At 37.0% G+C, this 71,698-nt stretch overlaps 5 protein-coding genes across 5 annotated transcripts in view; 4 read left to right on the forward strand and 1 right to left on the reverse strand.

Annotated features, from left to right (window-relative positions):
• LOC137955615 (phenylacetaldehyde reductase-like) overlaps positions 1–3,600 on the reverse strand; it is a 4,773-nt gene extending 1,173 nt beyond the window's left edge. The window contains exons 1-4 of the mRNA XM_068802636.1: positions 3,387–3,600; positions 1,911–2,080; positions 1,086–1,277; positions 1–22 (exon numbers count right to left, since the gene is read on the reverse strand). The exon at positions 1–22 is cut by the window's left edge and continues 141 nt beyond it. Of these exons, the coding sequence (XP_068658737.1) occupies positions 1–22; positions 1,086–1,277; positions 1,911–2,080; positions 3,387–3,504 (502 nt within the window). The 5' untranslated portion in view covers positions 3,505–3,600. The remainder of the gene's footprint in view (positions 23–1,085; positions 1,278–1,910; positions 2,081–3,386) is intronic.
• A 20,055-nt stretch (positions 3,601–23,655) lies between these two features.
• Positions 23,656–24,378, forward strand: LOC137954841 (uncharacterized). The gene is made up of 2 exons (XM_068801744.1): positions 23,656–23,779; positions 24,185–24,378. Exons 1-2 carry the CDS (start codon positions 23,656–23,658, stop codon positions 24,376–24,378), a joined length of 318 nt encoding a protein of 105 aa, XP_068657845.1.
• A 1,849-nt stretch (positions 24,379–26,227) lies between these two features.
• LOC137956542 (probable glycosyltransferase STELLO2) lies at positions 26,228–36,308 on the forward strand. The gene is made up of 3 exons (XM_068804081.1): positions 26,228–28,338; positions 35,463–35,589; positions 35,680–36,308. The coding sequence occupies exons 1-3, from the start codon at positions 26,654–26,656 to the stop codon at positions 36,151–36,153; spliced, it is 2,286 nt and encodes a 761-aa protein (XP_068660182.1). The 5' UTR covers positions 26,228–26,653; the 3' UTR covers positions 36,154–36,308.
• A 1,149-nt stretch (positions 36,309–37,457) lies between these two features.
• On the forward strand, positions 37,458–43,671 carry LOC137955302 (magnesium-chelatase subunit ChlH, chloroplastic). Its single transcript, XM_068802190.1, has 4 exons — positions 37,458–39,083; positions 39,691–39,773; positions 40,578–42,380; positions 42,602–43,671. Exons 1-4 carry the CDS (start codon positions 37,685–37,687, stop codon positions 43,454–43,456), a joined length of 4,140 nt encoding a protein of 1,379 aa, XP_068658291.1. The 5' UTR covers positions 37,458–37,684; the 3' UTR covers positions 43,457–43,671.
• Positions 43,672–60,879: 17,208 nt separating this feature from the next.
• LOC137957025 (protein RETICULATA-RELATED 1, chloroplastic-like) lies at positions 60,880–66,733 on the forward strand. The gene is made up of 8 exons (XM_068804725.1): positions 60,880–61,513; positions 62,024–62,188; positions 62,289–62,381; positions 62,463–62,578; positions 64,564–64,662; positions 64,745–65,050; positions 65,358–65,522; positions 66,120–66,733. The coding sequence occupies exons 1-8, from the start codon at positions 61,115–61,117 to the stop codon at positions 66,391–66,393; spliced, it is 1,617 nt and encodes a 538-aa protein (XP_068660826.1). The 5' UTR covers positions 60,880–61,114; the 3' UTR covers positions 66,394–66,733.
• The last annotated feature ends 4,965 nt before the right edge of the window (positions 66,734–71,698 follow it).

Raw genomic sequence — 71,698 nt, forward strand, 5'->3', positions numbered from 1 at the left:
TCTTTGAGAGTACATACCAAATCTATAGTACAAGCACAAACATTAAATGTGGAAAAAAAATGCAAACGAAACTCTCCAACAATTATGGCCTTTCAGAAATAAATGCAGTGATCGGATACAGTACCAAGGATGTAAATTTATTTACTTATCATGAGCTTTTGTACGTCTTGTTCCAAAATTACATCAGTGAGAACCCCAATATAAAATTTGCATTATCTTTTTTTTTGTTCAAACGGTAAGAGCTCAGAATAAGATATAACAGTAAGAAATCTTTTATTGAGGTCATACTTACAAGTTTTCTGAATACATAACAAAATGCAACAAACATGTCTTTAACGTTCGACAATAATATCAGCAGAGAAAATCTTGCTAACTTATAATAATATCATTACACAATCTTGTCCAAGACATCCTTGTACTTAATGTTAAATACATGGCACTTCTAGTCTGAAGAGACTCTAGAGACCTCTTCCTGAACAATCACAGGTAAACGCATGGTGATAATTGCATAGTCTCAAATCTACAAAACAGCAAACATCTTTCGGAACCTTGCTCAAGATTCATATTTTTCATGTATTTCTTTGTGGACCTCACAAAATCTGAAAACAGCCACTGGCAATCTGGAACATAGTTAAAGTGACTAAAGTTTCTTCTATTGATGGGGGGATAAGGGCAACTTTTTGTAGCAAAACATATTGCATCACACCCACCTCTCTTTGTACCTCAGAGGACTAAATCTTCTAAAGATGCCATTGATAAATGGGCACAACAAAATACATACTCAGATGTAACTGGAAGTTTGCTTATCAACAGGGACAATTATACAGGACTAACTCAACAATGACAAAATTCCAAGATATCATTCATAAATGAGTATAATCTATCTGAAATTCAATTGATAGAAAAGCCAAGAATCAATAACCATAATCTCGTATTCTATGAAAAATGAGTTTTAACTCATTCACAAATCATAGCCAGTGGTAAAAAGTTAATGAGCAGACTGTATAGGAAGCAATAACTGAAAGGTTGAACTAATAAATATAAAACGAAGACATGCTGAAGCAGGGTATACCATCCTACAGTACCTTCATTGACTTACAAACCTCAGGGTTACTAAACCAACTCTCATCAACCACCACCTCAGGGGTCCTTGGTCTTCCAGTGTACCCAACAGCAGCAAATGAGGAAGTTACAACCACCTTTTTGACTGATGAGGTTCTTGCACAGGAACCTAAAACATTTAGAGTTCCCTTCACAGCAGGATCAAGTAATTCGGCCTGGAAGAAATAAAAAATTAACAACAAAAATTTGTTGCAAAGAAAAGTTGCAGATAGCATTACAGATCTAGTGGTTTGCAGTTATAATTAAGGGGAAAGAGGAAGTGGACTACATTATCTTCATAAGCCCAGGCTTACTCTAGCTTTTGCACAGCAGAATGAGGATAAGAAGATAAGGTTTCAGATGAATCTGCATATAGCTTCTACAGGTCTGGTTCAAATGGTACATGGTAGCAACAATTTAGTCTTTTTACCAGCATTTCAATTTCCATTTGAAAATTTTGAATACTATCAATATTACATGGTAAGTACAATTAAGTCTGTGAAACACACGCAAAAAAAAAAGAAAAATGAGAGTTCTTGGACAGGCTAATTTGTCTAGGACTTGCAAACGTGACAAATGCCAAAACATAAAATCCTGAAGAATCATAAGATTTAACAGAGTTTCAGCATTACCAATGCCAAAGAGAGAGGTTAAGACTCTAATAAGAGTAAATCACCAAGTGATTTACATTTTAGAAAAGGAATAGAAATATCACCAGCAATATTTATGGTTTTCACTTATGGCTTTCTAGGAATCTAAGAGCAATTTTGTTTAGGTAAGGAAGTAGATACAGTTAATAAATAAATAACCTGTGGATCTTCGACTGCATGATAAAATGGAGATGCAGTATGGAAAACCCCTTCACAGCCTTCAACAGCAGCATCAAAGGATCCCTCTTGCAATAAGTCTGCTTTAACAAGATGAAGTCTGTCTTTGGCCCCTTCCAGTGCAAACAAGTGTTTTGTCTTCTTTGGATCATCTATAGTTGTTAAGATCAATAAAGTTAAACATTACAGTCATAAATAAAGAAAAAAAGGAATAAATAAATAAAAAGGAAAAAAAAACCTCAAGCTGGGTGTTGGAGGAAGATCAACCAAATGAACCTTACCAGCAGCAAGTTCATCATTTGCAAGGACAAGTATGAACTATGTTAATGAAATCATAAAATGAATTACCTTAAAGCACAAAACCCATTATTATTTCTAGTGAACTCTATCATTTAAAATCAAGGACTTTCCCACACATGCAAGACTTCTTTCCACAGAACATGTAAGATGGCATCAACACCACATGCGTACTGGTGTTGGTCTTTGAATGGAAAAACATGAGATCAGATGTGAAACTATCATCTATTCAACCATATCTAGGAGAATCCCTATCACCATGCTCCATTGTCATTAGATCGACCAAACACATGGATTTCTATTCTACTTGTCCATTAAGATCCAATTTTCTCTATCAATACATTTGGATTTTACAAGCTTGTGGACAATCCAAATTAGTTAGCTCAGAAAACAGGATCTTAGTGGGTAACTAGCAAGTGAGAATTATTAAAAACCCTCCCTGATTCAATAATTCTATAACGGATTAAACGTTTGTGTTATTTGCTCTTTTACTCACTCAACAAAACAACCAAACTAAACTAGCAGAAGGCAATTCAGAGACACTCCAATGACTGCCTCTCATATGATGTATGTCCCAAGAAGTCACATTAAAGAGAGCTGCATGAAAGAGAGAGAGAGAGAGAGAGATCTAATAAAGCATCTGCAAATTAACCAAAACACAGCTAACGTTCCTGATAAGCTCATTAATGTCCTCCTCAACCTGGATACTTAGGCGTCTAACGTTGTCGTTGCTTCGCAGCCCCACACTCCTCAAGAAAACAGATCCAGTACAAATGATGGCAGTTCAATTAAGCAGTACTGTTTCCTTCATAAGGAACAATAATATCAACAAGGGGTAAGCTTTTGAACCATGACCGAGAAAATCAGAAGAAGCTCTAACTCCCACTTTAGCAGTTAAGTAGTTGAGAACACAAAGTGAACCACACGTTAATTCGCGCTTTCCTTTTCACTATCTCTTTCCACAAGGGATCTTCTTTTATCTGCTCATTAACCCTAACTAATTGGATCAAGCACATCGAATCCGTCTCCAAATGAATTTTCCAACATAGTTCGATGATCTAGCGGAAGCGTTGGGACAAAGTCATTCGACATTATCAACGTAATGGACAACAGAGTAAGACAGACTGAAAATTACGCATAAGAAGAGTTAGAAGTTCATACTGAGATCCCGAACTGTGGCCTTAACAGTGTAACCTCGTTGGAGAAGGAATTTCGTTAGCCAGGAGGCGATGTAACCAGAGGCGCCAGTGACGCAAACCACCTTTCTTACTGCGCTCATCTCACGAGTTCAGTTCTTCTCTTCTTCTGTACGAACTACTTTTTCCTACGATACCCCAGCACACCAGCAGATTTATATGTTTCGAGCGCAGGACTGGGTCAGACGTTCAGCGTCATCACTGACGCTTGGTGGTCGATGGTGAAGGAAAACCAGAGGCCTACTGAAAATTGCAATACTAAGGACCGTATGTGCCGCTTAAAATAAAAGGACAGATAATCATTTTCTTATATGTCCATTTATAAATGGACGAGTAGAATACTAGAATTGATAGTTTGATTAAATTGTAATATTAGATTCAGTGAGACACATTGGACTTGCAAATAATGACAATCACTTTTTTTTTAATTAAAATTATAAAAAATCTTAAAAAAAAATAGCTATTAGTTTTATTCTAAATTCAAAATATTGAATAAGCTAATAAATATTAAAGTGGGGGTTAAAATTTATAACATAACTTTTATTATTTTATTATAATTTTATTATGTATAAAATAAAGTTTTTAAAGAAAATTTTTATCTAAAAAATATAGTTAAGCATGACCCACTTTTATTTTTATTTTTATTTCTTTTAGAGAATTCTATTTCCTGACCCATTCTAAGCACACAAATGGTTGCCCTTGGTTGCACAAAATGAAAGTGAATCTTAAGAGAAATATGAGAAAAAAATGCAGTATTGTACCTGAAAAGTCTAGATAGAAGCCACATTAACCTCTTTTTTCCACTCATGCAAGGAGGGGCTCAGCCAAAGGGCTAAGGCTCCTTCCCACTCGAGTAGAAAATAAGGGGAGAAGAGGGGGTAAACCACTTGCTAGTGGAGTACCCATGGCATTGGTTAAGGGTAGCTTGCACAAGGGGAGTGCCAAAACTTCTCTCCTTACAATCCTCTCCTAATGACATTTCAACGAGATGTTTTTTTAGTCTTAAAATGACCTCATTTAACATCCAAATCCCATTCAATAAAATGGAGGGCAATAATACTCCCTAAAAATTAAGACTTAGTTGGAAATAGATTTTTAGTATTTCTTTGCAAGTAGGGGTGGCATCGATATTTGACAGTTCCGACTTTCCTGTGCTGAACTGATGTCATATATTATACTTCCACACTGTATTTTTCTTGCCTTTATATGAGAGAAATAAATTAGGGACGAACTTTGTTATATCTAGGGGGACTTAAGGATAGAGACGTACTGAAGTACATATTGCAATTACAATGGAAGGAATTGAATGACCAAATATTTTTAAATTTTCAAATTGAGGAAACAATTTAATCGAAGAAAAGACTCTGGATTAGAGTCTAACTCAACTTTTCATGTCAAAGTTTTTTAGAAATTTTATGTTATTTACAATATTATTCTTTATTTATTTTTGTTAATATAAATATAAAAATTTTAAAAATCTCAAATGGTTGTTATCATGATCGCTTCATATCAAAGAATAAGAATTAAAAAATTAATTTTTTAGCTTTAACTTATACTTGTTAATAAACTAAAATTTTAATTGCATCTAAGGTATATATATTAAGATCCATGTTATATATATATATATATATATATTGATTGTGAAGAGACCCATTTATAAGTACAATAGCAAAAGAAAAATTACAATTTGAGGTTTTAATTCAATCTTAGAAATTTCTCCTCTAATTGAAATTTTAGTCGGGAATTTGATTAGTGTTGTAGACCATCTAACGTGAGTTTGATTTTTCCTTGGTTGGCAACATAATAGCTGGACTATACTTGTTACTTGATTTTTTTTTTTATCTTTTTCTCTTCTTGGTAATTTTAATTTTTTTACTACATTAAATAATTAGTAGTGGCAAAGTGTTTTTATCAGTCAATAATTTTTTATTCTTTTGATTTTTTAATAGGTGGAGATTTTGCTCATGTGAAAGGGGATTTAGCATATTGTGTTCTAGCATGAAGAGAAAGAGTTAGAGTTTATAAATTTATACTGGATTTATAGTTTTTGTTTGGGTGATTTTAAATTTGATATCGATATTTCATTTAGATTTTTTTGTTTGATTATTGAACATTTTATGCATGATTTTATGAGTGTTTATAAATAATGCTATACAAAGTATATGGATAATTTTAAGCAGAGTTTATGTATAGTATTTATGTAAAATTTTATGCAGAGGTAATGCACATTTTTTTGTAGAATTTATGCATAATTTTATAATTTATTTTATATGTATTTTATGTAAAGTTTTAAATGAAGGTTGGAGCTTGAGCTCATGCTCAAACTGAGTTAAAAATTTTGGGCTCGAACTCGATTCCAACTTTAGGGTCGAGGTTGGGCTCGGCTCGAGCTCGAGCTTGAAGTATTCAAATCAAGCCAAGCTCAAACCTACACCAAGCTCGATCCAATTTGAAGTATATAGATCAAGTCAAGCTCGAACCTATGCCAAGCTCGATTCAGTTTGACGTATTCAGATCAAGTAAAGATCGAACCTACGCCAAGCTCAAACATATGCAGGTTGGAATTTGGCTCAGCTCGATGCCACCCCTATTGCCAAAACACTAAAACATTCAATTTGATGTAAAAGATCTACTATGATTACTTGTTTGGTGAAGAGCTGATATGGAAGAGTCTTACATTATTCTCACAATAAGAAGTCTTATAGAGCCATAATTAATATGGTGGAGTCCTACAAGAGTCTGATAGGAGGAGCTCTCACAAAAGAGTATCAATTAAAGATGCTTTGGTTATGTTAGTCTTCAATTTATGTTTAGTTTTTCAATTATTCTAGGACTTACCTTTTAGTGTTTAACTTTGGGCGTAACTGGAATAAGGGTAGTTTAATTGTAATTAGATTCTACTTGTTTTCTTTATTATAAATAGAGGCTCATATACTCAAATTACAATAAGTCGGTGCAATTTTCTCTTTTTCATAAATTTAACATGGTATTAGATCGGGTTTTGTGAGTTGACTTAGTCAACCCATAGAGATAATGTGATCCTTTTCTGATCTATCATCTTTAGTAGTTTAAGTTTGTATTCTATCTTTTTTCCTTATTTCCTATCCTAGTACCCATTAGTTTCTACCTTTTACTCAGTATTGCAGTCAGCAATGGTTAGTCCCTTCATCAACTTGAGATCAACAATGCCTTTTTTCAGGTTGAATCTTAGAAAATGTTTATATGATTCAACTACTTGGCTTCGTTGATTCAAAACATCCAACCTATGTCTACATACTTCATAAAGTTATCTATGGTCTCAAACAGAGTCTACAAGCTTGGTATCATGAATTGCGTTAATTTCTTATGGGTTCAGGTTTCAAAATATTCTCACTCTAATACTTCCCTATTTACTCTCAATATTGGCAAGCATGTCCTATTTCTATTGGTGTATGTTGATGACATTATTATTACTAGTAATAATGATGATCATATTTCTTAATTTGTTGATTGCCTCGCTCATTGTTTATCTTTGAAAGATCTTGACTCTCCCTAACTTTCTTGGAGTTGAAGTTACTTGGCATCACAATAGCATATTACTCTCTCAATGTAGATACATTCTAGACCTGTTCAGAAGGACTCATAGGAAAGATGCTAAACATATTATCACCCTATTGCTGACGAACTCTTCCTCACTCACCATGACCTCAAGCTCTCCACTTTCTGATCCATCTTAGTTTCATGAAGTAGTTGACAACCTGCAATATCTCCCTCTCTCACTCAGAGTGAAATTTCTTTTGTTGTCAATAAGATGTCCCAATTTCTACATCAACCGATTGACGAGCACTGGATATTTGTCAAACGAATTTTAAAGTATTTATGTGACACATTGGATAAATGACATCTTTTACATCGTAAGTCTCCTATATCTCTATATGGGTTCTTTGATGCCGATTGGGATGGTAATAAATGTGATTACTCTTCCAGTGGTGCCTACCTTATCTATCTTGAATGTAATCTCATTTCCTGGAGTTCAAAGAAGCAACACGTTGTTGCCTGTTCTTCTACTGAGGCGGAGTATCGATAAGTGGCTAGTATTGCTGTTGAACTTCGGTGGGTGTGCTATCTATTTACTGAACTTAGTTTGACTTTACAGTCTTCTCCTATAATCTATTGTGACAATATTGGTACCAATCAGTTAAGCTCCAATCCCATGTTTCACTCTAGAATGAAACATGTAGCAATTGATTATCACTTCATTTGTGATCAAGTTCAATTTGGTCGACTTCGTGTTGCTCATATTGCTTCACCTGACCAAATTGCTGATCTCCTTACAAAACTATTGCCACAGTCATAGTTTCAGTTGCTAAGACACATAATTGACCTCTCTGACCATGTCCTATCTTGAGGGGGCAAGATAATGGATTAACGAAGTCTCTGATTTATCTTCTCTTCGGTTCATGGATAAGCTCTCCATTGTATTTATTACTTTGTTGTAATTATCTCTTCGGTTAAGCTTATCGTTGTAAACTGTATATAACTACCACTCTTACTCAATGCAAATATGTGTGGTTCAATTCAATATCTCATAAGGAGGAAGTTTCTTTTAAATGCTGCAACAGCTGTCCAAAGAAAATAGTTGTTGTTGCTGCTGTCCAAAGAAGTCGATGTTGCTGCTGCTGCTGCTGCTTGATGATGCAGAAGATTGAGTGATGCTTAATACGGGAAGCACCGCATGCTGCGGGTAAGATCTTGGGTGGCTTCTGTCATCTACTTGGTTACACCTGGAAAGCAGCTGTTGTCACATAGTTTATTTGGTTATTCTAGCTGCTGAAGGAAGGATGAGTTGGTGACCGTCCTAAAAATATAACAGGCCATTCATTAGAGTAGAGGAAGGAAAAGATGCTTGCTGCTGTTGAGGCCCGTTGTTTGATTTGCAGCAGGATAGAACCCAAATAGCAGCACATTGTCCACCTGACCTGCTTGTGTGATTTAGTATTGATTAGCATGTCTTCATGGGGCCACGTTCTGTCTTGAAATTACATTGAAGTCCAGCTTACTAAAATGATAGAGGCAATGGAGTGACGTTGACAACAAGTGTTCAAGAAGACCTGAAGTTATAAGTTGGGAAGGGCCAAGCATCTCCAAAAGTTTTCTCCTTCAAATCAGGTATTGCCTCTCCTGTCTCTTCACTTTAGTACATGGTTCTTAGTCATGTTTGTCCAGTGTGCAATTTGCAAAGGCTGTTCTTGGGTTTATTCTTCTAACCGGTCTGGATTTGCAGATGTCTTTTTTTTTTCTTTTTCTATTTACTTATTATTACTTACAATCATAGATTTTCTATTTCCATTAAAGTTGCTGAAGTCATTCGTGTAGGAGTCTTACTTACAGAAAAATAGTCTACAAGTAATTCCTCTATATGAAATTGTTGTTTCTTTGGGTTACAATTGATTGCATATTTTTTACATCGTCAACTCCGTAAAATTTTAGTCATCCCCAGAAATTCCTTTGAGGTCATACTTGGACAAGTGGGTTGTTAATTTATTTCATTGTTTTCCTTTTTTTTAAAAAAAAGGTTACATTCTATATTCATTCGGAAGTATGAGTGTTACATAGTCACCTCCTTTTGGTTAAAGTAATTTTTCTTTAGTATGTCTTCAGTTTATCATTTTGTGTTTTATCACTTAATAGCAATGCCTAGACCAACTACCTAAAAAGTATAGGAGTGTGCCCAACATCCAGCTTGAGTCAAGTATTTTGTTTTTTACCCAAGAGGTAATTTGTGTTTGAGGTACCCTTAAAACACGAGTAGACTCTTTGTTAACCCCTAAAGTTGGGCCATTTTTCTGCCTTTAAAATTGGGAGTCTCATGGTAAAAAGTTTTAGCCAAGGAAGAGTTTTACTGTTTAACTTAGAGTTATTTAAGTGTTCTAGGATTTGTCTTTAAAAGTTGTACTTGGGAGTAACTGGGATATGGGTAGTTTAATTTAACTCAAATTCTATGTATTCTCTCTATTATAAATAGGGATCCAATGTACCCAATTTACAATAAATCAAATAATTAATTTTCTTCTCCATAAATTTAACACCTATCAAGGATGATGGTTCTCCTAAATCAAGTTTCTCAATGCTCTCACTTCAATATTCATCATCTTTTTTCCTGAGATGATGTAAAGACTCATGGGCAAGTGCCTAGGTGAACATTCAAGGTGAGATGTGTTATACTCAATATTCTTGAAGTAAATTGATTCTACTTTATCCAAATTGCTTTAGTTGATTTGTAGGAGGCAATTGAATCAACTACTTTATTGCTCAATGTGTTGAACAAAAGTCGCATGGATAATGTATTGAATTGATGGAAAAGAGAAATACTTCATTGACTTTTTGTAATCAGAGTACATGAACACCTATTTATAATAGAGGAAAGTAGTAGAGTCCATTTACAATTAAACTTCCTTTGTCCCAATTACACACAAACTCTAACACTTAAAGATAAGTCCTAGCATAATTAAATAACTCAACATAAATAGAAGACTAACATAACTAAAATACCTTTAAACTGAGATTCTTCTATGAGACCTGCTTCCATAATAATTTTGGTTATGTAAGACATGATATGAACCACGTCAACATGTGACAAAACCCGATACCAAATCTGGAAATTGACCCCAAGACCTTTCAAGTTTGAAGGAAACCGCGACCCATTGCCTAGTAAAGCAAGGACCTTGGTATGATGAAGACGCCCCAAACGGGTATGGAAAATTCGTTTGATAAGTCGTTTTGAACGCCACAAGGAAACCTTGATAAGTTCAAAAAATTTCTTCAAGAACTCAAGAAGAATAATTCACAATATGAATAAACATAAAAAAACTATCTTAATCCATGTACATGATCCTCTATTTATAGTAGAGGACGTGGTAAAGTCCATGTATAATTAACTTCATTCTCCTGATTACATTCAACCTCTAACTCTTAAAGATAAACCTATCATGATAAGATAACTTATGTAAAATAGAAGTCTAATATAATTCAAACTCTAACTCCTTCTTATGAGGACGTGACCCTTAGGATAAGATGCCAACTCTTGGCTATCCTTGTGAATCCCACTAGATCTTCTAACCAGCTCATGGATCTCTTTAGGAGTCTTTCTTGATCTTTCAACCACATGCTTGTGGTCAATGCACGTGTATGGCTGATTGGCTCTCTTCTGGATCAACTTTGATGAGTAAAACCAGCATTTGTTCAGCCTCAGTATGAACACACTCTCTTCTTGTTGTAGGACTCTCCGGACCATGTTATTCAGTGTTTCTTTAAATCTTTTAGCTCGAGCCCTCGTCACTGGACCAACTGGAACTTAAATTGGTTCGTGAATATTTGGTGTAGCCTAGATGTCCAACTTGTTTTGGTACCACATCACACAATACCTCGTCCTCATATTTATTGATTCGAAATGGTACAACAACCTGTTCTGTAACCCTTACTTCACCACTATCATTCAACTATTGCAACTTGTATGGATGAGGGTGCTTAAGTGTTTTGAGCCCTAGCTTTTCAACCATGGAAGTACAAACAACATTATAGCAACTACTGCCATCGATAATAACACTACATACCATGTCTTTTATGTGGCAGTGAGTGTGAAAGATATTCTCCCGCTGTACTTCTTCTTCCTCTCCTTTAGCTTGCATGTTTAAGGCTCATTGTGCGACTAGTCCAAGCATCTCACCATGATCTACCCCGAACTCCTCATCTCCTATTGGGGCATCCTCCAATGGTGGCATATCATCTAGATCAACTTTGTCTTTAGAATCAATTTCACCATTTTCCCGGATCTCCATAACTCGCTTGTTTAGACATTGGCCAGCTATGTGTCCTCTCCCCTGACATTTGAAACATTTAATCTCACTAGAACGAGTCGAAATAGGGGCTGATTTACCTTGAAAAGCCGTGGTAGTGGTGGCTGTTTTGGGCTCAGGTTTGGCCTTGAAGGTGGACGGGTTCTCTTCTTTCTTTGGGTAGTTTGACCTCCAAGGTGTTGCACTCGAATTTTGTGGGACTGGTCTTGGCCATGTACCACCCCTCTTGAGTTGCATCTCAACTTTGATGGCCATATGCACCAAATCCTCCAATTCCACATATTGATGTATCTCAATTGTGTTAGCAATCTCTCAGTTTAAACCATTCCAAAATCTGGCCATTGTCGCCTCTCGATCCTCCTTGACATTGGCTCTAATCATAACCGTCTCCATCTCTTTATAATACTCATCAATGCTCCAGTTACCTTGATGGAGACCTTGCAGCTTGAGGTATAGATCTTAGTAGTAGTGACTTGGTACAAATCGTCGTCTTATCACTCTCTTTATCCCATCCCAATTTTCAATAGGACGTTCTCCATTCCGTCTTTTATTGATGCACAACTAGTCCCACCACACAATAGCATAATCAGTAAATTCGATTGCAGCGAGTTTTACCTTCTTTCATTCGGAGTAGTTATGACAATCGAAAACCAACTCCATCTTCTTTTCCCACTCAAGGTATGCTTCGAGATCACTTTTTCCTTGAAACACAGGAATTTTCATCTTGATACTTCCTAAGTTGTTATCTACCTGGTTCCTAGCTTCTCTATCCCGGCCATGTCCCCTATGGCTGCCCATTGACATCCTATCATACTCCTCTAAATCATCACCTTCAAATTCACCCATATCCTCAACCTCCCTTCGATGCAACATGTTCCTCCTTGGGATGTTCAGAACAAATGATGGTTGCTCACATGTATATCTTCTAACTTTGCCCTCATCATCTGTATCATCTCCCCCATTAATGGTTGCATTTGTAGATTCAGAACAACGGGTGACGAAATCTCTTTGTTTGTGTTTTTCTCTTGATTATACGACATGATTTGAAATCTGAAAACAAGGTTAGAACAACATGCAAAAAAAAAAGGACCTCACCTCATTCCCTCACTTGTTTCACTCGAAAAATAATTCACTCAAATCCACTCATGTTTCACTCAATTTAATTTGGTTTTTACCCTCTAATATGCTCACACACTTTGACTTTTTCCACTCGTATTCTTCTTGTAGTTCTTTCAAAACTAATCAAACAATAATAAGAAGGATTCAAGCAGCAAATCAAGATGAGAAACAAACCAAACAAATCAAAATTTGTTATGGATTTTAACATTCAAATGTGGGCTTCTGGAAAAATGGAATGTAGAACATGAGAAACAAGATTAAAAAAAAACATTTTAAGATTGGTTCCCGGACTTTTTTTTTTTTGGATCCTCTTCTTTTTCTTTTGGCTTCTTTTCATTTCTTTTCGTTGATGTCACAATAACGAGTAGCAAGGAACAAGAAATAAGAGAATCGGATTTTTAGAAACACTAGAACCCTAATTCACATTTCTAGGGTTCATAAACATAGTGGAATCAAACACTAATATCGAGAAAAGGATAGAAATTAAGACTCAATCAAGAACGAAGAATCAAAATCAAGATTCAACCAAAAACGACGAAAGGCAACAATTAGGCAATTTTTTTTGTTGTTGGCCGAATTGAAAATCTAAACCTAAAACACACGACTTTGACGAGGAAGAAAAATAAGCAAAAAAAAAGGTTAGGAAAACCTGATGAACCAAAGCTCTAATACCAACTGATATGAACCACGTCAAACATGACGAAACCCGATACCAAATCTGGAAATCAACCCCAAGACCTTTCAAGTTTGATGGAAACCGCGACCTATTGCCTAGTAAAGCAAGAACCTTGGTATGATGAAGACCACAAATGGGTATGGAAAATCCATTTGATAAGTTTTTTTGAACGCCACAAGGAAACCTTGATAAGTTCAAAAAATTTCTTCAAGTAGTCAAGAAGAATAACTCACAATATGAATAAACATAAAAATATATCTTAATCTGTGTACAAGATCTTCAATTTATAGTAGAGGACGTGGTAGAGTCCATGTATAATTAACTTCATTCTCATAATTACATTCAACCTCTAACTCTTAAATATAAACCTATCATGATAAGATAACTCACTTAAACTAGAAGTCTCATATAATTCAAACTCTAACTCCTTCTTATGAGGATGTGACCCATAGGATAAGATGCCAGCTCGTGCCTATCCTTGTGGGTCCAACTAGATCTTCTAACCAGCTCGTGGATCTCTTTAGGAGACCTTCTTAATCTTCCAACCACTTGCTCACGTAACCACATGCTTGTGGTTAATGCACGTGTATGGCTGATTGGATCTCTTCCAAATCAACTTTGATGAGTAAAACCAGCCTTTGTTCACCCTTAGTAGTAAACACACTCTCTTCTTGTTATAGAATTCTTTGAACTAAATTATTCAGTGTTTCTTTAAATTTTTTAGCTAGAGCCCTCCTCACCAGACCAATTGGAACTTGAATTGGTTCGTGAATATTCCGTGCAGCCTGGATGTCCTCACCAAGACTTCTTATTGTGTAAGACTCATTGTGCCACCTCACGTGATCATGGTGGGTCCCTCCAACTCGTGTGATCATGGTGGTCCATATCTAATGGGTTTGGGCCCATCTTCCAACACACTTGGATATGTGGGCCTTCCGTGGTCGTGTGTTTGGGCCCATCTTTCAACACTCTCCCCTCAAGCTGGTTGTGAGCAAACATCATGAACTCCTAGCTTGCTGTAAATAATGTATAAGATCTTTTTATATAAAATGGCAGTCCTCCATATCTTCCAACACTCCCCATCACGCTGGTGGTCTCTTCCAGAAGGCCCAACTGGCATAAGATAAGTGAGAATAAAATCACTCCAAGTCGTATGACATTGCTCCATACTCCAGTCATAACCCATGCTGGATGTAGGGCATTCTCCTATCTTCTGTAGGTAGTGGGTCTATATGCAATGCTCAAAAGTGTAATAAAAACTCGTCCATCACTGTGAATAAACCCTAGGCATCGACTCTCAAGTGGTCGGAGTAATAAATGTCAAGTAAGGGGAAATACGGGTAACATAGATGTAGTAATAAGCTCCACTATCACGATATCCCAACTCGGGGCTCCGACTCTCAAAGGCAGAAATGGGTGATAAGTGGGTAATGCCTGTTATTCACAAGACGACGATAAAAGACCCACGAGTATATACATAAAAAAATCTCAATGGACTTAAAACACCCATATATATATATTTATGTATGGACTTAAAACACCAACCGAAGCAACACAAAAGAGGTTGGCCCAAAGGGGTATTTGAGAGTTAAATAAAGAATGGTAGGAGAGAGGTTATCAAATAACCAATGGGTAATGGGTAAAGAGGAAGACAAGATGCTGAGGCCACCACTTCTTCAATAATAATGTCTCATCCAAAGAGACATAATAGCTACAGTTGAAATGGGTTTGGGCCCATATAACACAAACCAAAATAATTAAAATCCTTGTAAAGGGCCCATTAAATAATCCGATTCGAATATTTGCACCAAATAATATGTTGCGAATACGTTAAAATAATAATTCAGCTAGAGAAATAGAATATACTTGCACCGAGTCAAATAGTAGACCAATATAACTGAGTCGTGACAAAAATATATGTAAAACTTGGGCCCGGACATGTATACCGAGGTAGAAAATAAGTGGGCCGAGTCAGGTTGATCCAGACCAGGTTGTCTCGAATTAACTCAGTAGATTGGTGCTGCTCGATATCTGCTAGAAGGGCAGCCTGGTTCGCTAGGTTGACCCAGCAAGGTCTGGTCCGTGTTGGGTAGAACAAGTGTGGCCCGAATTTAATAAGTTTGCTAGCTTAGGAACTGTAAATAAGGTAACAATGCCTTTGTTATGCACCTAGCCAATACTACCCAAAAGACCGGTCTGTCAGGAGCGGAAGACATAGGTACATAAGCCAGGACCATAACATCACACCCACGCTCGCGAGAGCCGACGTCCACAGTGGCCCACTTGCGACGGCCTACTCTATCGACGACCCATGGTGCGGGAACACACTCAGGTCACCCCTTCTGCTTATAGTGGTGGCCCATTGGTGCGGGCAACACACTTTGGTCGCCCCTTCCACTAGGTCACCCCCTCTGCAATCGCCCCCTCCGGGATTCAAAGTCGCGACATAGCGCTAGCTTTGATACCAAATGTTATGCACCTAGCCAATACTACCCAAAAGACCGGCCTGTCAGGAGCGGAAGACATATGTACATAACCCAGGACCATAACAACCTTCTTCTTCTCCGATGTCGAAGGACTCAGTTGAAATAGTCCAAAAATGACAACTCAGTGTTGGTGATTGCCGAGCACATCAGAGAACCGTGTGAAGTCCGTTGTCTCCGGAAATGGTAGAGGATAATCCAGCAAGAAGAAACAAGATATATATTTCCGAACAGAGTCGTGATCTTTCCGAATAGAGGAAGATCAAATATTTTTGGAAGCTAATATAAACCCAAGATATTGGAAACAGTTATAAATTGTATGGATCTCTGGATAAATATCCGAAGATAATCTTGCTGGAAAATTAATCAATCTAGTCTTTGAATTAAGAGAAATCAGTAGCCTTTGAATCAAAGATTCCGGATAAGCAGCAGAAGAAGAGTTTCTGGAAAAAAATAGATCTTTAGAAATGGCAACAGAGCACCAGTTTTGCCAGAGAAGATCAACGAGAGATCAACGTAATAACTTTTGGGGATTAATGTGGAATTATAGAACACTTATTGGGTAGAGACTTCCATTGGATGACAACGGTGCCAAAACTATATTTCCAAAGCAGAGCGCCTTCCGATGGCAGTAGCAATAAAGGAAACTTTCCTACAGCAACAACAATGTTGGATAATAGGCTGGGTCTGTGATTAACTTGGAATGAGTCCAACGTCCATGCTGAATGAAAGAGCACTGGAGATAATCTTGACAAATATATTGTATCAAACTATACTTCAATCAATCAACAACAATGCCAACCAACATAGCAATCAACGTGGTGCAATGAAGTGATTAGTAGACAACAACGCAAAATATTTTTTCGAAGATAGATGGCAGTTGTGTTCGTCTAGAAATGGAGATAAGATCTCGGGTTGACAACCAGCGAAGTAAAGAGCTTTCCTCGAAGCAGGGGAGCAGCTTTAGAGACAGAGAGGGATCATCACGGTCGGTGATCATGAACTAGAGACTCCTAGAAATAGAATAGTAGTATAGAGGTGAAAAGGTAAAGCAAATAATGGGTATAGGGACAGAAAAAGGATAAATACGAACCTAACATTCTAGAGATAATAGATAAAAAAAAAAGGATCACATTATCTCTATGGGTTGACCGAGTCAACTCACAGAACCTGCTCTGATAGCATGTTGAATTTATGGAAAAAAGATATACTTCATTGATTTTTTTTTTAATCAGAGTACATGAACCCCTATTTATAATAGATGAAAGTAGTAGAGTCCAATTACAATTAAACTACCTTTGTCCCAATGACACCCAAACTCTGACACTTAAAGATAAGCCCTAGCATAATTAAATAACTCAACATCAATATAAGACTAAAATAACTAAAACACCTTTAAACTAATACTCTCATGTGAGACCTGCTTCCATAATAATTTTGGCTTTGTTATCATGCCACCTCACGTGATCATGGTGGTCCCACCAGCTCGTGTGATCATGGTGGATCCATATTTTATGGGCTTGGGGCCATCTTCCAACACACTTGGATAAGTGGGCCTTCCTTGGTCTTTTGGGCTTGGGCCCATCTTCCAACATAATGTATTGTCATTCACCTTGGCAATGTCTTTCTCCTCCCAATAGTTTACATATTTTGGGATAAGTAAATCATTTGCTTTTTTTAATGAGAGATGGGGTCCATTACATATGGACTGCCATGTGTAATGAATGAATTTTTTTATTTTATCAATATTGATATTATGTCTCTGTTGAAGAATAGATATGGAAGAGCCTTATATGACTCTCACAATAAGAAATCTTAAAGAGCCATAATTTTTATAGAAGGAGGTCTCACATAAGAGTTTCAGTTAAATGTTTTAGTTATGTTAGTATTCTATTTATGTTCATTTGTTTAATTATGTTAGGACTAATTTTTAAGTATTATACTTCGGGTGTATATGGACAAAGTTTAATTGTAATTGGACTCTTCTACTTTCCTCTATTATTAATAGATGCTCATATACTCAAATTACATCAAGTGAGTGATTTTTTTCTCTTTTTCATAAATTCAACATGGTATTAGAGCAGATTATGTGATTTGACTTGGTCAACCTACAGAGATAATGTGATCTTGTTTCTGATCTATCATCTCTAGTAGTTTAATTCCATATTTTATCTTTTTTTTTCTCTTTCTAGTCCCTATACCCATTGTTTTTGTCTTGTTTGCACCCCCATACTTAGCTTTTCATATTGCAAATTATATGTTCACAGAAATATCTTCAAGTCTACTTTCCAATGCAAAAATAATTTTGGAAATTGGAGCTTTCTAGAAAGAGAAATTGATATTTGAAACAGCAAAGGTTAGAATACAAGAGAGGTTCAACCAGTAGTAGAAAACTTCAATTTTTGAGCCATTTTATGCAATCAAGAATGATACTTTATGTAGAAATTTATATATCAAAAGAAATATCTTTAAGTCTATTTTATTACCTATTCAACCAATTCTCAATCTGAGTTTTTTAGTGGGAGATATCGATCTTGGAAGAGTCAATGGTCATGCTAGCCAAAGAAGAAAGAATACACAGTTCGACCAGATTACAAAGTTCAAAATCTATTAGATTCATAATACTTGGAAGAAAATAATTGAAGTCTAGTTTCATAAGGAGAAAATTTCATGTCAATATGTTCTATATTTAAGGGGATATTTGCATTGGGGTCAGCAAAGGTTAAACTACAAAATGAAGAGAATCAAGAGGTCATGAAAGATTCAATAATGAATCTATTTATGTCAAATTAGATATCAAAGTAAATATCTTTGAGTCTAGTTTCTTGATAAATAATGTGATCATGAGCTATATTTTTGGAGATATTGATATAAAAAATTCCAAAGGTTACTTTTGCCCAAAATCTCTTTTTTCTTCCTATTTTATCTCCTATTATCTCTCCTGACATTGATGTGAATTGAGTTTCATTTTCTCCTAAAATCCATGTTTTAGCCAAATTGGTCTTCTAATAAGAGATTTTTGGATTGACTTCAACATTGCTAGAAGAAATAGGCAAGCATGGGTGTTATTGTTGTACTTATCTTATGTTTTTTTGTCTCTTCCTCACTCCTACTAGGGTGAAGGGTATACTTGTAATATTGATACTTTTATCCTATGTTGATTTTCAGGATTCCATAGGTAATGAGATTAGGCAAAGGAGAGGAAGAAGAAGGGAGATGAAGGAAGAGAAGATAGAGTATGATACACGTCCAAGAGAGAAAAGAGAGAAGAATACAAGAGGGGAAAAAGAGGCAGAAATTAGGATCTTGGACTTTTCCAAACCCTCCCCCATAAGATATATTTATATGTATCAAAACTACCAATATTACAAGTATACCCTTCAACGTAATAAGAGTGAAGAAGAGACAAGAAATTTAAACTAATTACTTTAGTGTCACCCTAATAACATCATATCTTCTAACACTCTCCCTCAAGCTGGGAGGTAATGGCAGTGATCCTAGCTTGAACCAAATAACATAAATATAGTAATAAGCTCCTCCAGCATGGTATCTCAAGGATAAGTATGACACCGGGTACAAACTCTTAAAGGGTAGAAATGGGTAATAAAACATAAATCAAAACCAACCTCAAAGGATTTCGAAAAAATATTGAGATAATAATCACTAAAGTAGGTAATGCATATCATTCACAAGACAACGATAAAAGACCCACAGGTACCAATAAGAAGTCTCAATGGACTTAAAAACACCCATATGAATAAAATGGACCAACCAAAGCAATGCTTTTAAAAGGGTTTGGCTAAAAGGGTAAGGGAGAGTCAAATAAATGATGGTTGGAAAAAGACTGCCAAAGGGTATGCTCTTGATTTCTGTCAATGTTTTTTACAGTTGAAACATCAACTTGTTGAAACATCACCTTGCATAGACTTTACATAATAATTGTTGACATTTTTTTTCAAACCTATGGATAGTAGAATTGTCAAGCTGCATAGGTAGTTCAGAGTCAAATGTAGGTAGCTAAACCACTTCTCTTTCTAGTTATTTGACAGCTTGTCACCCCCTCATGTTAAAATAAAAAATAAAATAAAATTGTTTTTATGCATTACTATAAATATCTAAAGAAATGCAGTGTATAAAAGGCATATATGTGTCAGTATTTGTATTGTAAGGGAAAAAATCCAACTTTAATTATTTCATTTATTTTGTATTATTAGTGGTTGATTGAATGACATCAATTCAATTATGCTGATCAACAATTTTTATTATGGGGGTTAGTCAACATGAATAAGGAGATGAAGTTCATCTCGATTACTTAGGTTATTCAATGAAGCCGTTAGTGGTGCACCAGTGCTAACTTAATTTGAAATACATAGGTAATCGCCTTAGGCTAAAATCGTGGAATCAAGAATCCGCCCAAATTAGAGGTAAAAAGAAAAAAGAAAATAAAATAAAATTGTTTTTATGCATTACTGTAAATATATGAAGAAATGTAGTGTATAAAAGGCATATATGTATTAGTATATGTATTGTAAGGGAACAAAAATCCAACTTTAATTATTTTATTTATTTTGTATTATTAGTGGTTGATTGAACGACATCAATTCAATTATGCTGATCAACATTTTTTATTAGGGAGGTTAGTCAAAATGAATAAGGAGATGAAGTTTATCTCGATTACTTAGATTATTCAATGAAGTTGTTAGTGGTGCACTAGTGCCAGCTTCATTTGAAATACATAGGTAATCACCTCAGGCTAAAATTGTGGAATCAGGAATCCGCCAAAATTTACGATTCATCCATTGGAAGCCATCGTTCAGGACACGTCTCTTCCTCCCTCGATTTTTTTTCTCCCTCTCATTTTTGCATTCCCTTCGGCTTCTTCTCCCTTCATCGTCTTCATATCTCTTCTCCCTTCATCGTCTTTGCATCTCTTCTCCCTTCATCGCCTTCACATCTCCTCTCCCTATCTCTCTCTCTCTGCCTCCCTCTCCCTTCTTCCTCTCTCTTCTCCCTCTTGGCTTCTCTCTCCTTTTTCCCTCTCGCTCCTCTTTGTTCCCTAAAAATCCTTCCGATTTCCTTTTATTTCACCCATTTTGGTTTTGATTTCCTTTGATTTTCTCCATTTGGGCCTCAATTTCTTCGATTCTACTTCGATTTCCCTTGATTTTCCCATTGGGCTTTGGTTTTCCCCAAAGTTTAGAAGGTAACCCTAAACCCTTATTTTTTCCAATTAATTTACTGTTGTATTTGATTTAATCTTAATTTTTGTGTGCGGTATTTGTAATGAATATTTAGTTTCTCCATAATTTCGGGATATAGGGTTAGGGTTTATGGTATTTAGGGTTCAATTTTGTCTTTATAGGTTATAATTTCGGGTTTAGCGTTAGGTTTAGAGTATTTAGAGTATGGTTAAGAGTATTTAGGGTTTAGAGTTTTTTTTAAGCACGGTCAAGGTAGGGTTAATAGAAATTAGGGTTCAGGGGTTTAGAGTTTGGTGTTATAGGTTTTAGGGTTTAGAGCTTTTAAAGGGGTTTAGTGTTAAAAGTTTAGGCTTTAGGTTCTAGAATTAGGGTTAGTGTTAAGGCTTAAGGGTTAAGGGTTTAGGGTTTAGGGGTTAATGGAGTTAGGGTTTAGGGTTTATGGTTAATATAAGTTAGGTTTAGGGTTTAGGGGCTAATGGAGGGTTTAGGATTTAGGGTTTATGGGCTAATGGAGGGTGGGTTGAGTCCAGTTCAAACTAGGCTGAGTCGCCTACTCTGGCGTCCATTGGCCAACGAAACCAGGTCCCCCATCACTGACGAGATACGGTTCGTAGTGACTGTGAAGTCATATGGGGCTCTACCAGGGGTGTTTGGTGAATTTTGACTTGATGAGTGTGTTTTTGCATTGTTCTAATAATCTGCAATGAAATTAATTTGATTAATTTGTAAATGTTATAGAATGTTGTTGAATAATTTTGAAGTGCTATGGAATGATCTTGCCATGTAGTGAGGAGATTCTGATGTTTTATAAATATCTACTATGTGGTATTTTTTTTAAGTGGTTATTTGTGTTTCCATGTGTTCCTAGTTACTATGACTGCTAAAGGTTATCTGATAAAGTTTTTTCCATGAGGACCATCTCGGATTTAGATTATAATTGGTTGGAAGAAGACATCAAACTGCTCGATCATATGACATTTGGACTGTCGAAGATGACAACAAAATGCTCGATCTCTTGGTTGAGTAGGTTAATATGGGGAACAAGTTGCCCAATGTGGTTTGGAAGCTTGAGGTGTATATGGATTGTGTCAATTGATTTAATGAAGACATAATCAATAAAAAAACTGTTGAGCAGCTCAAGAATTGAACAATATCATGGAAGAAAACTTACCAAACAGTAACGAGCTGCCTCAACACTAGTAGGTTCGACTGGGATGCAACCACACAACGAGTTACTGCATGTCATTCTGTATGGCAAGTCAACATCAGGGTCAATAAATCATGCTGAAATGCAAAACATTTTGTATGTTTTCTGCATTACTAGAACTCTATTCCAAGACGTCTAAAAAATGTTTTTTTATACTAGGAGCATAAAGATATTGAGAAGTATAGACGTGTGTCCGCTTTACGACAAATTGGCTTTGGTAGTGGGAAACTCAATAGCCATGGGGACAACAAGTCAAACTTGCTTAGACATGTACGATGATATCCATCGTGAGTTAGAACGTGCACCCTTGGACGTGCTCAAGGATGTCGATTTAGGTAGGGATACTTCATCACCATCCCTTAGCGAGAGTGAGTCGACACCTAAACAGTTTCAAAGAGGTAACCCGGCACTTTCAACTCATCGTAGAAAGAGAACTAAAATGTCCACTGATGACACTGGCAGATTCATTGATGCAATGAAGAATATCGTCGCGACATTTAGGGATGTCATCAAGTCTAAAGATGGTAGTACCAGAAATGATTGGTTTGAAGCTCTCCTGGAAATTTTGGACCAGCTGATATAGTTGAAGTTTCACGCTCTTGAATGGTTAGAAATGCAAATTAAGAAGGACATGTTTACGAAACTCACAATGGAAGAGCGACTCTAGTGGCTTAAATATTGTTCTGGTGAAATGTAGTAATGAGTTTTAAGTACACTATCAACTTTGGGACAAGTGTTTTATATTTTAATGATGTTTTTTAAATTATGACATTGTAAGTCTTATCATTGATAGATTATGAATGTCATTATAGTTAAGATTTGGGTTTTCATGATTGTTGGGTGCTTATTGTGTGGATGAATATTCTGGATGAGTATGGATGTGGACAATTGAATTGATATAGTTTTGTATGGTTGTGATTGAAGATAGGACTTGTGATTGAACGTAGTAATGTGAGAATATGGATGAAAATGGATGTGTGATTGGATATGGTTGTGTAGAGGTGTGATTAAAAATAGATTATGATTGAAGATATGGGTATGTTTGTGTTTATGACTTTTAGGAAAAAAACAAGAATTATTTTTGTAGTTGTCATTGTGTTTGTGGTGATTGTATTTGCAGGTTTCCATAACTATTATGACAGACAAAGAAAAGATTACAATTATGTTAGCATTTACATGTATTGTTTTCGCAATGGGACGATACTATCTCAGCCATTGCAATAGACATGTACCATATTTTTGTGGGATTGGTGGACGCACTAGACAAATCACCTGTTAAATTTCGAAAAGTTTACAAGATGAATCAAATTGTATTTCACAAATTGGCATAGATAAAATATTTTTATCAGCAACAAAGACCATCTCTGTGGAAGAATAACTTGCATATTTTCTCTTAACTTTTGGTCAATATAGGTATTTCAATAAGGTGTTGGATTATATTATCAGACTTCACTTTGATTACATCAAACGGCCTTCTGAACGCACTCACTCGAAGATTTTAAACAATCCAATGTTTTATCCAAACTGTGAGGTAATATCACTTGCCCTCTAATGAACAATTTTAGATTAATATACAGAGTTACTTTGTATTAATTGAAATGGTATAATTAGGATTGTATTGGGGTTATTGGTGGAACTCATATCAAAGCAAACTTCCCACTTGAAGAACAACAAAGGTTTTGAAGTAAAAAGGGCTATCTCTCACAAAATGTGATGGCAGTATGTACATTTGACATGCAATTCACTTATGTACTTACTGGATGGGAGGGATCAACAATTGATTCCCATGTACTGAAGAACACATTGACTCGCCAAGATAGACTCTCTGTACCTGAAGGTAAGTATATGTCTTTATTCAATATTTTTTATCTATTATTATTTTCAATTATTTTATGTGGAATATATTTTTTTATTATAGGTAAATATTATCTAGTCGATGCTGGTTATGCAAATCTCCCAGGATTTTTGGCTCCATATTGAGGAACTCGTTATCATCTGCAAGAATTTGGAGATGATCTTCCTAGAAATGATAAATAATTATTCAACTGAAGGCAATCATATTTGAGAAATACTATTGAACGAACTTTTGGTGGTTTAAAAGTTCAATTTCAAATGTTGAAAGATACTCCTCCGTTTTCTTATAAGATCCAGATAAAAATTGTAATAGCTTGTTGCATATTACAAAATTACATACGTTGAGAGGATTGCAATGATATGTTTGAAATGGAAGATGATGATTCAGGTGATGAACTTGGTGGAGGAGGTGATGAGGTCCCATTAGCAAGTGCAAATGATGATGAAGATAGCGATGATAGCGATGGTCTTGTGGATGAAGACAACCAATCAATAAATATTCGGAGACAGCATGTATTAGAATCCGCAAGAGCCGCACAATATCGCGATGCCATAGTGACTCGCATGTGGAATGATCATTGATGGTTTTATCTTATTGTTTTTGAACATGTATTTTATCGTTTAAATGTACTAAACTAGTAAGTTGATGATTTTAATATTAAAGGCAAAAACTCGTTATATTCCAAGGCATAAACATTTGCTTTTATGCTTTAAATTGAGGACTATTACGAGTCACTCAGTTAATTTTCAAACATGTTTTTTAAGTTTTAATTATATATATGTTATTAATAATCTATTTTAAGTTATTAATAAAATAGTATATTTATTTGTTAATTATATTTATTACATTTATTAATATATTAAATTAAAATTTTAAGACAGGTAATTAAAAGATTGTTAAAGAAAGCATTTGATAAATTATTTTGGTTTAATTATCCCATTTTTATATTTAATTAAACTATTTTTAAATTTTTAAGAAATATATTATTAATTAATACTACATAAAAAATCCTTCTGTTATTAATAAAATAATTGTTTTTATTTAATCACAATATTTATTTTTTAATTACTGTATTAAATTAGTGATTTAATAGTGTTAATTAAAATATTGTTAACGTAAACATTTGATTAGTTATTTTGGTTTAATTATCCCATTGTTACAATTAATTAAACCAATGGTTTTAAATTTAGTGGTAATCTATTATCAATTAATAATACGTAAAAATATATATTGTGTTATTAATAAAAAATTATATATTTTTGTACTGTATTAAGATATATTTTTAATGTTAAAATATATCTTATGTTATTAATAAATAAATAAATTTATTTATTATAGTTGATTTTATTATTTTTTGCTTTATTTATTTATTTTTATAATTAATTAGTACATAATTAATTATAACACGTAATTATTATATTAATTTATAATAAACAGTAACCATTAATTAATATAATATCGTATTTCATTAATTAGTATATTAATATATTTTAATACTACTTTAAATCACTTATTAGTATAATAATCATGTTTATTTTGGTTAATTATCTATTTAAGTATATGTTCTATTTAAATATCTTATAAAAAATTACTTTTTCTCTTGTTGAATTAAAACATTGCCTTAAATTTTAAATTAAAATTGAACTTCAAGTAATTACTTAGATTAACTAACCCCCCAAAGCCTCAACAGGATATTCTTACTTCTGTTTTAAATAGCAGCATTGCACAGTAAGAAGGATCGTATTACAAGCCACCAGGATCCTCTCAACAACCGCTATCCTGTCGTATATTTATTGCCACCTACCAATCTATCAGAAAGCAATCTCTTATCTGACGCATTTATGCTGCAGGAGGGGGATTTTACTTGATCTCTTCTCTTTCGTCTAAGTCGAGATCTGTGGGGACTGGTTATTGTTCCCCCCTTTTCCTTTCACTACGTGTGACGGCTCGACGACACCTGAGATCCTTTTTTCCTTGGAAGTGCTGAAACAAAAAGAGAATTGGTTGGTATGGTCGGATCTACGATCCAATTTGGAGATTACAGTGAGGCCTTGTGTGTGTTGAAGGAATTCCAATATAATGTGGGTATTCTTTACTCAATCGCCTAGGCAGCTTTAAAAAAAACAAAAAAAACACAAAAGCAAAAACAAAAACCAGAAGTTTCGCTCAATGACTCTTCTCGCTTGCTTCTAGCCTGTCTAACTTGGTAGCAAAGAAAACTTCTCGTAAGTGTTGTGGTCGGTCTGGTCTGGTGGCTATAACCACTCATGGGCATGCAATCGCACGTCACTTTGAGAAGAAAATGCATTTTGACCATTTGGAAACTGTAATCGTTAATCGGAACTTGCGTCTACAGGTCACTCTTCCGGATATGAAATGGGTTTTACTCTGCAACCACTCCATTAACGAAGGGTCCACGGGAGACCACCATCGATTTATTCGAGATTAAAGGGTTATCGGTGGTTGATCACCCGAAAGGAGCTGAGCGGCTCCCATTTGGTAATTGGTGGTAGAACACAGTACAAGTGCAAAGGCAGAAAGGAAACGGCCAAACTAGCGACTGGCCAGTCCAACTACTGGATGCTCTGTGAGCTTAAGTTGAAAACAGGTAGAGGAAAGGAGGCCGTCTGTCTGTCGGCAGCAGCTGAGAAGTGAGAAGGGGCATCTGGCTATCGAAACTACAAAAAAGAAGAGGCTAGAAGAAGAATCAGGAGGAAAGGGGCAGACTTGAATTCACTCGGATTTTATAGTGGGAAGAGAGAATTGAAGAAGGAAGAGGAGAACTGAGATTGGAAGACAGGAGAGGAGGAAGAAGTAAAAAAATCAGAGAGGGGGTAGCGGGTCGATTTTTATCCAATGCTGGTCCAAGACCGTGCAGCGCCGAAACCCTCGAAGCCCCATCCGAGATCTCTCTCCCCTCTTCGCTTCTCGGAGCCCAAATCGCTCGACTTCTCCACATGGCTCTCAGACAATCTTTACAAAGTTCTCACTGTGGGTCTCCTGATCGGCGCCGTCGCCGCTTTCTTCCTCCTTCGCAACTTCTCTGATACGGCAGCGATCCTCTGCCTAGAGTCACGGGTCGAGTCCGTCACCTCCATCCCCTACCCAAAAGTCTCCTTCAATTCCATCCCGGCCAATCCTGACGCTTCGTCCCCTTACGCCTCCTTCCGAGCCGAGCGTTGGATCGTCGTCTCCGTCGTCGACCCTCCCAGTGATACCCTCCGAAATCTCGCCAAGATCAAAAGGTGGCAGCTCCTCGCCATTGCCAGCGCCGACACGCCACCTGATTGGTCTCTCAAAGGTGCGATCTTCCTTTCTCTAGATGACCAAGCAAAATTAAACTACCGTGTCTTGGATCACCTTCCCTACAATTCTTTTGTCCGTAAGACTGTTGGGTATCTCTACGCTATCCAGCACGGTGCAAGGAAGATCTTTGATGCGGATGACCGAACCCATGTCATAGATTCGGATCTTGATAAACATTTCGATCTTGAACTGGTAGGCGAAGAGGCACGCAGACATACGATCTTACAGTACAGTCATGACAACCCTAATAGGACGGTGATCAATCCATACATACACTTTGGGCAGAGGTCCGTGTGGCCTCGCGGCTTGCCTCTGGAGAATGTGGGAGAGGTTGCACATGAGGAGTTCTACACCGAGATCTATAGTGGGAAGCAGTTCATCCAACAAGGCTTATCTAATGGCCTACCTGATGTGGATTCTGTCTTCTACTTCACCCGAAAATCCCAGTTTGAAGCATTTGACATTGAATTCGACGAGCAGGCTCCCAAAGTTGCCCTACCACAGGGTATCATGGTACCTGTTAACTCTTTCAATACTCTTTTCCATTCGTCAGCATTCTGGGGTTTAATGCTTCCGGTGTCTGTTAGTAGCATGGCTTCTGATGTGCTGAGAGGTTATTGGGCACAGAGAATTTTATGGGAAATTGGAGGGTTTGTTGTGGTTTATCCTCCTACAATTTACCGTAATGATAGAATTGAATCATACCCCTTCTCTGAAGAGAAAGATCTTCATATAAATGTGGGTCGGTTAATCAAATTTTTGGTCTCTTGGAGAACTAACAAACCGACATTATTTGAGAAGATCTTGCATTTGAGCTACGTGATGGCTGAGGAGGGATTTTGGACTGAGCAGGATGTGAGGTTCACGACAGCTTGGCTGCAGGACTTGTTGGCTGTGGGGTATCAGCAGCCAAGATTAATGTCTTTAGAATTGGACCGACCACGAGCCCAGATTGGGCATGGAGATCGGAAGGAGTTCATTCCTCGTAAACTTCCATCTGTTCATCTTGGGGTTGAGGAAGCTGGGACAGTAAACTATGAGATTGGAAATCTTATACGGTGGAGGAAGAATTTTGGAAATGTTGTACTTATTATTTTTGTTAATGGACCTGTAAATCGAACAGCTTTGGAATGGAGGTTGCTTTATGGGAGGATATTCAAGACAGTAGTGATACTTTCAGAGGACAAGAATCTGGATTTAGCAGTGGAGTATGGGCAGTTGTGGCAAGCATACAAGTAAGTAAATTACTCAGATATTCTTTTATGTTTCTAAAGATTTATATATTACTTATTGCATTATGAAGACATTAATAAGTATACTTCATTGTCAGCACGAAAAGCTGTACTAATGCTGATTAATGGTTTTCTAATTTGGCAAAAATACAATGACACGAAATCTTTGTTGACATTTGAAAGAGCAGAAAAATGGTTTCTATTTTGCTGGGGTTTTCTCTTCCTCTCTCCTTTTTCTTCAATGTTTCGTCATGGTGTAGAGGTCCAATGTTGCCCATTTCTGGTGAAATGAGATAACTTAAGAATTGTTTGAAATATTTGACTCCATGATTGCTATAGATGAAATCAAATGTTAGTATTGACCGGTAACAATGTTCTTAGGTTTTATTTCACTGATGAAATATCCAGTAGCTTTTTATTTTTAAAAAACTCATATGAGGAAAAGGAATTATAATGGACCTCTTCATCTTATTTTCTGAGATTTTTCTTTCCTTAGCTACTATTTTCCCTGAGAAGCTTTTGAAACCTTACTCATCCACTTTGCCACAGTTATTGACTGGTTGAGGCATTAGGACTTATTTTGGTCCATCTTATTTTCTGTACTCTCAGTCACCCTTTTTCTTTTTGCTGAAGTGACCAAGATCCTTCAAGTTGTCTTTGTTCTTCTGTCTCCTCCCTGGAAACATCAGTTGTTCTCCAGAACTTGAAATCATAATCAAGATAATGGTCTGTCTCTTCCTATGGAGAGTTCTTAAGTTTTTGGTTTTCTTGATCTTAATGGATGTTCACTGTTATCTTTTACATTCGTTTCATGATGAAGTAACCAATCTTATTATCAGTGCAGCTGTCCTGTAAGCTGTGGAAAGTCTTTGAGGTTGCTTAATAGGATTTCTAAGGCTAGTTTTGAGGACACCTAGTATTGTGTTTCCTTGAAGGCATGATATTGTCTATATTAAATAAATGATGTGATTACAGGAAGGTTTTTCTGTCATCTTTTTGTTACTGGCTCCTGTAATGGAGGGCAAGTCTGAAGCATAATTTTCCCTATCACTGTTCAGCTAAGTGGAAAGTTTTTTGTCATCTTTTTGTAACTGGGCCTGTAACTGAGAGTAAATCTAAAGCATAGTATACCCTATCATTCTGTTCTGTAAAGTAGAAGTCGTTTCAGTTTGCTAGGGGCGTCTACTGGTGCGAGTTCCTTCTACTGAAGGTCTGGGTGTTCATCAAATAAACATTATAACTGGATTTCCTTCATGAATGACTCAAATAAATATCAGTGGAGTGGAAGGATTCCCACTAGAATTTGTAAACTACAATTAAAGACCTTCAGAATGCCAGTTGGGCCCATATTCCTTAGTCAGAGAAGAATTTCCAAAAGCTTTATGAGCTCTGGAATCTGATGTCGTATTAAGTGGCTCAATTTTCAGGTGGAAGTCATTGTTATTGTGGTCTTTGACATGAGATTTATGTTGTCAGCAAAGTGGGGATGCTCCTTGAACCTTTTTATTTCGACTCTTTGAACTCTTTTTTTTGGGTGCATGTGGGGGTGTGGTTGTGTGTGTTTGTGCTCCGACTATTGAGCCAAAGGTACACCTTGGACAGTGATCATGTCAAAGGTGAATACTAGATTACCAAATTGTCATGTCTGTCTTGGTTTCAATTGGACGTTGCATCATATATGAGAGGATTTTTACAACCAAGGTTGAGATTTTTCTCTTACAAATTGCTGTAGCATTCAATAAAAATGGGATTTTCTATGACAAATTTCTGTAGCATTCATAGAAATGGCAAATTTTCTATGGCAAATTTCTGTAGCATTCCTTTTCAAAGTCACATGAAGATGGCTTATATTTGATTGATCATACTTTATAGGCCTATGATCTCTTCTATCACCAAACCTCACAATTATCTGGTTTTAATCCTAATTGTTATAAAGAAAATACACATCCTAATTCCACTCATGTTTTTGTTTTTTTGTTATTTCTGTCCATCAATATTCTTTGGGCATGCCTCATGTTGTTTGGTATAATTATTTAGCCTCTGGTGAGTTGATCGGTAATACCCAAGGGTATCATTAGTTCAACATCAAAAGTGTTCAGAATAAGGAAAAAAATATGAATTGTTAAAGTCGGGGCTGGTTTTTCCTAAAATGACTAGTTGAAGTTAGGAGGCCTCTTCCCAAATAATAAGCATAAAATCTTATTAAACCCAAACTATTATGGGGTTATTCTTTCACATAAAGCAACTCTACTTCACATTTAACCTGAGATGTGGAGTAATTGAGTAACTATAGCATGGTGGACTTCTTACCCACTAGCAAAAAGGAAATGTTTAGCACTGATCTGGTCAACCAAGAGGAAATGTCTGCTTAAACTTTGAAAAGCTTTCAAATGTAAGTAGTCTAGAGCATTCTTGAATGAGCTGTTGGCTATAGGTCCCTCTGGGGATAGGGGTGGGCATCAAGTCGGGTTTCGTTGGGAACTCGACCTAACCCGAAAAATCCGAGGATGGGGTTCCTGTTTCACCCTACGGATTGGGGATGGGTTAGGGATATTGATAGAACCCCCTTGTGCAAGGTCCTATCTTTTCTTAAAAAGTGCAAGAGAGAGTTGAAAGATAAAGGTTTAGAGGGCTTGAACAAGAAAAGGGAAGAGACAGAGACAAAGTAGAGGGAGAAAAAGTGATAGAGAGAGCTAGCAGAAAAAAGAGAAGACGAGAGGAGAAAAGAGAGGAAAGGTTTTAATGCATAATTGGAGAGAGAGAAAGGAGAAATAAGAAATCAAAAATAAAATTAAAGGTTTAAGGTAATTGGCTGATTTTCCCTAGCCTAGCCCCTTCTATTTATACCTTTTCAAATACATAATGTTGAATTTTATTAAGAGAGCTCAAACGAGCAGATTACAAGAGGGGAAGCTTTCCCAAACAATGAGAGATTGCTGGGAGGTTCCGAATTTTGCCAATTTATCAGCCAAAGAATTGGCTGATCTAGGAAATACATTCAAATTTAGAAACTCCTAGTTTAACTATGACTTAAATAACATCTTGATTAAGACTCTAGGACTTTTCTAACTTTAGAAATCACATCGAATAGGAGACTAGGACTTCTAATAGAAAACTAACTCCTAGGTTGACTCTTTTCTTTACTTTTTCTAACCAACTTTTTTCCTAAAATACCCTTGAAGGAGCGTTGCCTTCCTTCCTCAATCATGAGGCCTAAGTCTTTCCAAAACTACTCCCTATTGAATTCCAAATTTCCCCTATTGATTCCCTTGCTCCCCCCTTTCATGACTTTGCATGTTTACAAATTAATCCATGTGCCCTCCTACTCTTATTACAAAATTGGATTCTATCATCCACCCTCCTGGAAGTTCAACCTTATCCTCAAGGTTGAAGTAGTGGGAAGTTGTATGTAAGAATGTGTCTGTAAGCTCCTCACTTTATCTTCCTGTGGCCCATGACTCCACTGTTTTGTGCTTCATGACATGAGGAATTTGTATTTGTTGTTGTGCTAAGCTGAGTTGGTACTTCATGAGTTTAAGGGCTAGGTCTTTGTTCAGCCAAGCTTCCTTGAGAGTAACAACTTTGTGGCTTTGGATGGACCGATGGGACGCATAGAGTTGTTCAGCCATGTAGGACCAATTGGTTGGGTCATCCTTGGTTTTGGACATAGGGAAGTTAAGCTTAACAATCTTTGGTTGTCAGGGTTTAGAACATGGAGGATATTGGGTAATGTGGGGAGGTTGTGCTCAGTATGATTGTGGCTGATGTATAGGGGCTCGGGTGTGGTTGGTGAGAAGAGTGAAAGTGTACTTGTTGTTGTGGCATATCACGTGTGGAGTGGTTTGATTTGGGAGGGGATGGGGTGGCTGGAAAGTGAGAGTGGCATGAGGGTTTACACATGGGGGAATATGTTTGACTTGGTGGGAGGCTATGGTTAGAGTTGGTAGGATAAGTGAAGTATGGGCTGGTTTGGGAATTAGGGTCGTCATTTGGAAGGACATTGACATGGGGATGGGTGGTTGGAATTGGGAGTGGAACAGGGTGGTAGGGGTAGGAAGAATGAGGATTTGTTTGGGCATAATGACAATGTGTTTGGGCTGAGAGAGATAGGAAATAGGAGGGGTTTTGTTGAAAGGTTGAGGGAGAAGCTTGGCTTGGAGGGGATGAAGATGAAAAGGCAAGTCTTGACCTGGATGTGGCTTTCTTGGCCAATGGTTGATGAGAGGGGGAAGTATTAAGTTGTGAAGCCTAATCAACGCCCTACGCTAAGTCGGTACGTGGATCGATCGAATTAGTGGATGCTGCCAAAGGGAGTGGCGATGTCATACGCAAAAAGGAAGGGACTCATAAAACGGCAGAGGCAAATTGAGCTGATGACGTCCGGTCGTGGACGACGTTCGGGTGTGTCATTTCCGGGTTTGCCCATTGACCCAGTCTGAGAAGGCAGCAACAGTCTTCTCCTTCGGAAGCTCGTTGCAAGAACTTGAGTAGATGTCGCCAGGGGCGGGACTCGTCATGGCATCTGAATCTCAGGCATTAAATGACTTGGGTCGAGTTATTCGGGCCGCCGGCAACCCCATTCGCGAAAATCGCTGGTCCCCTAGTGGGTGTGGGAGAAAGACGAATCGGTGTGACGTAGCGCTGAATCTCAGTGGATCGTGGCAGTAAGGACACTCTGCTACTTACAATCCACGATATATTTACTCCTATTTCATTAAGGGCAGTTTGGGAATTTTATTTTTGTATTGCAGTTGCCCTAATTTTCTTTTTGTATTTGGGGCGCCGTTATTAGGATTTTATTCAATTAATCTAAGGAGCATCTTGATTTGCGGCCCGAGAGAGGTTAGAGAAAAAAACACCTATAAGTATGTGCGGTTTTTCTTGTAAACTATTTCATCTTTATAGTGGATTACTATAGTGGCGGAAGACAGGACGTAGTCTCACCTTGAGGTGAACCTGTATAAATCTTGTTTGTTCTTGTGCTTGCTTTTCCTTTCTTCCGCGATTATTACTATTGCTCTCGTTAGATTGGAATTCGGGCGTCTAATTCCTAACAGGAAGGAGGCATTGAAACTTTGTCTTTGGTGCAGAAATCCATCCAAAGTGTCAATTTTTCCCACTTGGGGTGCTAAAGTGGACATTTGGATACTTTTTAAAAAAATGTGGACATTTGGTCTCCAAGTTTTTCAAGCTTGGCCATAATTTGAGCAAAGTTTTTGGTGCTAGGGGTTGTAGGTGCACCTTCATCTTTTTGCTCTTTGTCCATGCTTCTAGTGTTTACCATGGTTAAAATGTAATTTAGAAAAGTCTAGGGTCGTGGGTTTGGCTGAGAATATCTTGGGAGAGAAGTTATAGCTGAGTTAATCTTCTCCCCAAGTAACTGCTGAAACAGAGAAGGTCCTATAGAAGGACTGCTCTGATACCACTTTGATAGAATTCCCTTGTGACAGGTTTTCTCTTTTTTTAAAAATGCAAGGAAGAGTTGAAAGATAGAGGTTAAGGGGGATTGAATAAGAGAAGGGAAGAGAAAAGGACAATGTAGAGGGCTAAAGGGAGATAGAGAGAGAGCTAGTAGGAAAAGAGAAAAGAAGAGAGGAGAAAAATAAAAGAGGTGCTAGTGCACAAATTGGAGAGAGAAAGAGGAGAAATAAGAATTACAAAATTAAATAAATGTTTTAGGCAATTGGCTGATTTTTCCTAGCCTAACCTCTTCTATTTATAACTTTTCAAATACATTCAAAACAAGAAACTCGTATTTTAACTATGACTTAAATAACACCTTGACTAGGACTCTAGAACTTTTCTAATTTTAGAAATTACATCAAATTGGAAAGTATATCAAATAAGAAACTAGGACTCGTAATAAAAAACTAACTCCTATGTTGACTCTTTTCTTGTCATAAAATAAAGAAACTAGGACTCCTAATAAAAACTAAGTCCTAGGTTGACACTTTTCTCGACTTTTTCTAAATCTTTTTTCCCTAAAATACCCCTAAAGGGGCATCCCCCTCCTCAATCTTGGGGCCCAAGTTTTTCCAAACTACTCCCTATTAAATTTTGAAGTTGTCCCCTATTGGTCCCCTAGTTCTCCCCTTACATGACTTTACCTGTTTACAAATTAACCCATGCGCCCTCCTATTCTTATTACAAAATTGGATTCTATCGAGTACAGAGACAGGCAGGGATACAAGAATGGGTCGGGGCATGAGGCAGGGTTTGGGCGGGATGGGACAGGGCAGTGACGGGGTTGAGGGGAACGGGAACAAGTCAGGGACACGGTTGGTTTTCCAACCCTATTCAGGTTTTTCTTGGGTTGCATTTTGGGGTAGGATTTGGGGTTGGGCTTAGGTTGGGGTCGGGGTCAACTTTTTAGAAACCCGACCCAACCTGGCGAATGCCCTCCCCTATGTGGAGAGCTACAATAGTTGGTATGTTGCAGTGTTGTTTAGCTCATTATGTTTAAGGCAACTCATTATGTTTAAGGCAACTCAAAATCCTTGGAATAAATCTTATTTAAATAAAAAAAGAAAAAAAAAAAGAGTGGAGAGAGCTGTTTCTAGCTGAGTGGCTTCAGGAAGTTTATCTGACATCTAAGATGAAAGAAAACAGGAAGAAGGAGCTCTTATCAGATGGAAATTTTACTCTGCGATGATTCCCCTAGCTGATGTTCTACCTAGAATAAATCAAACTGTATTCTTCAGATTTACATCTGGGATAATTTTCTACTCACACTAGAATTCTTTTTCTATTACTTGAGCAGTACTGGACCCCCCTTATTTTGAGAAAGATAATAGTGGACCACTTATTTACTCCTGGTTGAATTAATAGGCTTTCTTGTTTCAGGTTGTTCTGTATGGTTCTCTCTTACTCTCTGGCTACTTAATAGTTTGACATACAAGCGTAAATAGTGGACCACCTATTTAATCCCAGAGTCTTGTATGACCAGTTGAAAATCTCAGAAAGCTGACCAACTGTGGTTTCCATTCCTTTTAGTTCAGTAAATAGAACTGATGGTAATTTCTATGTATTATGTGTCTCTAATCTCAACCAATCAGATCTCTTATATAGAAAAAAATGTGCTCTCCAATGCAAAGGGAATGTCTCACTGTTCTCTGTGCTTGCTACAGGTATCTTCCGAAGATATTTGACCGGTTTAAGGGTGCAGATGGGTTCTTATTTCTGCAAGACAACATGATTCTTAACTACTGGAATCTGCTTCAAGCAGATAAATCAAAGCTCTGGATTACCAATAAGGTGGGTGTCGGAAAGCTCTGGATTAACCCAAAATTTCTTTATTTCTTGTTTCAGTGTGGCGACTCACTAGAATTTCTATTAAATCTGAAGGTTTCTGAATCATGGACGACTTTTTCTATGAAGACGAACATGTCGGCATGGTTTACACAACAGGCAGAACTTGTGAAGAAGGTAGTGAGTAGCCTACCAGCTCATTTTCAGGTGAGTTACAAAGGAAGCATGGATGAAACGAGCCTCACCCTTTGCAGCTCTGAAATATTCTACATTCCCGAAAGGTTTATAGGGGACTTTGTAGATCTTGTAAGTCTTGTAGGGGACTTGGAAGTCCATCACAAGATTGCTGTGCCAATGATGTTTATGGCAATGGACTCCGTAAGTAATTTCGATTCAGATGCTTTAAAGACAATAGTTTATAAGAGAGATCCAGAAGTCTCAGATCCCGTCAGGATTTACTCAGCCCAAGTACCAGCAGTATATCCATGGAATGTCTCCAGCGAAGCTGATTTTATGAGGCTGATAAGGTCAATGGCATTAGGAGACCCACTTCTGATGGAAATGGTCTGAAGGCTGGCTACAAAAAACATGTATTACATTCATTAACTATTGCTCACAGGGGGAAAGGAAGTGGCCTTTTGGTGTTATTCTTTTTGTAGATGTATTCTGTATTATTATTGTCATTTTTTAACATCATGAATACAAAGATAACCGCCTTCTACACACGAACCTGCACTGTCAGTAAATAATTTTTTGATTTTTCTTTTAATGGTGGGAATGGTGAAGTTCGTGGTCCATTGCTCGTGCTTTTTTGTTTGCTTCTGAAACCAATGTCTCGGATTATAGAAGAAGAGAACCAAAAACAAATTCAGTTTTCAGATTGGAAGATCGACATAAATGACTAGCTCTGTGATCTTCAGTTGCAGAGAGTCTTTAATGGTGGTCGTGGAACTCTTAATGATTTTCAGTTTAGAGCCCAGTACCCATGTAATTGTAGACAAAACATATCGGTGTAGAGAGAGAGAGAGAGAGATAGGGAGATTGTTGAGACATTGAAAGCAGAGCATTCTTCCCTTTTACAGCTGCTGCTACCACCATTCCCCGCTGCGATGTCTTCAGAAACTTGGGAAAACGACAGAAACAAAAGGTGGAAATCTTTGCAACGTGCAAGGTTTTCCTCCCCATGGAGGTAATCTTGAGACAAAAGGTCCTCTGTAGATTTTGAAGAATTTCATTCTGGTGACCCTCGTACAAGAGGATTTAATTATGTTTTTCATTTCTATATTAGATTATGGTGGATGATTTAACTATATATATATATATATTTTTTTTTTACTTCACATTTTAATATAATTTATATAAATTTATTTCTGCTCTCGATATCCTTTTTCCCTAAACCGAACTTTGGTTGCCTTTGGTTCATTGGTTAATTTAACGAAATATAATTAAATTAGATGCCTTTTACAAAAAAACTTACATTTCATATGGAAGAATTAAAATATTATTTCAATTAGTTCGGTTAATTGGCTTTTTATCTTATATTCCTTCTGCATAATAAATCATAAATACCAGTAAATGAATTCATCTGTGTTGGGATTTTTTTTTTTTTTTTTTTGATAGATTAAACGGTGGACATTTTTTAGGCGTTCTGTCGTATCATCGTCTACCTCAGAAAAATCCCGTCGCTCCAAAAAGTGAACTTTCAGGATCTTTTGTACTTTCATCATCCAAAACACTCCCTCTAGGCTTGATGGGCAATCCCAATGGACCAATCACAAGAGAGTTAACTCCATCCTCTTTACTCAGAATCTGAAAAGCGAGCTCGACTGTAACATGGACGCATAGACGGCTCCGTCCTCGATCAGACATCACCTTCAGGTCCCTCTTCCGGCCACGCGTCTTTAACTCCTCCACCAACTGAAAACAAATGGCTCAAATCGCTGTTTCCCCTCTCTCCACACAAATAACTTCTGATTTTTTTTCTTTTTTATGGCATATACATAGATAAACCAATTACTCGCTACTGATGAGAAAACCAGTAGAAGGATATCCTTCCTCTCTGTAACTCGGAAAGGAAAGGAAGGAGGAAGAAAGAGCAGCAATGGCGTCTATACTATCTTCTCCATTTACTCTAAGCAGTTCTAGAACAGAACCCAGTTTGTATCTTTCCCGTAGAAACTTTTTTCTCCATTCTTTCATTTCTAAGAGGCTGAAGCCGGGAAGAATCGGGCTGAGAGTGCGGTGCGCCGCGATTGGCAACGGCCTTTTCACTCAAACAACTCCCGAAGTTCGGCGAATCCTCCCCCAGAAGGATTCGAATCTCCCACGGGTTAAAATTGTATATGTGGTGCTGGAAGCACAGTACCAGTCTTCCCTCTCTGCTGCCGTGAACGTTCTCAATAAAGAAGCAACCTATGCTTGTTTCGAAGTGGTTGGTTACTTGGTAGAAGAGCTTCGGGACGAGTCTACTTACAAAGCATTTTGCAAAGACTTGGAAGACGCAAATGTCTTTATTGGGTCATTGATCTTTGTAGAGGAGCTTGCATTGAAGGTGAAAGCGGCGGTAGAGAAGGAGAGAGACAGACTTGATGCAGTCCTTGTCTTCCCTTCGATGCCTGAAGTGATGAGACTGAACAAGTTGGGTTCTTTCAGTATGTCACAGCTCGGGCAATCCAAGAGCCCGTTCTTTCAGTTGTTGAAGAAGAAGAAACAATCTGGGGGGTTTGCCGATAGCATGCTAAAGCTCGTGAGAACCTTACCCAAGGTTCTAAAATATTTGCCCAGTGATAAGGCCCAAGATGCTCGGCTCTACATACTCAGCCTTCAATTCTGGCTCGGCGGGTCCCCTGAAAATCTTCAAAATTTTGTGAAGATGATATCGGGTTCGTATGTTCCCGCTCTCAAAGGCACCAAAATAGAATACTCGGATCCCGTCTTGTTCCTTGATAGTGGAGTTTGGCACCCATTGGCTCCTTGTATGTACGACGATGTGAAGGAATACTGGAACTGGTACGACACCCGGCGGGACGTCAATGAGAAGCTCAAGAAAAAGAATGCGCCGGTGATTGGTCTGGTATTACAGAGGAGCCACATTGTGACGGGCGACGAGAGCCACTATGTGGCTGTAATAATGGAGTTGGAGGCCAGAGGAGCGAAGGTGATCCCCATTTTTGCCGGTGGACTAGATTTTTCAGGCCCTGTAGAGCGATACATGGTCGACCCGGTGACCAAGAAGCCGTTCGTGGACTCCGTGGTGTCGCTGACAGGTTTCGCGCTCGTTGGGGGACCGGCGAGGCAGGACCACCCCAGGGCAATCGAGGCACTGATGAAGCTCGATGTGCCTTACATCGTGGCCTTGCCTTTGGTGTTCCAGACAACAGAGGAGTGGTTGAATAGCACTTTGGGCGTACACCCAATTCAGGTGGCATTGCAGGTGGCGCTACCGGAGCTCGATGGAGGAATGGAACCCATCGTTTTCTCTGGTCGCGACGGAAGAACAGGTAACTGATACTACATTTCATTCCCCATGACCTCCGTTTCTCTTTCTTCAAACGAGTCTTTTAGTCGATGATACTTCCCTCAATCTGAACTTCTGCCCAGAATTATCCGCTTTTTCCCCTCGGACTTCCCATCTTTTGGGTTATCAAGCATCGCAATAAATAATTGCTTGATTTGATTAGTCGAAATTCAAAAGTCAGTGGGAGGTTAGAATATCATCAATTACATCTTGGGAGAGATTCCATCTTTTGCTGTAAATTAATCGAATGAATGCTTCTTCTTGTTTTCAACTGTACCCACTTAATATATTTTATTATGGTATTGGGAAACAAAGAAAGCACTTTCTTCTTACAGTAATAGTTAGCCAAAAGAAAAGAAGGATTCAAAGGTATCAATTCTGGGGAACTTGGTACATTCAAAGGATTCAAAGACAGCACAGGCTCACTCTAAAGAGGCTCTCACAGTGTTTCTACCTTGATTTATTTCTTCCTTGCAGTGTTGTTTCTTATTAGTTGTTGCTGTCTTCCTGCTTTTTCTTGATTCTGTTTCCGGCAGATTCTTAATTTAAAATACTAAGTTGGATGTTTGTTTGTGTGTGGCTGAGTGCAGGCAAATCACATGCTCTACACAAGAGAGTGGAGCAGCTCTGCACAAGGGCCATCAGATGGGCCGAACTTAAAAGAAAAACCAAGGTAAAAGTCCTTGGCGTCCCTATCTCGCCTATCTCTTGTTGCCTTCTGTTGCATGTTTCTTCTTAGTTTCTGAACTCTGGTACTGGACATCTTAAAGAGCAAAGTGGTTTTATATATGCGAGATCCTTTCCTTATGTCACTCATCTCTTGTCTGTCCTTTTCTGCTCTGGATTTAGTAAATGAGGAATATAAACGAGACATATGATAAGTATGAAGGTTAAATATAGTGGTCAAGGTCTTCACTGGTCATCCTTCAAGCACGCAAGCAAATGAACAATGGATCATAATAATTTTCTCTGCATATTTGACATTTATGTTTCTCTGGGTGCTCTTCTTATTTAAAAAGAGCAGTTTAATCATCACCGATCCTTGGTAAGGGTTGTTTTGAAACATTTGAGTTATCAAAACTGCTTTTTGTGCAAGTTCTTTTATACTACAGTAAGAATAGGATCTGACGTACGTCCAGCAAGTACAAGTAACAGATATGTTTCACAGCCTCATATCACAATGTAAATTAGTCTTTTATGATGGTGTTAACTGATTCATATGAGCGTGCTTTCTGCTATTTTAGGAGTAGAGCTCTAGTAGAACTTTGATTTGATTCTTCTTACTTTGACTCTGCCAATGCCGTCCTCAATTGAGGTGGCTGACATTTGTCTTGTGATATTCACTGTTGTAATATCTCCTTGCATTAACCTAGTCACTGACTGTCTGTCGCATGATATACTTCGAAGGAATTTTGTTTCTGGAGTTAGTTCTCTACTATAAGATTCTTTCTGACATCAGATTTCTCTATGGACACAGGAGGAGAAGAGGGTGGCGATAACTGTTTTCAGCTTCCCACCTGACAAGGGCAATGTTGGAACTGCAGCTTATCTCAATGTCTTTGCATCCATTTATTCTGTCCTTAAAGACCTCCAGAAAGATGGTTACAATGTTGAAGGCCTTCCAGAAACAGCTGAAGCACTCATCGAAGAGGTAATCCATGACAAGGAGGCCCAGTTTAGCAGCCCAAACCTCAATGTAGCATACAAGATGGGTGTTCGGGAGTACCAAAAACTCACCCCTTATGCCTCAGCACTGGAAGAAAACTGGGGCAAGCCTCCAGGCAACCTTAACTCTGATGGAGAAAACCTCTTGGTCTATGGAAAGCAGTATGGTAATGTATTCATTGGTGTCCAGCCCACATTTGGTTATGAAGGCGATCCAATGCGTCTTCTCTTCTCCAAGTCAGCTAGTCCACACCATGGTTTTGCAGCTTACTACTCTTTTGTTGAAAAGGTCTTCAAAGCTGACGCTGTTCTGCACTTTGGTACTCATGGTTCTTTAGAATTCATGCCTGGAAAGCAAGTTGGGATGAGTGATGCTTGCTTCCCTGATAGCCTTATTGGAAATATACCCAATATCTACTACTATGCAGCAAATAACCCCTCAGAGGCAACAATAGCTAAACGCCGTAGCTATGCAAACACAATTAGCTATTTGACACCACCTGCGGAAAATGCTGGTCTGTACAAAGGGCTTAAACAATTGAGTGAGCTAATTTCTTCTTACCAGTCACTCAAGGATACTGGTCGTGGGCCACAGATTGTGAGCTCCATCATTAGCACAGCAAAGCAATGCAACCTTGACAAGGATGTAGCTCTTCCAGATGAAGGAGAGGAACTTTCTAGCAAAGACCGTGACCTTGTTGTAGGAAAAGTTTATTCCAAGATCATGGAGATTGAATCAAGACTATTGCCGTGTGGACTCCATGTCATTGGTGAGCCACCTTCAGCCATGGAGGCAGTTGCAACATTGGTGAATATTGCTGCTCTTGATCGCCCAGAAGAAGGTATATTCTCTTTGCCGGGGATATTGGCTGAGACAGTAGGAAGGAACATTGAAGATGTGTACAGAGGGAATGACAAGGGTATCCTGGCTGATGTGGAGCTGCTTCGTCAAATAACTGAAGCTTCCCGTGGGGCAGTATCAGCTTTTGTGGCGAAGACCACCAATAAGAAGGGTCAGGTGGTTGACGTGGCGGAGAAGTTGGGCTCCATTCTGGGGTTCGGTTTGGTGGAACCTTGGGTGCAGTACATGTCTGAAACAAAATTCTACAGGGCTGACCGAGATAAGCTCCGTGTCTTGTTTAATTTCTTAGGCGAGTGCTTGAAACTCATTGTGGCCGACAATGAACTGGGGAGCCTTAAACAGGCTTTGAAAGGCAGTTACGTTGAACCAGGCCCTGGAGGTGACCCAATCCGGAATCCAAAGGTGTTACCAACAGGGAAGAACATCCATGCTCTAGACCCACAATCAATTCCTACCACTGCAGCAATGCAGAGTGCCAAAGTGGTCGTTGATAGGTTGCTAGAGCGGCAGAAGGCAGACAATGGCGGGAAGTACCCTGAAACAGTGGCTCTTGTCTTATGGGGTACTGATAATATCAAGACGTATGGTGAGTCACTTGCTCAGGTGCTTTGGATGATTGGGGTGAGGCCTGTGTCGGATACATTTGGTCGTGTTAACCGTGTGGAGCTTGTTAGCCTTGAAGAGCTTGGACGCCCTAGAATCGATGTTGTTGTTAACTGCTCCGGTGTCTTTAGAGACCTTTTCATTAACCAGGTACCATTCACTCAAATATTTTTAAAATTCATTGAAATGGCATAAGCCATAGTGAACTTCATATTTTGAATCTTCCCTGATGCCCTGTTAGTCATTGACTGAGCTGAATCACAAGCTAAATGATCAGCATGACCCATCTTGAAAGTGGGTTTCACCTTCCTGTCAGTGTTTTGCATTATAACATTGATTCTAATTATTAATTTTGATCTAATTGTGAACAGATGAACCTCTTGGACCGAGCAGTGAAGATGGTGGCTGAGTTGGATGAGCCTGAGGAGATGAATTATGTCAGGAAGCATGCGCAGCAACAAGCTGAAACCTTAGGTGTACCAGTGCGTGAAGCCGCATCTCGTATCTTCTCAAATGCCTCTGGATCCTACTCCTCCAACGTCAATCTTGCTGTTGAGAACTCTTCATGGAATGATGAAAAGCAACTCCAAGATATGTACCTAAGCCGCAAGTCTTTTGCATTTGACAGTGATGCCCCAGGGGCTGGCATGATGGAGAAGCGCAAAGTGTTTGAGCTTGCCCTTAGCACGGCTGATGCAACTTTCCAGAACCTTGATTCATCCGAGATCTCCCTCACTGATGTGAGCCACTACTTTGACTCAGATCCCACCAACCTTGTACAGTCGCTTCGCAAAGACGGTAAGAAGCCTAGCTCTTATGTTGCTGATACAACCACAGCCAATGCCCAAGTTAGGACACTATCAGAGACCGTGCGTCTGGATGCTAGAACCAAGTTGCTTAACCCCAAGTGGTATGAAGGAATGATGGCCACTGGGTATGAAGGAGTGCGGGAGATTGAGAAGAGACTGACTAACACAGTGGGTTGGAGTGCAACTTCAGGTCAAGTCGATAACTGGGTCTATGAGGAAGCCAACACAACCTTCGTCAAGGACGAAGAGATGCTCAAGAGGTTGATGAATACTAACCCCAACTCTTTCAGAAAGATGGTGCAGACTTTCCTGGAAGCTAGTGGACGTGGGTATTGGGAAACCTCTGAGGAGAACCTGGATCGGCTGAAGCAATTGTACTCTGAAGTGGAGGATAAGATTGAAGGAATCGAGCGGTAGATGGGCACAGAAAATGTCAAATAAACTTGCAATTTCTCTTTCTCATGAGGCAAAGGACTAAGAATGTGAATTCCATTGCCCAGTTTCGATTGTAATAATGATTTTTTTTTTTTTGCTTATTGGGACCATATAATCCATTTTCCTTGTAGAAATAGAAATGGGTCTGTGAATGTAGTTTCCTGCAATTAGCATAGGCAAGCTGCCATGTTCTCTGATTTTTACTGTTGGAGTAATAGGATCGCAGAGGCTTTTTGGCAATCAGATGGTCCAGTTTTGAGCTCCAAAAGCTCGACAGTCGACAGTCAGACTATTCGTCGTTTAGTCTTCTTGTCTTTTCCACCAATATCAAGTGGCCTGGACGAGACTGAAATGAGGTGCTTCACCTTTGAAGAACAGTTACGGCCACAAAATGGAGCTCCTGAGTAATAATTGGCTTCACATCGATTCCAAACATAGGGTTCAGCTTTCTTCTTCAGACTTTAACAATTTCTTATCCTCTTCGCTAGAGAAGATAGAAGAGACTGTATAAAAGTTTTTTTTTTTTAGCCTCTTTGATTAGAGAAGGTTCAGGAGACTGACAAAAACATACTGATTTTTTTTTATTTTCGTGGCATTTTTATTAAAATTAAATTTTTTTTTTTTTCCAAAAACACTTTAACGAAAAAAAAATAATAACAATTCAGGAAATTTATATAACTTAAAATATTAATATAAAGGAATATTTTTATAGTTATTTTTAAATTCAATTTTATAAATAAATTTCAAAAAGAAATTATAGTGACAATTTCCAAGAAACAAATCCTAAGATAAAAAATAAAAATAAAAAAACCAAATAACTCAACTCATTTATTTTACCCAAACCCAACCTGAGTTATCTATTGTCTAGGTTGTATTTGACCTAATTAATAGGAATTATCTTTAGAATACGAAAGAAATGGATAGTAGAATGTTCACATGTTCAAAAGAAAGATATGCAAGAAGAAATCATAATTTTGATGAAACCTAAAAAAAATAAGGCAATGAATCATAACAGATGGGGGTGAGACATTGATTAGGTTCCCTAAATATTCTAATGAGAAGTGGAAAGTCGTGAAATTTGTGGAGGGTCACAATCATGTCCTATTGACTCCTCGTAAAAGGGACCTTTTGCACTTAAACAGGGAAATTATATAATTGCATAAAAAGTTGTTTCATACATTAAAAAATGCTAATGTTTTTACATCAAAAGTTATTTCTTTCTTCGAGATATTGTCTGAAGGATATGATAAGGTTGGTATACTGAAAGAGATGTTAGAAATTATGAGAGGTACATGAGATAAGAATGAAGAGACTATGATGCTCAAATTTTGTTGGATCATTTCTAGGATCTACAAGAAGAAAATAATTCATTTTTCTATTCATATGAAATGGATAATAAGAAGAATTTAACTCACTTTTTTTAGACAAATGGAGAGGCTAGGAAGGCATATCACCATTTTGGCGAATTACTTTCAATACTACTTATGATTCTAACCAATAGTAATTGATATTTGCACCTTTTACTGGAGTCAATCATCATGGACACTCTACAACATTTGGTTTTAGGTTGTTAATGGATGAGAATGGGGATTCATTTATTTGGTTATTTAAGCAATTTTTCATTGCTATGTCAAACCAACACCCTCATGCCATTGTAACATATCAAGATCCTAGTATAACACTTGCAATCAACATTGTATTTCTAAATACTCTTCGCATGTATTGTTGTGGCATGTACTAAATAAGGTTGATGATAGAGTTGGTCATGTTGCTCGTGATGAAAAATTCTAGTGTGCTTTTTTAGATAGTGAATGGAGCTCTAACACACTAGAATAATTTGAAGCAAAACGGTTTTGTATTAATGAAAAAATTTAATTATACCATAATAATGGGTTGCACAAAATCTTTAGTGACAGGAGTCCTGCATATTGCAAACACATATTCATGGTTGGAATGCATATGACCCAAAGGAGTGAAAGTATGAATTCTTTCTTTGACGCATACTTTAGTAAAGTGAAATCATTAGTTGAATTCACACAACTATGAAACAGCCATAAGGAAACAAATGCAGCAAGTGAAGAAGACTGATCATGACACATCATATACAAAGCCTTGAATACTTACCCCAATTCAATATTGATAAGAAAATAGCAAAGGTATACAAGGTCCATATTTTTTAAGTTTCAAAAAGAACTAAAAAAAAAGTCTAAACTTTGGTTCACAAAGGGAGGAAAATTCAACAATACATTGGGTAAACTTGCTTGGGATAGGTGCATCCTCAAAAGAATAGCCTCACTGAGTTTCATATAATCCACATCAACAATTTGCCTATTATCCTTGTATGAAGTTTGAGTCAAAAGATATCCTTTGTAAGCACACTCTTGTTGTTTTAAGAAATGAGTATGTTGATCAACTTCCCCAAAGATGGATACAAAGTACAACTGTTAATTAGGATCGTTGTGGTTGTGAACTTCGAGGTAATGTAGTGCCCTTAACACCTAAAGAAGCAATGAGTTGGGACTTATTTGGGTTGATCGTTTACATATAACAAATTGTTCTAATGAAGCATATGCATTCACAAAACAGGAAATAGTTGTCCTTCACAGGCAGTTACTTGAGGTCCAATTACCTAAACAAGTGGAAAATGAATTTTGGAAAGAGAAAAGTAAAACTAATCATTCAATCTATCTTCTTGAGATTTTGAAAATACGTAAGAGATTGAAGGGAGGTAAAGATAAGGGAATGAAAGAGGTTTCTCAAATCAAAAGGTTGTGTGGTGGTTGTAATTAAACAACACACATGATAAGCGAAATTGTCCTAAGTTGAAGAAAAGGTTTTTATTTAGTTATATTTATAATATTTTTTTAAGTGAAACATCTATATCAGTAAAGGGGCATCCATTGTAGGAGTGTCAAACTTCAACAACAAATGCAAACAATGGCGAGTTTTGAATTTATTCTTATTTGAATGGTTATATGGGTGTTCTATATTTATATATTTTAGTGTGGTGATACAATCACAAGAGTTGGTATTACTCTAATTATTTTTCAGGTTTATGAGACCACTAAAAAAGATGGTTTATTATTATGAGCTAGATTAGAAGATTGTGAGCTTTTACAAGGAAATGCAGGTTACTCGATCTTTCATATTGAAAGCTCATAATTAGAGTTTGCCAGCATATACTAATACTATAATTATTTTGAAAGTATACATTGACCTTTTAGATTGATATTACTTTGCACAAGTTGGGTCACAAATGTCGAAGAGCATAGGGTTGATTATCAAAAGTTTCGAGGATGAATTTTTTTGTCAAGTTTTAAAGCATATTATTCTTGTCATTTGTATTAGAAAATCCTCTTCATGCTATGAACTGTATCACATAAATATGTTTTTGTAGTTTCAGATGTAGTACTCATGTGGTTTAAATGGATGTAATTTGAACAGAGTAATTTCAAATGTAATTTGAGTATTGTAATATTAATTATTTGTCATTTCAGATGTACTCTTGGACTTGATTCAAACAAATACACAAATTAGAGTTATTCAAATCAATTTAACCTATATTATCCATAATGATTGCACTAGCAAGAAGAATATGATGAAGGGTTTTTGCCAATAACTCTCCCAACCAAAGTATATATGCCATAAAAAACATAGTTGTTCAATCATTTCCATAGTTTCCAGCAAATAACAACAAAATTGACAAGGAGCAAATAATAGTAAAAATGCACTTGTTGTGTCCTTTCTAGATACCAATAGACAAAGAGCTTCAATATCAAGAAGTTCATGACGAAGTTTAAAATGCCAAGGGAAGAGAACCAACCCGAAGAATTTGCAAAAAAAATGAGGGAAAACCACTAAAGATTTCTAGAAAATGAGGAAAAACCACTGAAGATTTGTCAAAAAATGAGGGAAAACCAACCTAAACAGCAAGGGGGCTTGAAACCATATTGCCCTATCAATTGTAGAAGTTCTCTTTGCATTGTCTCATAACCAGATATTGAAGAACATCATCAATTTTCACTTAGTTACAATTCAAAGAAACCCTAATATAGAACCCAGATTGGTGGAAAAAATGGCGATTGTACTGGGAATTGAACTCAAATCCTCTGACTAGGCCAATGCCTTACCCCTTAGGTCATAATTTCATGGAAAATAACAGATCAAGAATTTCATACCTCGGAGAAAAGAAACTTTCTGATGTTTTTGTGCCCATGCAAACTTATAATTCACAAATGGAATGAATAAGATATTGGTTATGATATTCGTTATTAGAAACACACTCTGAAACAACATGGATTTGAAAACAAGCAAAACCTACAAAGGTTTGCAAGAAAACTCACAAGAGACATTGCAGTCATAGAGATGCCATTGGCAGCTCCTATTCCATACGGACCTTGTCCTGTTATGTTATCTAAAAAATGTATGAGTGTCATTGCAACTAATTTTTCACTAACTGAGATTACATATCAAATTCAATAAGGAAAATAAATAAAGAATGAAATAGTTCTTACCAACAACATTGTGTTGCAAGCGAAACAAACCATGTTTTCATTTAAGATATATTTTTACATTATTTTCAAAAAAAAGAAGAAACACTAAGAGAAGGAGAGAATAATTATTGTGGGAGTTTTGCCATAATTCTAACTAATTTATTTGGCTCTGCTCAATAGAGGTTGGACATTGAGGAAAAACTGCCTTTGTCAATCTATGTACACCTTGACATAAAAACATACTGAAAAATTTTAGGATTACCTTAGCACGGAATTATGGAGTGTAAATCTGACCATGAGGACCGTTTAGTGGATTTTTTGGTGTATATTTTCTAGTAAGAACACCTGAAATAAAATGATTAAAAATAGTAAAGGCACCTGTTAAGCAAATAGACAGATAAAACCACATAACTAAAAGCATAGATAGATAAAAGACATCTTCTCTCACAAGCAGCCTTTACGTCTTTTTGCTGCCAATCTATGCAATACCACAATGGTATAGTGATAATTGAAACAAGAAAAGGAAAGCAAGAAGAAGGTTTTGCATGCAAGTAGATTCTATTATGAATAAACTGTTGGAAGATAAGCTCAAGCCCACACGACCAAGGAAGGCCCACAAGATGGGCCCAAGCCCATAACCACAATGATTACCATGAGTTGGCATCCTTATCACATCAGTTGGAAGATCAAGAACTCACAAAAGTATCTTATCTTATGGTCATGTCAAAGAAGAGTTTTAGTTTGAGTTATGTTTGTCTTTTATCTACATTGAGTTATTTAATTATGTTAGAACTTATCTTTAAGTGTTAGAGTTTGGGTGTAATTGGGGCAAGGGTAGTTTTATTGGACTCTACTACCTTCCTCTATTATGAATAGAGGTTCATGTATTTTGATTACAACAAGTTATTGATGTCAATGAAGTATTTCACTTTTCCATAAATTCAACATGGTATCAGAGCAGGTTCTGTGAGTTGACTTGGTCAACTCACAGAGGTAATGTGATCCTTTTCTCTAAATCCTAAACCCTAAGTCTAGGTTTGTAGTTATTTTTTTCAGTCCCTATACCTGTAGTTTTCTTTGTGTTTTTGACCTCTATAAAGAGTTTTTAATATTACAAATTATATATTGACAGAAATATATTTGAGTCTAAGTTCCAAATAAAAATGATTTGTTAAAATCGGAGTTATATGTAGAGAGATGTCGATATTTGAATGAGTGAAGGTCAGATTGCAAAAAGGTTCGAGCAACAACAACCATCTTCAGATTTTGAGGTATTTTTTTCTTTCAAAAACTAGACTTTATATGGAGAAATATATATCAAAAGAATGATATATAAGTCTAGTTTCTTACCTATTTAACCAATTCTCGGTATGATTTTTTTATAAGGATATATTATTCTTGGAAGAGTCGATGGTCATTCTGGAAAAAAAGGAGAAACAATTCTTAGTTCGGCCAGATGACAGAGACTGAAATCTATCAGATTATTTACTTCTGATAATTATATTTTATGAAGAGAAGTTATACTTGGATGAAATTTATTTAATTCTACTTTCATAACGAGAAAATTTCATGTTAATCTGATCTATATTTAAAGAAATATTCATGTTGGTATTCTGTTACATTGAAAATCTGAATTTAAGCTGATTGTTTTGTGTCATTTTTTGAGTTGATATATAAGAAAAATATCTCACTTATCTCTAGTTTGAGGGCTTATTTATACATCTCTGTTATTTGGGCCTATTGCTATATCTATGATATTTAGTTCAAGCTTGGATCACTGCCATTACCTCCCAGTTTGAGGGGGAGAAGTAGAAGAAGTACAAGAAAGAGGTATTTTATTTCATATGTTGTGAATAAGTTTATGTGACCAAAATATTCAAGAAAGGGGGATCACAAAAGATGAAGTTTGTGCATCTAAGAAGAAATTTTTATATCGGATTATTTCATGAGTTCTTTTACAAAGTTTATCATTTGGTTCGTGTAATATGTGTTGAAAGATGGTTGAGTTATATACAACTGTTTCTATGATGTCTTTTTGGGGACATTATTATTGAAGAATAGGTGGCCTCATATCATTATTTAAAAAAAATATCACAGTTGGGAAACCATGACGGATGATAACCTGTAAAAAAATATCACAGTTGGGAAACCATGACGGAGGAACTTATTATTACATCTATGTTACCCACTCCCACCCCCTCCCCCCTCAACCCCCCCCCCCCCCCCCCCCCCCCCCCCCCCCCCCCACCACCACACACACACACACACACCCCTGTAATGGCTTTTATGACTCCCACCGCTTGAGATTCATTGTCTTGTGGAGGGACACGGTGGTGGACACTTCAGAGCAATGTCGATAGACACATTACCGATAGAAGACAGAGTGTGCCCTACATCTAGCATTAGGACTGGAGTATGAAGCAATGGCTTACCGGCTAGGAGTGATTTTTACTCTCACTTATATTATGCCAGCAAGGCCTCATGGAAGGACACAACAATGTGAGGGGGAATGTTGGAAGATGAAGGCATATTGGAAGATGTGCCATTTTATACAAAAATATTATATACATCATTTGCAACAAGCTGGGAGTTCATGACGTTCTCTCACCTCTAGCTTGAGGGGGAATGTTGGAAGATAAGCTCAAGCCCACACGACCAAGGAAGACCCACATATCTAAGATTATTATAAGATGGGCCACATGACCAAGGAAGGCCGACAAGATGGGCCCAAGCCCATAAGAAGTAGGACCCACAATTGTTACCATGAGTTGACATCCTTATCACATCAGTTGGAAGATTAAGAAGAACTCACAAAAGTATCTTATCTTATGGTCACGTCAAAGAAGAGTTTTAGTTTTAGTTATGTTTGTCTTTTATCTATATTGAGTATATAATTATATTAAGACTTATCTTTAAGTGTTAGAGTTTGGGTGTAATTGGGACAAGGGTAGTTTTATTGTAATTGGACTCTACTACCTTCCTCTATTATAAATAGAGGTTCTTGTACTCTAATTACAACAAGTTATTGAAGTCAATGAAGTATTTCACTTTTCCATAAATTCAACATAAACAAATGCCTAGTTCATGAAAATGATCTTATGTATGTCACCAAATGCAACTAAAACAAACTTAACCAAAAATATAACTAACTTTAAAGAAGTTTTACAACTATAAGTTTCATATGAGTGTCTTACAAACATGTTATCATAGTCTAGAATAGAAAGCTGACTCAAACAAAACTTTACCAAGAGTCTCATGCAATTCTTGCAACCTTCGACACTTTATGAATAGCACAGTACCTACACATTTTTATAAGTCAAAATTTACTTTGTTGTAATGTAGTAAAAAAAAGATATTAAGAGGGAGGGACTGCATAAGATTAAAATGTTTCCACTTTGGTATTCAGGAACTCTTATCCTTCAAACCATTTCATGTTCTCCTTAATTGTAGCCTACATGTATTTGACACTCAATGCTTCGTGTTCTCCTTAATTGTAGCCTACATTTATTTGACACTCAATGCTTCATGTTCTCCTTAATTGTAGACTACATGTATTTGATACTCAATGCTTTATGCTCTCCTTAATTGTAGCCTACATGTATTTGACACTATTTGCTCTTACATAACATTGTCTTCTATACTTAACTTGTAACTATCATGCAACACAATACTGGACAAAGTTAGCTCCTTTAGGATCAAACTCTCTAGTTCTTTTTGTAGCTTCTTGATTTATTCGACCAAAATTGCTTGGAGTGGCAATCTAATCAATGGTCTCCTAAGAAAGCCTAAATCAATAAAAGGCTAGCATGCATACAAGAATATGCATGCACATATGTTGGCCTAAAAACCTATATACATGTGAAGATAGATTTCCTGAATCCACAATTGAAAACAAACAGAGTCAGATGCTCATGTTGACTATCCAACTATGAGAAAATTAAAACAAACAACAAAACTACCTCCTAAATACAAAGAACTTTTTCATTCTACAAGTGTTTGACCTTTTCCTCCATGTTGGCCTGTAGAAGATCCAGATAGTTAGAAACCCAATGTAGAAAACTATCGCATAAAACTTTAGTGTATTTTTATTAAAAAAAAAGAATCAATAAGACAATACACCTAGTGCACGAAATGATAATTATTTCAAAGGAATGGAAATGGATTGATAGATCATCATGACATCTTCAACTTGCAGTATTGATTGTTTTATGGGAGCTAAAATAGGCTAAGGTATAACAACATCCACCAATGCCAAGTAACTAAAGACCGGTACAACAGAAAGTGAGATTGGAAAATGTTGAAAATATCATGATTTAGATGAGTAACTTAAAGCTTAAAAATGATGCTTACAAGAGATTTTATCCATTAATACCCTTAAATTTATCTTCTACTTGATTTGTTGACCGAGTGTTGAATCCCATCTTGATTTTGATGATAATAAAACTTAATTAATCTAACATTAGAAATACTAGCATTTCAGATGCAATTCTTTTAAGAGACATAAAAGCCAAGGTATGTGCAAACTACCAACAAAACCTTCTCATAGACCTCGAGCTACAACACCATGTCAAAGTTATCTTGAAGAAGCATCCTCAGAAAGAAGAAACAAAGAATTGAAGACTAGAGTTTAGGAAGTCTTGGTAACTCACAAAAACTTGATCTATATAAGAAAGCAACCCCAAACCTTCAAACTTGAGGTATAATGGAAGTTTTTGGATCATTGTCTACATGTTTTATCAATACATATATATGTTTTGAACATGTTAGATTCTCGTATGATCAATTTTAATCATGTTTTTAAAACACATTTAGATATTTGGCACTGGATTAATCGATAACATATGCCAATGATTGATCAACTAGAATGTGCATAAGCCAAAAATATAAAGCATGATCAATCAATCAAGGGTGACTGATTGATCAACCAAAACATGGCCAAACTGAGTTATGAAGCATGATAGATCATTCCTTGTAGACTGATCAGTCAATAATGTCCAGGCGATGTAAAATTATGAAGATTGATCAATCAACCACTTGACATTGATCAATCATAGCAAAACCATTGATTGATCATACTTGAAATGCACTACTAGTAGGAATTATGATTGATCTATAATTCCTTGGACATTGATCGATCAACTTGAATTGTCAGACCCAATGAGAGGATATTGTTCGACCATACCATCAATTAATAAGTAATTTTTTGACAAAAATATAGCCACTAGACACGATTGATCGATCAATACCTTCCATCGATCATTCAATGCAAAGTCACCTTTTTGCAAATAGGCAAAAAAGACTAGTTTGGCTTGAGGAACATATAAATACTCCACCAAACATTCTTTGGAGAAGTTAATGAGAATTTATTAACATATCCACTGTATTCAAAGTTCTCAACCTTGAAACTCCTTTCCTAAGTTAATTTTTGAGAAAGAAACAACTTTCCTTGTAAACCCATTCCTCCTTTCTCAAAACCTACTCCTTGAATTCATTAGACAAGATCCAAACTCATCTACATTATGAATCAAAGCTAGAGGCTTGGACAAATCAAAGGAGAATATTCTCTCCAAAGTTCAAAAGGTGTAAACTTTTCTCTTTTCTTGTAAAATTTTTAGGTTAATCTAGAACCTTGGATCTAGATTGAAGAGCTTGCTAGAGCTAGAATCTAGCTCAATCGTAAGGGAGATTGCTTGTAATCATGTATTTGAGCATACACATGACTTAAAAGAGAACCAGAATATATTTTATGAAATTCCAAACTAATATAGCTTATATTAGTGGAATTTTCCAAGCACGAATTTTTGGGGGGTGAATACCTATAGAGAACATTGATAACAAAAAAAAATTGTTGTTATTGTGGCATGCACATTTTCTTTACTTTTACATGTATTTACATTTATTTTAATCTATGCACACTTTTTTTTAATTTTAAAAATTCAATTTATGTACCAGCCCCCCCCCCCCCCCCCCCCCCCCCCCCCCCTCTTCACCTGAGAAGTGATAAGGACCAACAAAATCTTGAAAATAGTAGTTCAATGAGTCACATTCTCCATGCCCTTTCTCCAAATTAGTAAAAATGGATCATATGCATTATGAAAGAATTGTAAATGCCTCATCCATTCCATCAATATTGAACCAATAATAGATTAATTGCACCTAGAAAACATAAATGCTAGGGAATACACTGACAAGCAAATCGCATATTTCTAGGATGTGATTCTGATATGAACTACAAATATGTATTACTACTCAGCGGTACACCAATTGCTCATCATAGAAAGTGCATGTCACAAGAAGAGACTGATTCCCAAAATTGGACATCTTCTGTAGAATCACATCAGTATAAATACATGAGAGAACAAATCAAGACTACTATTCATTATAGATGTTAAGTTGTGGAGCCTAATTAATGCCTTACACTGAGTTGGTCGCAAATCGATCTTCACAGTAAGGTCACCGTGGGGGTTGGAAGGGGGGTGCGAGGGGGTGCGAGGGCAGAGCCCCTGTCCGATCCACGATATATTGACTATTATTTTATTAAGGGCAGTTTAGAAATTTTACTCTTGTATTGCAATTGCCCTAATTTTCTCTTTATAATTGAGGGGTGCCGCTATTAGGGTTTTGATCATCTTAATCCGAGGAGCATATCGAGTTGTAGCCTGAGAGGTTAGAGAGAAACACCTGTAAGTGTGCGATTTCTCTTGTGAACTATTTCATCTACATAGTGGATTACTACAGGGGCAGAAGACAAGACGTAGTCTCACCTTAAAGCGAACCTATATAAGTCTTGTTGCTTTTTCGTGCTTGTTTTTTTTCCTTCTTCCGCATCTATTATTATTGCTCTCGTTAGTTTGGAATTAGGGTGTCTAATTCCTAACAAGTGGTATCAAAGCTTTGGTTCATGATTGAGAGCAATGGCTAACGGAGAAGGATTGGCACTTGGAATCAACAAGTTTGATGGTATGGATTTTGCGTTCTAGAGGATGCGAATAGAAGATTATTTGTCACACACCAATTTTGGATATGAAACTAGAAGGTATGAAAGATGATGAATGAAATCTCCTCAATATACAAGTGTTGGGAGTAGTCATGTTAAAACTATTGAAGAATGTTTCTTACAATGTGGTGTCAGAGAAAACCATAGCGGGGATGATGAAGATTTTGTTCGACATGTATGAGAAGCCTTCCGCAAATAATAAGATACATATCATAAAAAAACTCTTCAATTTAAAGATGATAGAATATACATCAATTTCCTCGCATTTGAATGAGTTTAGCATGAACTGTTCAAATTAAATTTGATGATGAGGTTCGTGCTTTAATTCTTTTTGCGCCTCTACCAAATTGTTGGGAGCCTATGAGGGTTGCGGTCATCAACTCTGTAGGCAATGGGAAGTTGAACTTTAATGATGTTTGGGATACCATTCTAGTGGAGGAAGTTTGTAGAAAAGGCCTCTAAAGACTTGTCGACATCTAATTCTGCCCTAAGTGTTGATACTAGGGGCAGGAACTTCGAGAGGAATTCCAACAAGGGCAATGAAAGAGGGAAGTCAAGGAATGGTAGAAGCAAGTCCAAATTCGGAAGGAATGTGGAATGCTGGAATTGTGGCAAGTCTGGTTATATAAAGAAGAATTGTAAAGTACCAAAGAAGGATGAAAAGAAAAATGATGCTACAAATGCAGTGACTGAAGAGGTACAAGATGCTTTACTCTTGTCGGTTGATAGCCCCATTGACTCTTGGGTATTAGATTTAGGAGCTTCTTTCACACAACCGTACATTGTGAGATCATGGAGAATTATATTACTGGAGATCATGGGAAGGTGTATCTTGCTGATGGAGAACCTTTGGATATTGTCAGTATTGGTAATGTCAGTGTTAGGATGTGAAACGGGACAATGTGGAAAATTCACAAGGTGAGACATGTACCAAAACTGATGCGTAATCTGATCTTAGTAGGGAAACTTGATGATGAAGGTCATAATGTGACTTTTAATGGTGCTTCCTGGAAACTCACAAAGGGATCCATGGTTGTTGCGCGAGGAGTTAAAACTGGAACTCTTTACATCACTTCCAGTTGTAGAGACATGGTTGCAGTTGCTGATGCTGTTATTGATTCTGACTTGTGGCATTCTAGGTTCGGACACATGAGTGAGGATGGAATGAAAGTGCTTCAATTCAAAGGGAAACTACTAGGGTTGAAAAATGTAAACAATAGTTAGTGTGAAGGCTATATTTTCGACAAGCAGAAAAGGGTTAGCTTTTCTAAGGCTGGAAATGAGCAAAAGACAAAAAAATTGGAGTTAGTTCACACAGATGTGTGGGGGCCTTCAATTGTTACTTCCCTTGGTGGTTCTAACTACTATGTAACATTTATTGATGATGCAAGTAGAATGGTATGAGTTTATTTCCTGAAAAATAAATTTGATGTCTTCGATACCTTCAAGAGATGGAGAACAATGGTTGATAATGAGACATATTTGAAGGTGAAGTGCTTGCAATTAGATAATAGGGGACAATATGTAGATGATGATTTCAAGCGGTACTGTGCTGATAATGGAATCAAGATGAAGAAGACCATTCCTGGAAAACCTAAACATAATGGTGTGGTTGAGAGGATGAACAAAACTTTGAACAAGCGTGCTAGGAGCATGAAATTACATGCGGGATTGCCCAAGATGTTCTGGTCTGAGGCTATTAGCAGTATTGCCTATTTGATCAATAGAGGTCCCTCAACACCATTGGATTGCAAAATATCAGAAGAGGTCTGGAGCGGCAAAGAGGTAAACATTTCTTTCTTGAAAGTGTTTGGTTGTGTTTCTTATATGCACATTGATTCTCTTGCTAGAAGTAAACTTGATGCCAAATCTAAATTATGTTTTTTTATTGGCCATGGTGGTACCGAGTTTGGTTATTGCTTCTGGGATGACCAAAGTCGTAATGTTATCAGGAGCAAGGACGTGATCTTCAATGAAGGTGCCTTATATAAAGACAGGTTGAGAACAAAGTCTAAGAGCACAAGTGATGAAGGCAAGAAGTCTAAAGTGATTCAATTAAGAGATGTTCTAGTTATTGAGATGGGGAATATTGCTCAGAAAGATCAGGAGAACATACCCCCAAAAGTACATTAACATTCCTGTGACTGAACTTAGGAGATCTGCCAGAACTAGCAAACCACCACAGTGGTACTCCCCTGCACTTAATTATATTTTTTGACTCATAAAGGTGAACCAAAAAGTTATGAGGAAGCCGTGAAAGTTGATGAATCAACCAAGTGGGAGTTGGCCATGCGGGATGAGATGGATTCATTGTTATCCAATCAGACATGGCAGTTGACTGAGCTACCAAAAGGAAAGAAGGCCTTGCAGAATAAATGGGTGTACTGAATAAAAGATGCACATGATGGCAGCAAGCGGTACAAGGCAAGACTGGTGGTAAAGGGCTTTCAACAAAAAGAAGGCATTGACTACACTGAGATTTTCTCTCCAGCAGTGAAATTGACTACTATTAGAACAGTGCTTGGACTAGTGGCAAATGAAGACTTGCACTTAGAGCTGTTGGATGAAAAGACAACCTTTCTTCATGGTGATTTGGAGGAAAAAATTTACATGATGCAGGCACTGGGTTTCAAAGCACAAGAAAAGGAGAAAATGGTGTGTAAACTTTAAAAGAGCTTGTATTATCTTAAACAAGATCCAAGACAATGGTGTAAGAAGTTTGATACCTTTATGAGTAGTAACGGTTTTTTGAGGTGCCAGCAGATCATTGCTGTTATGTGAAGAAGCTTGATGACTCCTACATCATTCTACTGTTATATGTTGATGACATGTTGTTTGCAATGAAGGATTTGGGTGTTGCAAAACAATTCCTTGGGAGGAGGATTACTAGAGATACTTATGTCTTGAAACTATCACAAGAAGAATATGTGAAGAAGGTGCCAAGAAGATTCAACATGAATGATGCAAAACCAATGAGTACTCCTTTGACTAGTCGTTTTAGGCTATCTAAGGAGCAGTCACTTTCAACAGAGCAGGAACGAGCCAACATGGCCAATGTGCCTATGCTTCTGCTATTGGCAGTCTCATGTATGCCATGGTGTATTCGTTGCCATTTTTTGCTAATTGATAACAACGTCATTCTCACTATTCTTCGCTGGCTTTTCTCTGGCTGTTCAGTGTTATATCATTCAAAATTAATCTCTAGAAGTTATTATACTGATTTCTCGATAATCTTTCTCGGTGTTTGATATTTTCGAAGTTGATACTCAAGTTACTTGATTTTTCCTAGCTGTTTGATTGGTGATCGTCTATTTTTGGAAGAACAAGATTTTCATTCCAAGCAGAAGTTTCGCATTGCTTCTCTATCTCAGTGAGCATTCAATGCTCTTTCATCCAGCCTGATATCTCTTATATTTTCTTTGTTGGTTCTTGATTATAGGAGTTGTTGTTATCTTTGGCATTTTATCCTTGGTTGCTAGCTTGCTGATTGGTCTTACATTGGCCGTCAATCACACTCTGATTGCTCTTAAATTGCTCGACTTACTATTCTGAGCCAATTACCAACTTGTCTCTATGGGATAACCTACTGGTGGAGGTTTTATGTTGGTATCCCAAGCCAATTACCTTTTGTTTGGATCATCACTGCTTTTAAGTTTCATTTTTCATTCTAGTTATTCTCACGTCTGGGTTGCTATTATTTCGAACGTTGTTGTTGTTTTTTTTTTTTCCAAAAGTTATCTGGCTAGTCTACATCGCCAACTTGCTATTTTTGGAGGATGACGACTTTGATGTTAATCAGAGTCATAGAACCGTTACTATTGTTGGCTCGGGAGAATAAGCACTGTCGTGAATATCGATTGCTGCTATCTGAGTTATTGCATTTCCTCACTCGGACCAAAATCTTAATCTGGTAAGTTACTAATTATTACTACTATTTTGTCGTGTTAACTTGGATCAACTCGGACTCGAGTCAGCCTGACTTGCTCCACTTACTCCCTGCCTCTGTTATACTGGTCTGTATCCTGAGTACTCTACCGATACCTTTCGTGACTTAGCTATATTGGTTTGATACATGACTCGGCTCAACTCGGATGCTTGCCTTAGTCTGACTTGGTCCCTTGGTTCCAATTTGATTATTATATTGGATCATTGACATTTTATTACTCACTTCTAGCTTATTATTTGGTGCACTGCTTCCTTATCAAGGATGGACTCACTATAGATTATTTCATATGTCCTTATTACTCTTAAGAACATAATTTGGTACGTGTTATTTGGGCATTGACCCATTTCCATTGCTACTATTATGTCTCTTTGATTGAGACATTATTACTGAAACAAAACTCTTTGGTTGCTTGTCTTGGGATCATTATTTGCTAATTGTTGTCAGCATTGGTTTATTTGCTAAAGAATTTGAATTCCTTTGAAAAATAAAACACATGATGACCCCGACTTCTACACCTTATCTTCTTTATTACCCATTACCCTTTAACAATTTTTCTCCTACCTTCCTTTTATTTGATTCTCACTTACCCCCTTTGGCTCACCCTTTTGTAGCGTTGATTTGGTTGGTCCTTTTATTTATATGGGTGTTTTTTAAGTTCTTTGAGTCTTTTTATTGGTACCCTTGGGTTTCTTATTCTTGTCTTGTGAATGATTGACATTACCCATTTTAGTGATTATTATCACTATATTAGTTTGAAATCATTTGAGGTTGGTTTCGACTCATCACCCATTTCTACCTTTTGAAAGTTTGTTCCCGGTGTCGTACTTATCCTTGGGACATCATAATAGAGGAGCTTATTACTACATCTATGTTATTTGTTTCAAGTTGGGATCACTGCATTACCTCCTAGCATGAGGGGGGAATGTTGGAAGATATGATGTAATTAGGGTGTCGTTGATGTAATTACTTTATGTTTTTTGTCTATTCTTCACTCTTACCAGGGTGAGGGGCATAATTATAATATTATACTTTTATTAGTTATAAATAGAGCTTAGTTATAAGGGGGAGGGTTTTGATACAAGTCCATAACCCCATTCTTCCCCCTGTTTTCTCCCCAATGTGTTTTCTTCTTTCTTTATGAGGTAATCCATGCACTCCTGAAAATCAACATATTTTTTCTTCGCTTCTTGGGGTAAACGGTATTGATATAATTTCTATTCTTCTTAGGGACTCCCCTTCTTGACTCAAAATAAGAGGCAAGGTGATGATCCCCTTGTTTTCGATCAAGTAGCTGTGTCGGGTGACCTAATTGACCAATTATGTTAGTGGGTTCACCACTTAAATGGTTAATTCAATCGTTTCACTTGGGTTTTAAGTTTTTTGATGTTATTGTCTCGAACATCATATTGAATTGGGTTGAATTCGTTGATTCAATTCAGGTTTTATAACTAACATCTTTTGATGGAAATCCACATTTACCGCCTCAGCCCTAATGCCAGAAATTAGAATTCATATGGGTGGAAATGGAATTCTATGGATTGCCAAATTGACACAAGCTAATACTACTTAGAAGAAGTGAGAGTCACGTGTACGAATCACCAATGCGTAGTGGTAGGTGAAGGTTGGGTTTGGTCTGATTTTTTTAAAACTCATCTCCACCATATGAAAAATAATTAAAATTTACAGAAATCCTATAGTAATTTATTTTAATAATTCATATATTTTTAATTGAACATTAAAATTAAAATAATATTTTTTCTTATTAACTCATAAATCCAGAAAAATCCTTCCGGATCCCTTCGGGTTTAATCTCATCTGGTCGGATTGGCTGAGTCGGGTCCGGTCGGGTCTTATCGGGTTCTCCCTTTAATCAACACGTGCCAAGCCCTGGGAACTGGGCAGCATTGTCCATTGGGTATTTCTGGTCATTTTGGATTGGATTGTCGTCATCTCTCCATCAAAACGCCGGGAGAGGTCATCCTGCGTCTCCCCTTCTGCACCCTGCTATCCCTTTTCTCTCTCTTCGGAGAGAAAAAAGATAATTAAGAGGGCGTTCATCTTCCCTTTCTTCCTCCCCTTAGTTCTTGTCTACATCTATCCCTCAGTTACCCAAATTCAAGAAAAAGAAATCCAAACTAAGGAACACCAAGCATGAGATTCTTCGCTTGAGAAGTAGAACTCTTACGTTGCCAAAAATTAGAAAGATGTTGGCACATCCGGTCTTCCAAACCGCCCAAATCATGCCTCTCAACTCCCAAATTCCCCAGAGCAAAACCCTAGCGCCGCCTTTGAAAACTCCGCCTCTGCGTCAGCATGCGGGGGCTTCCAGAAGTTGGCGAAAGCTTCAGTTCATCAAGGTCTCGTCTGGTTTGGTCGAGTCGGACCCTAGGGAATCCTTAGAGCGCTCCTTCAACGCAGACATCAGAGAGACCTTGGAGCGTAGTTTCATGAGCAGCTCATCGTCTTCTTCTTTGGATGCCTCCGCCTCATCGTCGGCTATGCTTGCGCCAGTTATGAAGGGAAAGTATGGTTCCTTTGGTGCGGTCACGCTTGAGAAGTCAAAGCTTGACATGTCGCAGAAACAAATGAAGAGCAGCCCTGAGGTAAGTGATTGACCGTAAACTTTTTGGGAACTTCTCTTTTGTCAACTTCTTTCTAGTAGAGAGCCAAATTTTTTTTTGGAAGAAAGTTAAATAGGTTAACTATGCAACTCAGAAAATGTTCAATTATGTTCTGAGTATGTTTTCCCTTGTTATAGTAGGCGAAATTGGATTTCATGTTAGATAATCTACTATTGACAACGTCCAAAACTGAATGTTTGAGGAACTCACACTGGAGAGTGACAGAGTTAATTTAGCAACGATGTGTAAATTCGAGGCGAGCTAGAAATTGAGCTGGTGAAATTTCAGAGACCTCCAGTTAGAAGAGATAGTTTTTCCCTTCTCTCTCTTCTGTTAAACACAAGATTTGCATATTCAGTTTCTTAAAACAGTTAACTAATTGACTGGTTAAGGTAGCAATTAGTCAACAAATGATTAAACCATGAAACATTTCTTGTCATTTGTTTAGTAGATGTTGCAACCGAAAATGACATTTGTTACTGAATTTTACAGACGGCAATTGGTGGAGGTGGTGGAAATATTGGAAAGAAAAATAATCATGGTGGGGGTGATGGTGGTGATGACGACGGAGATGATGATGACTACTTTGATGACTTTGATGATGGAGATGAAGGAGAAGAAGGTGGATTGTTTCGTAGGCGTCTCGTGCTTCAAGAGGTTAGCTTTTTGTTGTGCATGGGATTCAGTTTAAACTTTATTCGAGAAGTTCTAGGATCTAGTACATGAAGTTGTCCTGATGTTTCTTGGTAATTGCCAGCTTTTCGACCGGAAATTTGTGGACGCTGTCCTGCAGGAGTGGTATAAGACCATGAGAGATTTGCCTGCTGGGCTCCAGCAAGCTTATCAAATGGTGGGAGCTAATTGTTCAATAGGTGTTTTGATTAAGGGTCATGTCTCATAAAGAAGTCTGATTGGAAGTTTTTCCTTTCAGGGTTTGGTAAGCTCTGCCCAGATGGTCAAGGTCCTTGCAATCAATGCCAGACCAACTACTGCTAGGCTTATTTCACGTGCTCTTCCGCAGTCCGTATCCAGGGCTTTCATTGGCAGGTACTTTTGCAGTTTTTTGAAATTTTCCAACAGCTATTTAGGTTTTTTAGTACTCACTAATTTTAGATTCTATGGTTTTCTCAAGATTGGTTGGTTAATTTCTAACAGAATCAGCATTAAAAGGTGAGGTTAATCTAACAGTGCTTATTAAAAATGAAAAAATATATATCAATACATGGTTATGGCAGTAAGGAGCTAGTTCTAGTACTCAAAATTTTGTTTGGTGCGCCTACTATTTGAAATAGTTCGACTTCCTATGAGGAGTAAATCACCTCTTTGGTGAAGATACAAAATGAAGTTTCTCCAAAGAGGATTTTTTTTTTTTGAAATTGTAGTAAATGTTCATTTGACAAGCCCTCATGATTTTATGAAATTTAATGCATGTACCTAAATGGTAGATGTAATGGGAAACTCACTGTGTGGATCCACATAACAAATTGTATAAAAAATGGGCTTACCTGATATGAGTTTACATGTATGAACGGTGTTAAGTTGTGGAGCCTAATCGACGCCCTACGCTGAGTTGGTATGTGGATCGACTTTCACGGTAAGGTCATCGTGGGGGTTGGAAGGGGGCAGGGAGCCCCCCTCTTGGGGGTGTGGGAGCGGAACCCCCGCCAGGTCCACGATATATTAACTTTTGTTTCATTAAGGGCAGTTTGGGAAGTTTACTCTTGTATCGTGGTTGCCCTAGTTTCCTCTTTATATTTGGGGCGCCTTTATTAGGGTTTGATCATTCAAGGAGCATCATTAGTTGCGGCCAAGAGAGGTTAGAGAAAAAACACTTGTAAGTGTGTGCGATTTCTTTTGTAAACTATTTCATCTTTATAGTAGATTACTACAACGGCAAAAGATAGGACGTAGTTTCACCTTGAGGCGAACCTGTATAAATCTTGTTGTATTTTCATGCTTGCTTTTTTCTTTTTCCGTGATTATTATTATTGCTCTCGTTAGTTTGGAATATGGGCGTCTAATTCCTAACAAATGGGACCCGCTAATCCTACAAATTGAAGGGCCCATAGTTCCAGCTATTATATTGGTTATGCAATCTATTATGTTTAATTTGTTATAAAACTCAAGGTATATATAAGGATATCTTAGCTATTGTAAAATTAAGGTACAAATGAGGGTATTTTAGTAATTTTTAAAATTATCTTATATAGTAATAGTTGAAAATTTAATACAAGACTTTTGTATGTAATGAGCTCTTTTAAAATAGTTGTAGCCAAACAATACTTGCTCTTCTAAAGAGGTGTTTATAGAGAACTCTTCAATACAGGCCTCCTTAAGAAGGCTGCTATAGAAGAAGGGGCCAAACATAGTCTAAATGGAAAGCTCTATTGAAGAGACACATGCAAAACTAAGAGCAGAGTAAGATACAAGAGTAATATGTCTACTGAAAACTCAAGAAGATGATTGCTTTGTCCCCCAAATGAGCTACTTTGCGTGTGTACTTACTGGATTGAATGCATTATGGGTAAAAAATTGTGGGTAAAAAAAACTGCCCCTGCTGTGTGTTCTACTTGGTAAGTTCATAGTTGTAGCTGTGGAAGAGATTCTTGGAAGACAGCCAGTACTTGCTTCTACAGATTCATGATGACTGCATACCGTGGAATTCAAAAACTCTGATTTACTTATGCTATTCGAATCTGTGACTTACCTGTTCATATGTAACGGACAGGAAGATTGGCAGAAATCATCTGTGGAAAGATGTAAACCAAGAATAGAAAGCAATATGTTGAAACTAAATTTAGAGATTCTGGCCATTAAGATTGAAATTATGAGCCATTTAAAAAAAAAAGAAAAAAAGATTGAAATTATGAAAAGAAAATGAAATTAAGTGTCAATATGAGTATTCCCTATTTTACTGGTGTTCTCCACGATTGAATTGATGCCTTTTTGTTCTCAGCTTCATGTTATTGATGTTTATCTTGGTCCTATCTAAAGTCTTTTTTTATCTTCTGATATTGTCATTTGTGATGCAGGATGATCGCAGATCCTTCTTTCTTATATAAGTTATGCCTAGAACAGGTAGCAACTGTTGGTTGTACGGCTTGGTGGGAGTTGAAAACACGCAAAGAAAAGTACTTCATTTTGCTGCTTAAAGGAATTAATTTACACTCAACCTGTATTACAAATCTTATTTGTTCCTTTTACTTTCCACAGGATAAAGAAGGAATGGGATCTGGCATTGATTAATGTGCTGACAGTATCTGTCTGCAATGCCATTGTAGTTTGGTCATTAGCTCCATGTCGTTCATATGGGAACACATTTCGATTTGATCTCCAAAATACCTTGCAAAAGCTTCCCAACAATATATTTGAGAAGAGCTATCCACTTCGAGAATTTGATTTGCAGAAGAGAATTCACTCTTTCTTTTACAAGGCTGCAGAGCTTTGCATGGTAGGGTTAACTTCTGGAGCCATTCAGGGTGCTTTGTCAAATTTTTCTGCCTCAAAAAGTGAAGGAAGGTAACACAACATTTTCCATTGTTCATTCTGATCCATTCTATTTATTAGTTGGCTCTGTTGCTCCGAGCAGGGCAATGTACATCTTCAGATGTAAGAAATATGTCCACTTGAGAACAAGATAATTTTGACTTAAATTTTGCTAGTCTTAGTAAGTTTAATATCATTTTTAATCTACATCTTACGCTGAAAAAAGGAAAAAAATAAGTGTTTAATTTTTCTTGAGAAACATTGTTCAAAAAATATTTATTATAAGCTTGACTGGTTATGGAGCTAATCTTGAGCTTTCATTATTTTGCCTTTTTGTCAGGTTATCAGTAACTATGCCAAGTGTGAGCTCCAATGCTCTTGGGTATGGAGCTTTCCTGGGACTTTATGCAAACTTGCGGTATCAGTTATTGTGTGGGCTAGACAGAGCTATGATCAACCACTTTGATGTGTTAGGAGTAGTCATTTTTTTCAGCACAACGCTCAGGTGTGCTTACTCAGGACTCTCATTATTGTTTTGTTTCATCTTTTTGAAAGCTGTGAAAAGTGTTCTGTATGATTGTCGTATGAGCTTTTGGTTCTTGGCTTTAAATATCTGCATTAGTCTGTTTTGAATTTTTTGACTGAGACATATTTGCTAAAGTTCCATTACTTAAATTTGCATTTGTACTTTATTATATTTCAAGGTATAGATTTCTTGACTTTGCTCTTAAGAATTTGATCAAGAGAGCCACACTCTGAAATTCTGTCTTTTTGTTCTGGAAAGGTTGAGAGAAATTGAGGAAGAGATGAGAATTTCTGTTGTATGGTAAAATAACTCTGAAAATCTCAAATCAGACAGACTATATATTCCTTTTGTCTGTTTATGTTTGTTGTATAATTCTCTTGAAGATCACTGTATCTATGAAAGAACCCCTCATGAGAATTAGGGTCCATCGAATCTCATTTTTTTATTATAAAAAAATCTCATTTCCGATGCTTCCTTCCTGTTCATCACCAAACATACGCCCCTGCTCTTTCATGAAGTGTTTTTCTTGCATGTTTCTCTCAAAACCCTTTTACAAGCAATGTCTTTTTTCTGCAGGTTTTTGAATGTTCAACTAGGAGAAACATCAAGGCTTGCTTGGCTTGGGGTGGGGGCGGATCCATTGGTTGAATCTGATAACTTATTGAAGGCTTACAACAAACCGTCAGAAGCTACTAGGACTCAACCATCTTCGAACTGGTTCATCTCAAAAAATGCTATTGTGACTGGCCTAGGACTCTTAGGTATCAAACAGGGTGATAATGGGGATTCCACATCACCTCCGAAACCGAGGAGGAGGGTTATTAGAAAAAAGGTGGCGAGTTCAACTTAATGTTCTCATATGCTCTCTGGTGCCTCCAACACAATTTTGCATCCAAAAGAGATTTGGTGAATCGTCAAGTCCATTGGGATTTCCGCTAAGATTGTCGGGTGCTGTTGAGGACTGAACTGCATTCCCTTCACACTGGACAAATGTGCTGTTGTTGAGTGACAGTTTTTTCGATCTTTTTTAACTTTCAGTTCTTGAAGGGAGGATTAGAGTAGCTTTGATAACAATCTGATTAAAGAGAGGAGCGTTTTCTGTGTTTTGTCACCAGTTTCACCTTTTCATTTGATATGGCAAAGATGTTCTTGTACCAGGCTCGAATTATAAATGATAATGATGAAATTTTTTTGGGGATTTTAATATTGTCCTCCATCGCTGCTTTTTAAACCCATGAATACGATGACGGACAGCAGATTAAATCACAAAAAAGGTGCTTAGGAATTCTGAAGGTGTGGAGTATAGGTCTCCTTTACCAATTTGAACCTGTGTCTCTCATGCCTTATATAGGGTTTACCAACGCTGTTTGTTGTGGTACTGGCTCCTAGAAATGCATGAAATTAGAGTTCTTTTGGGTATGATACAATGTGGTCTGTACTCTGTTTAGAAGGAAAAATATAAAGGCTCCATTGGTACTCATGGTTGGAAATTTATATCCCAAGAAAAGTTAGAAATATTCTTCCTAGGATACATGTTTCCAAGAAACCTTCATTATAATCCTATTAGTATTTTACTAGGAAATTACATGGAAAAATTTAGAAAATTTCAAGGAAAATTAAATAGACTTGTTAGTGTCTTTTATAGGGAAATAAATAGAAATTAATAATCAATCTTATACAATACCATACTTAAAAGTAAATTTTCGGTAAAAAAATGTCAAATATAAAAGAAAAAAAATTATCTAAAAACAATATGATCCTGTTAAATCAACTCTTGTACTCTACATAAGTATCTCACATTTGAGTTGCTATATTTTTACAAAAATGGTATGCTAATTCACTTTGTTCATTTATCCTTTTTCTCCCAGATATTGAGACTATAGGTTATTTAATTAATTCCTTTAAATTATCTTTATCTTCTTTTTTATCTTATCCAAATGCTATATTATCCCCAGTAACTTCTATTGGTTCCCCTCCTTCAATCCCTTTATCATTGTGATCTGAGATCCATAGAAATTGTGAATGATACAATATGCAATGACAATGTTCACTGAAGTCTTGTGCGGGTATGGAAGTGTTTGATCCAAAATTACGAATTATTGCTTCCACAGACCAAAATTCCTCTTAATTTTACTTCTTAATAATGAATGTTGATGGTTAAATAATTTTGTTGCAATTTAAGACAGACGATTTTCATCATATTCATTTAAATGATATCCAGTTGAATGATAAAGTGCCAAAGAAAACCAAGCAAGTTAGCATACCCAGTATCTATCAAGTATTATTTTCTTACAATATGAAACAATAATAATGATTAATATGAATAAAGGCAACATGTATAAAAATAAATAAATAAAATAAGTGTATTACCTCTTGGGACGACAAACCCGTTCGGTGCATCTAATGCATGCATCAAAATGTGAGCATTAACTACTGATTCTTCCCACCCAACTACTACAAAAGTGAACTCCATATTAAAATTACAAGTTGCCATTACATTTTGTGACAAGTATTGTTTCCAATTCCAAAACCTAGCAGTGTCTTTGATAATAATATGGCCCTTTATGTACGTCCCATTAATTGCTTCAATGCAATTGTGAAATTTACATATTGAAAGTTAATATAATTATTCTTTTAAATGAATAAATATATAAATACTAGTTACAATAGTTGTTTACCATGGAATATAGATAATACTTATCATTACCCGCTAGTTTTGGATGAAAAATTCTAATTAAAGGAGGACGCATGTAATCGTTTTTCTATTTGAGTATCACCCTTAATACTCTATTGAAATATGTACTAATAGTCCAAACTGAGCATCTGAAACGTTCATTTGACATTGGATATCTTTGGCCCTAACCTATGGTAACTATGAATATAATAACTTGTTCTTCAACTTTAATGCTCTTGGTGTCCATAAGAAGTCTCCTACTTCTTAGCAAATTATAGAGGTTGGTAAAAACATAGGGTTTCATCCTATATACATGTCTAAACAAATGTTCATTATGCTCCAACATTAAGCATATATAAGCCCCTCCAACCACATTTTCAAAATAAATTGATATGATAGCTAGGGAAGTTATTATTGCTCCTAAAGGAACATTAACACTCTCATTGGTAATAATCATGGTAATCTTGACACCTGTATAGTGATAAAATATCAATACCAAACTATTTAAAAATTAAGAACTCATTGAAACCAACATGAAAACTCACATATATAACTAAAAATTCATTTATAACATTAAAATAGTCATTCTCATTGTAAACAAGAGAAATCAAAACATTATGCTTTCTTCATGAAGGAATTTCAAAAACTCCCTTTTCCCAATGTCAGATCAAACAAATAGCACTTTATTTTCTTTTGTATCCAACAAAGTGTTGACGATATGTTGGCTCCTTTCTTGATTTTGATAATAACAAAAATTAATAAAGTTGACAATTGCAAATTAAGTATTTCAGATACTTTTATTTCAAGAGACATGCATTTTAAAGTTGCTGGAAGATGGGCCCAAGCCCACACGACCAAGGAAAGCTCGCAAGTCCAAGTGTGTGGAAGATGAGTTCAAACTCATAGACCAAGGAAGACACACACATCCAAGAGAGGAGGAAGATGGGTTCAAGGCTCATAGACCAAGGAGAAGGCCAATAGGCCCATATAGTGATGGCAAGATGGTAAATAAAGAGTCATCTCATATAGATGGCACTGATATAATTAGTTTAAGTTCCAGGGGTATTTTTGCAAGTGATTGATCAATCAACAATTTGATTTTTGCAAATGGGGGAAATAATGACTAGTTTGAGTTGGGGAAACTATAAATACCCCACAAAACCGTGAGTAAAGGAGTGAATGAACATTTATCATCATATCTTCAAGCCACGAACCTTTATCTGGCAAGTTCCTATCAAAAGTATTTGCGAGAGAAAGAGAGAGAGCTTTACTTATGAAAAACCTTCAATCTCTTTCAATCATCCTTGCATTTATCATAGTACAAGCTCCTTGACATATTCACAACGTGGTACAAAGGAAAAGACGACTTGAAGTAATTTGTTTGATTTTAAAGCTGCTATTTGAAACCCTAGAAACCCTACTTTGATACTATATTAGATTCTAGGGTTGGAGAAGGCTAGTTGAAGTGAAGAAAGTGGAAGAAGAAGAAGAGAAAAGGAGGAATGAAGGGTTTTCTATTGCAGAGAAGGTAGACGTGTGGAGGAGGAGAAATTAGGGCCACAAAGGAGAATATGCTCTCTTGCCTATCTTCTTTATTTCTAATGTAATGAAAATTACACAAGTAACTCAAATACCCTTATACACAATGTACAATGAAGGGGTAAAAGAAAACAAAAATTACAAGTTATACCATCAAATAAGAATAATCAGCTTTTCCAATAAACATTCTCTATTTCCTCCTGTTTGAAGCCTTGAAGTAAGATGGGTTTGAGTCTAGCAAGAAGGAGAAGATGCAGTCTTTCATTGAGAAATTGTTTAGAGGATAGAAAAACAAGAAACCTTAAAAACACCAGGCTGTCATATATGATTCCTCTTTGCACGAAGACAAACTCCACCTTCAAATCATCTAATTGAAACTCTAGCAATCTACAATAGCATCGCTGAGAAGTCAGGATTCTTCTCCAATTACATCAAAGGATTGATGGAACCTATTTACATGGAGAAATGACACCCCTTTAGCCTCCCTAAATAATTGGAGGGGACCAATCCCTTACTAAAACATGGTCTACCAGATCTAACCTTATATGTTTCCTATCTAAGTCAAGTATATGTATAATTATTGAGAAAATTCAAGCCACCATGTGTTGAATTTATGGAAAAGAGAAATACTTCAATGACTTAATATAATCAGAGTACATGAACCTCTATTTATAATAGAGGAAAGTAGTATAGTCCAACTACAATTAAACTACTTTTGTCCTAATTATACCCAAACTTTAACACTTAAAGATAACCCAATATAAATAGAAGACTAACATGACTAAAATACCTTTAAATTGAAACTCTCATGTGAGACCTCCTTCTATAATAATTATGGTTCTGTAAGACTTCTTATTGTGTAAGACTCATAATGCCACCTCACGTGATCATGGTAGGTCCATATCTTATGGGCTTAGGCCCATCTCCCAACATACTTGGATATGTGGGCCTTCCTTGGTCTTATGGGCTTGGGCCCATCTTCCAACACACTTGGATATGCAGGTCTTCCTTGGTTGTGTGTGTTTGGGCCCATCTTCCAACACCATGAATGAGTGAATGAAGGAGTACAGGATTGAGAAAACTTCTATACATTCAAGGCCAAAACCCAAGAGAGAGAGCCAAGGCAAGGTGACAAATTTTTAATGTATTGAATGAATGTAGAAGACTTAAAAGGGTTAATATAGGTTTTGAAATAAAATCTCAAGGTCATCCTCTAGCTAGGAGTCATCTGAGTGTCTTGACAAAATTGCATGAATCAATACAAATCAATGTTTAACCATTCCTTTCTTCACCTATTAATTTGGATCTTGATTTCCTTCATGTAATTGATTGATTTGGCCTTGTTCTTCTTCCTTTAATTAAGTAATGTCTTAACGGCTAGGAGTGATTTTATTCTCACTTATCTTATGTCAATTGGGCATCATGAACAAGAGCACCAACGTGAGGGGGAGTGTTGGAAGATATGGAGGACTGCCATTTTATACAAAAATATTCTATACAACATTTACAACAAGTTGAGAGTTCATGATGTTCTCTCACCCCCAACTTAAGGTGGAGTGTTGGAAGATAGGGCCCCAAGTCCACACGACCAAGGAAGGCCTACAAGTCCTAGTGTGTTAGAAGATGGGCTCAAGCCCATAAGACCAAGGAAGACCCACACATCCAAAAGATGTAGAAGATGTGCTCAAGGCCTATAAGTCAAGGAGAAGGCCCATAGGCTCACATATAATGATGGCAGAATGGTAAATAAATGGTCATCTCATAGAGATGGTATTGATGTAATTAGGTTAAAACCCTAGACCCTAAACCCTAAGTTCAAGGGAATTATTGTAATATAGTAGTTTCATTAATCTATAAATAGAGCTTTAGAGGGAGGGTTATGACATCAAGTCCATAACCTCTTCTTCCTCTGGTTTTCTCTCAATGAGTCCCTTTCTCTTTT

The sequence above is a fragment of the Aristolochia californica genome, unplaced genomic scaffold (assembly GCF_029961685.1).
Source record: "Aristolochia californica isolate CCGP_79_NKW_82.1479 unplaced genomic scaffold, dmAriCali1.0.hap1 SCAF_2, whole genome shotgun sequence".
Classification (NCBI taxonomy): Eukaryota; Viridiplantae; Streptophyta; class Magnoliopsida; order Piperales; family Aristolochiaceae; genus Aristolochia; species Aristolochia californica.

What these genes read in the sequence shown, in the direction of transcription:
- LOC137954841 (XM_068801744.1), top strand. Translation starts at nt 23,656, where the DNA reads ATGGCAGTATGTACATTTGACATGCAATTCACTTATGTACTTACTGGA. An exon ending in TAGACTCTCTGTACCTGAAG is followed by an intron (nt 23,780 to 24,184) that starts GTAAGTATATGT and finishes ATGATGATTCAG; the next exon opens with GTGATGAACTTGGTGGAGGA.
- LOC137956542 (XM_068804081.1), top strand. Translation starts at nt 26,654, where the DNA reads ATGCTGGTCCAAGACCGTGCAGCGCCGAAACCCTCGAAGCCCCATCCG. An exon ending in CAGTTGTGGCAAGCATACAA is followed by an intron (nt 28,339 to 35,462) that starts GTAAGTAAATTA and finishes TGCTTGCTACAG; the next exon opens with GTATCTTCCGAAGATATTTG. An exon ending in AGCTCTGGATTACCAATAAG is followed by an intron (nt 35,590 to 35,679) that starts GTGGGTGTCGGA and finishes TTAAATCTGAAG; the next exon opens with GTTTCTGAATCATGGACGAC.
- LOC137955302 (XM_068802190.1), top strand. Translation starts at nt 37,685, where the DNA reads ATGGCGTCTATACTATCTTCTCCATTTACTCTAAGCAGTTCTAGAACA. An exon ending in TGGTCGCGACGGAAGAACAG is followed by an intron (nt 39,084 to 39,690) that starts GTAACTGATACT and finishes GGCTGAGTGCAG; the next exon opens with GCAAATCACATGCTCTACAC. An exon ending in GAGACCTTTTCATTAACCAG is followed by an intron (nt 42,381 to 42,601) that starts GTACCATTCACT and finishes AATTGTGAACAG; the next exon opens with ATGAACCTCTTGGACCGAGC.
- LOC137957025 (XM_068804725.1), top strand. Translation starts at nt 61,115, where the DNA reads ATGTTGGCACATCCGGTCTTCCAAACCGCCCAAATCATGCCTCTCAAC. An exon ending in GGCGTCTCGTGCTTCAAGAG is followed by an intron (nt 62,189 to 62,288) that starts GTTAGCTTTTTG and finishes GGTAATTGCCAG; the next exon opens with CTTTTCGACCGGAAATTTGT. An exon ending in TCCAGGGCTTTCATTGGCAG is followed by an intron (nt 62,579 to 64,563) that starts GTACTTTTGCAG and finishes TTTGTGATGCAG; the next exon opens with GATGATCGCAGATCCTTCTT.